Here is a 72,089-nt window from a genome sequence, read left to right as displayed (position 1 = left end):
TACTATCTTAATCAAATATTAGTCATCTATGAGTTGAACTACACTATTATTGAGTGAGCTTGTTTGGTTGTACTCTTTTGCACACAAAAACTACACCATTACGTGCTTAATCATAGTACACACCTCATTGCTAAGATGGATCTCCTCAAGTATTTTCTATCAAAAGCTTCCCTCACTAGTTGTGCTATAAAATGGGTCTTGATTTAAGTGAATTCAACATTGTCTATAAAGACTACAAGGCCATTAAGGGATGAGTCATTGCTGACCAACTTGCAAAAGATCCTCTTCAAGGAGACCATCCTATCATCGTAGATTTTCTAGATGACACAATTATGACTATTACTCCTAGTACACAATGGAAACTATATTTTGATGGTTCTTTCACACTGAAAGGATCAAGGGCAGGTATTTTGTTTGTTACACTACAAGGAGGCCTTATCCCTAAGTATTACAAAATTTCATTCCCTTGCACAAGTAACATAGCTGAGTATGAAAGATGAGTAATAGGGATATGGAAAGCTATTCAATGGAATATTAAGAGCCTAATTGTCTTTAGAGACTCCCAATTGGTCATTAGACAAGTTATGGATGAATTTCAAATAAAAGATGAAAAGTTGTTTCCATATCGTCAAATAGTAGAAGATCTTAAACAACATTTCATTGAAATAGTCTTTCAAAAAATACCAAGGACAAATTATAAAGAAGCAGATTGTATGGTCACCATAGCTTCCATAATTGTCATGCCAGAATATAGTCCTAAGTGTGAATTTCTTGTTGAGAATATTTTTCTTCCTTCCTACGAGCAACCTAAATCAGAGTTGGTGTATGAGATTGTTGGTCTTGAGTCTCCATGGTACTCTAACATTTTCACCTACTTTCATCATAAAACAATCCCCATAACCCTTTCCATAAACCAAAATAAAACCTTTGTTCATCACATTGCTCGTTATACTATCTTAGGTGACACACTTTTCTGAAAACACTTTGATGGAACCCTCCTCTGATGTCTCAATTTAGATGAAGCCAAAATAGTATTAGAAGAGCTTCACTAAGGAATTTGTGATACCCATTCTAGTGGACTAACATAAGCCAAAAATCTCCTCAGAACGGGTTATTATTGGCCTACTATGGAAGTTCATCCCTAGCATTTTGTGAAACAATGTGTTCCTTGTCAAAAAACATGGAGATTTGATACATGCTCCCACCCAAGACCTTTAACCCACCATCACACCATGGCCCTTTTCCTACTAAGGTTTTGATCTTGTTGTTCAAATATATCCAAATTCCACAAATGGCCACAAGTATATTATTGTCACCATAGAGTATTTCACAAAGTGGGTCAAGACTATCCCCTTCACCTACACCGCTAGAAAATAGGTTTCAAAGTTCATCTTGAACTACATCATCTATCATTTCAGCATTCCCCAAGACATCATGAATGATAGTAAGACTTCTTTCAAAAATTAGAAGGTTGCTGCATTGTGTAGGAAATTTGGAATCACCTAGCATTTGTCCACCAAATACCTCCCCCAAGGCAATGGCCAAGTTGAAACCACTAATAAAACCATTTTGAAAATCCTAAAGAGAACCATTGATGTAGTTGACCATGACTAACACCTCCAAATTACTCTTTCCCTTTGGGCCTATCATACCCCCAACAAAGCCACTCCATTTTCCCTTGTTTATGGCTCTGAGGCTGTATTACCCATCAAAATTGAGCTCCCTTCCCTTGCAATCTCTCTCAAGAATCTGATGTCCAAAGAAGAATATAGAGTTGCTCACTTGCAAGAGCTACAACTCCTCAATGAGAGATGCCTCTCTATCTTAAATCACCTCCATGTGTATAAAAATTTCCTTCAACTCTACTTTCACAAAAAGGTCAGACCTTGGGAATTTGAGATGGGTGACCTAGTGTTGTAGCATAAGATGAGAAATCTGCAAAACTGAGAAAAGAAAGGAAATTTTGAAGCTAATTGGCTTGGTCATTTTATCATTATAGCCAAGTATGATTCTAGGACATATCAGATTTCCACTTCAGAGGTAAATATAGTCCATAAGCTTGTAAATATTCAGCACCTTAAGTAGTTCTATGCTTGAGTTCCATAGTTCTTGTACAATGTTGTTAAAGTTCTGCAAAAATCCCAAAAAAATAAGAAAATCAAAAACTCCAAAAACATTTACAAAATGTTCCTGAAGAAAAGACTAAAAATAGAAAAAAGTTCCTAAAATTTGTTTTTTGTGTAAATTCAATAAGGTCAATTATCTATAAGGCTCATCTCACTTCACCACATTTTCCTCCATCTATCTGGCTTGCACTTTTCATGCATCCAATAAAAGACCTCTTGTCTACGAGACCTCCATCCACTTTCATTTTTTCTAAAGACCTCTAGTCTGTGAGGCACTTTCTTTGTTGAATGTTTACCCTAATCCCATTATCCTAAGATTTTTTTTTCCCATGACAATGACTACAAAGAGAGAGAGAGAGAGAGAGAGAGAGAGAGAGAGAGAGAGAGAGTTAAATAAATTTTATTTTAATTAAAAATGCAAAAAAATCCACATGAAATTAAAATAAATTAAAACAATGAAGAAAAAGGATTTGTGTGTTTGTAAGACCAAAACCCTAAAGGAGAAAACTCTTTATTAAGAAATTAGAGCTCATTTCTCCACACGCAAGTTTGGAGGAGCAAATTTTGAGAAAGAGGGTTTTTGAGAAGACGAAAATTCTTGTGAGTTCTGAGCATTAGTCTAGTTAACATCAGATCAAGGTAGGATCTTATTAAGATTTGCACAATAATTTCCCTTTGAAAATTTTGTCTTCTCCATGTTTGTTATGAATCTGATTTTATAAATAATTCTAGTTGAAACCCTTGTTAAAATTTACTGTTCTTCATTATTGAAAACATCTATGAACAAAAATCAGATTTGAAACCCTTGTTTGAGAAACTCTCATTGAAAAAAGGGATCGATTTATAAAATTGTGAATTCGAGATGGAGTTTGAAAAAGTAGACCAGATTTAGATTGTTAATCTTGATTGTTTCAAATCCTTTACCCTATCATATCTAAATTAGAAGTGTTTTTTTTTTTAAAAAATTAATTACCCCAAAAATAAATTATTACTATGGTAATAATTGTTAGTTTGTGGTGACTGATCAAGGAAGTACTATACATACTTCATAAATTGGGTCGACATGTTGTAATTAATTATAACCCTAAAGTGGCAAAAATACTTGTATAAAAGAGCATAGGGTCAGGGATTTTCATAATGTCTGATATGAAAAATTGCTTCTTGTGGTGGTGCGAAGCTGTAAGGGATTACAGATTGTAACCAGGTTGCAATCATTGGATCGTAATAATATTGAATTTATTGTTTGGTGGATGTAGCCCAGGGACTGGGTGAACTAAGTTAAATCTTGGTGTCTTGTGTTCTCTTTTATGCAATTTATTATTTTCTGATATTGTTTATATTTGCATGTAATTGTTATTTATGTTCATGGTTTATCCTAAGAATAATATTAAAATAAATTTGGGGTTCTTGTTTCTGAAAAAAATAAAATTTATTATTTAAAAAATTTAATATAAAAAAAATGGGGAAGTGGCCCATTACCCCCCTTACCTCTATAGGTCACCATAGCAACTCACGTTGCATACAATAGTTGTGAGTGCTACAAGTAGCGGCTCATGTTGTTGTAGCAACTATCAATGTTTCCTTACTGCCTCATGAGCAATCATGCCAACCCATCAAGCTTGAAAAAAAAAATGTTCTTTTTTATTATTTTAAAAAATGATTTTCTTTTGTTATTATTAAATTTTATAAATTTAAGATGGAGAACAAAGAATGTTCAGTCAAATCGTTGCAGTTGATCAAGGAAGAAAGTGGAAATACATATTCTGATATAACTGCGGAAATAGGGCTTACAAATGTTTGTGTTGCCTAGCTATTCAAATGTCAAGTGCAATTGAAGCCCAATACTATGGAGTCTCTACACAAGGTTGTGCCTTCCTCAAGGATGAACACATTATAGCTATGATGCATCCTCTTATGCGCTCATTTAATCCCAATATATTGTAGGAACCATGTTTTTATAGGAACAATTTCACAGTGAATTGGCATTAGAAGAAAGAGATTAACCCGTTGCAAACCAGAAACTAGTTTGAAGCCCTCTATTATCAACAAAACCATCGAACTTGCAAAGCCAAAACAAACAGCTTTGAAAACCTAATCCAGCTACATGTAGAATGAAACACAGTTATTCAAGAGAGTCAGCACAACAAAGTTGAGGAAGGATGGAAAATCATCCAGAATAAGAAAAGGTAGAAATGGTGATTGTTATCGCAGAGCAAGAAAGATAACACAGCATTAAGACTATGAATTCAAAGAGAGTTCTTCACCAGAACAAAATATGCATTTTTGGAAGACCAAATCCCTAGCTTGAGGAAGATCATCCACAAAAAGCTATTAGATCAGCCTAAAGCGATTTTAGAGCCCAATAATATACCTTTAGGCCCTCCTCCGACCAACACTCGGAAGCAAACTAAAGTTCATAATTCTCAAGCATGCATCCTCAAAAATATCTCAGGAAAGGTATCAATCCCCCCAGCAAAGGAGGCATACATCCCCCCACATTGGAAGAAATATCAAGAAGTAATTAATTAAAGGGACAAAGCCCTAATCTAGGGTTTTCAACTAAAAACATAAACAGTGACACGATAATCATCAGCAATCTATCTAGTGAAGCAAGATGGATGGAATGTGCTAAAAAGGGCATCTATGTGCACTGGAACGGGCCATCAAAATACAGAAGTCAGAACACAACATAACCAAGAAATGGGGCAACAAGGTAAGTAATATAACCCCCTTTTCTGACAAACATTAGTTCATTCAATGTCTGAATACAAAGGCTAAACTTGAAATTTTAAGCTCCTATTTCTATAAGGGGCGTCACATTAATTTTATAGCATGGCAACCAAATTTCAACGAAAATGACAACAAAAATAAACAACCAATCAAACGGATAGAATGTATGGACATAACATTAGAATTAATGGAGAATAATATCATTAAAAGAATAGGCGAATCTCTAGGATCTCTCATAAGAATCGAAGCCAACAAAATTAAAACCAACAAAATCAGAGTATTGGTGAAAATAGATCTAAGTAATGTAGTAAGTAGGAAAATCATAACCAACAGGTCAATCTATAACTTAACTTTCAGAGAATACTCAAGAGAAATTGGTAAAATTAAGGACCCAAACCTCATCAAAATGCATATCAAAAACAACTTAAAAGATAGTCCAAAGACAAGAAAAGGAGTAGACAAGGAGAAAGGAAGAATCATGGTAGAAACTCCAATAGAAAAGGACAATAGAGACAATCAAAGAGTATCAAAAAAGATCAAAAACCAAAATAAAGGATAGACAGAGATAGAAGAGGAATACCAACAGGAGAGTTTGGAAAAAGAAGGTAAGGAGGAAAACGATTGGATGACAAACATAAACTACCAATGCTCACTACATAAATTCAAAAAATGCAAGGATTGCCAAATGGAAAAAGAGATAGTAGAAGAAATGGAACTCAACATCAAAAAAATAAGCATGTTATTTCATGAGATCCTTCTACTATAGAATGATCTAATAGATCAAAGCATACTAGGAGAAGCCATTCACATAGAGCACAAAGGCAAAAGGATACTAATATCAGAAATAGAGGAAACATCAAAATTTAGAAGTAGCCAGATCAAAGTTTGAGAAGAAGGGTCATCAAAAGCCCTAGTTGAAAAACTAGGATTTAAACATATAGAACAAGGAAATAATAAAAAAGAAGAATCAAAACAAGACAAAAATCAAGAAGAAGCCCATCAATTGAAGACATCAGAACAAGAATTTAATATCCCACCGGAAAATTTAGCACAATGGAGCAATATTATTATCAAAAAGAAGGCAAAAAAGAAGAGTTACAAATTTTGGAAAACCCCTAGCAATGGCAAGGACATGTTTTCCCCAATAAAAGAAGGTAATGAATCAGAATTAGAAGCAAGGACATTAACCCTAGACATAAAAAATTCACAATATGAAGAGCAAGCAATATGGAATGACTTAGGGGACAGCCCTAGCAAAGGAAAAGAAAGCAAAGAGTTAAGATTAAAAGAAAAAGATCAAAACTCAGAATCATAAGATTATCAAATAAATAAAATGATACTCAAAGAAATTCTAACAAAAGACTATCAAGCAAGAGAAGATTCAGATATAGCGAAAAAAGTGTTAAAAGAACAAAACTTAGAAAAGATAGGTCTCTCAATAAATCAAGAAGGACTAAAGACACCTAATTGTGGGAAAACCAAGCAGAAATGAGGGAGGAAATCACTAAAAGAATTAAGGGAGGCTACAAGACAAGTAAAGGAACAAACTAAGATTTTTGACATTCTACAAGGTGGGAAGGGGAAGAGCCTTCCCAAGAATCAATGAAAATCACCACTTGGAAAGCTAGGGGCCAAAATGCCCCTAGCTAAAATGCCTATTAAAACGTAATCTCACACTGTTTGACTCAGATATTATATTAATTCAAGAAACAAAATTAAACAAAGAAGAAGGTATAAAATTAAGTCAGATACTAGGAAAATGGAAATTAGAGTTTAAAACAATCACAGGGAGCCTCAGGCGGACTTGGTATTATTTGGAACTCTCAGAAATTCAATATAGAAGATATATCTACTCACACCAACTAGATGGGAAGCAGAGCCATTAGCACAAAATCAAACATACAAACAATTGTAATAAATGTCTATGGGCCCACTCAATCATTAGAGAATTAGCAGTTTGGAATGAAATCAATTCATTTATTAACACAAAACCAAATGAGGCTATCATCATAGGAGGAGATTTTAATGTTATTTTAAGAAAAAAGAGGAAAAATATGGTGGAATAAGCTCAGTTTCCAGAGCTATGGAAGACTTCAGAGAATGGATCGGGAAGAACTCCCGTATAGACATCACTACCAAAAATGGCTTATATACTTGAAATAATAGAAGAAAAGGCTTTTGTTATATTGCAAAAAGACTAGACAGATTCTTCCTTAAAGGAAAGCTTAGCATCTTGGACAAAGAAGTCAATGCAGAAATACTACCAATGGCAGGTTCAGATCATTTTCTTGTAAAAATGGAAATTAAAGAGCAAATTAAACCAAGCAGGAACCCATTCAAATGAAAAAAGATGTGGTTTATGGACAAAACTTTCATGGAACTAATAAAAGGATGGTGGTAGGAAGAACATTTCCAAGGTTCTAAAATGTTTTGCTTTGTTTCAAAGTTAAAAAGCATAAAAGAAAAGATTCTAAAATGGAATAATACGCAATTTAAAAATATCTTCAAAGAAAAATTAGATAAACTAAATAAAAAAATCATCATTAAAGGAATTAATAATGAAACTTATCAATTAGAAAAAGAGTACCTCTTAAAACAAGAAGAAATATTAGCAAAAATCCAAAGAGAAATGGTTGTCAGAAGGAGATCATAACACGAAATTCTTCCATAACTACACACTACATAATAGGCCACATAATAATATAACAAAAATAAAGAATCTGCAAGGTGAGAAAACAGAAAACCCAGAGAAAATAGCAAAAAAAATTGTCAACTACTTCAAAGATACCCTCAATAATTTTGACACTTCAAATAGAGTAGACCAAGAGGAAATGCTAAAATATATTCCCAAGCCAATTACAGAAGAAGATTATAGAATCTTTAAAAAACCATTCTCTATTCAAGAAGTTAAAGAAGCCCTAATCAATATTAATCCAGATAAATCTCCAAGACCAGAAGGATTCCGAGCATTTTTCTTCCAAAAATGTTGGGACATCCTAGGAGAAGACCTAATGAAAGCTTTGGAAGCTTCTAGGAATGGAGGATCTCTCTTATCAGTATTCAATCATATCTTTTTAGCACTTATCCCTAAAAAGAGTTTAAGTGTAGAACTAGGTGATTTTAGACACATTGCACTATGTAATACTATTTATAAAGTATTCTCAAAAGTTTTAACCAACCGTCTCAAAAGATTTCTACCTAAACTCATATCAAAAGGACAAACAGGTTTTGTTCCAGGAAGATCCATCCTTGATGGTATCTCTATCATCCAAGAAATAATCCACTCTGCAATTAAAAATAACAAAGCATGTATGCTATTAAAACTAGACATTCAAAAAGCTTATGACAAAGTAAATTGGAGATTTCTATGTAAAATTCTTGAAGCTTTTGGATTCTCAAAACAATGGATAAACATCATATATCAATGTATATCCACCCCAAAAATTTCCCTTCTCATCAACGGTACTCTAGAAGGCTTCTTCAATATGTCAAGGGGGATCTACCAAGGAGACCCTATATCCCCATTCCTATTTATCATCATGGAAAAATCATTTGGAAGAGCAATCAAATCTATGCAACTTCATAACAAAATCAGAGTCAAAGTAACCGATAATGTGAAAAACACAACACATCAACAATTTGTTGATGACACAATACTAGCAGGAATCAACACTCTGAATGAGGTTGAACACATGCAAAATATTCTAGAAACATATACAATACCCTCGGGTCAAAGAATTAATGTTGAAAAATCAGAAATCTTCTTCTTAAATACACCGGCGGAAAGAGAAGATCAAATATGTAACAAATTAGGATTTAAAAATAGCACTTTACCATTTAAATATCTAGGAATATTCCTAAACAAAGGTAGTAAGACCAATCCAAGATGGGATCACATCCTAGGGAAAATTGACAACCAAACTGAGACATGGAAAGGAAGATGGCTGAACAAGGTTGGAAGAACAAAAAAAATTAAAGCTGTGTTATTAGCTATTCCTACCTATTAGCTCTCTTACTCACAATTACCTAAGAACATAAATGTAAAAATTGAAAAGAAATTTTTAGATTTCTTTTGGAATGGATTAGAGGATAAAAAGAAGGTAGCCTTAATCAGTTGGGACAAAATATGCAAACCTAAAGAAGTAGGGGGCCTAGGAATCAAAAATGAAGCATTAGGAGCTAAACAAGTTTGGAGATTGTATTAAGAACGGAACAAGGAATGGGCCAGAATCATTTTTAACAAATACCTCAATTCATTGGACAGCACCTCTTTATTTAGAACTAGAAAGCCCCCTAAAGGCTCTGCAAGTTGGAACTTCCTAGTAAATTGTTGGCATCTGATAACTAAATACTTAACATGGGATATTGGAAGAGGAGATGAAGCATTTCTCTAGGAAGACTCATGGAATGGGTACCCTCCAATAAATCTCTTAGAAGTTACCTCAAAAGCTAAAACTCACCTTTAGACAATATGGGGTTCAAAAGTGAAAGATTATATACATGAATGCTACTCTAAGTCAGAAAATAGTTGGAAATGGAAACCTCTTACTAACTGTGGGCTCAACCAAGTGGATCAAGAGATTCTAGAAAACATCCTTAAAAATTGTCTGATTTCAATTAAAAACAGGGAGGACAAATTGATCTAGGCAGCTTCTAAGGATGGAACTTATAAAGTCAAAGAAGGGTATAGAATAATAAAAAAACTCTCAGAGATGGGATGTTATTATCCTCCCAATACACCTATGTTGGGACTTAGCTGGGCTTCCCAAAGTAAGTATATTTCTTTGGGCGGTCATGCAAAAGAGAATCCTAATAGCAGATAGAATCCAAAAAATGGGTCTTGAAGGTCCTTCAACATGCATTCTCTGTAAAGAAAGTGAAGAAACTGCAGAACATCTCTTATATCTTTGCAAATACACTCAGGAATGCTGGAGGTGGCTCAAAAACAAATTCAATTGGACGGCCCCCCTAGCAGGAAATTGGCAAGATCAATTAATTGGTTGGCCAAAAGACCCAACGAATAAAGTATATGGGAAACTTTGGAATATCACCCCAACAATCCTAACTTGGGAAATCTGGAAAGAAAAAAACCAACATATTTTTCAAAAAGAAGAACTTAACTTGCAAGCTATCTTTACAAAAATTGAAGTCATTATTACAAAAGTTATCAATATTGACCTAAGGAAAAGACCAAAAGAAGAAGGATCATTCACAGAATAGGATGCAGAGATTAAAAAATTATGGCCTCTCATTATAAATCCTCCCCTCTCATATAAGAAGAAAAATAATATAGCCAGGAAAGCATGTAAATGGGAACCACCACCACCAGGATCGAAAAAACTGAATTTCAACGAGGCCTCTAGAGGCAATCCAAGCAAGGCAGGCATAGGATGTATTATTAGGGAAGAATCAGGAAACTGGCTAGCAAAAAGGTCTAAGCTACTAGAAATAACGACCAATAACCTGGCAGAACTAGAAGCGGTAGAAAAAGGTCTAAAAATCTGTATTAACCTTAGCATTAAAAAGATTATAATCGAAGGAGACTCACAAATTATATTAAACGCTATCAAGAAAGGGGGAACGCCAAACTGGACCATAAACTCCGGATTAAAAGAAACTCTAAAACTATTAAAAAAATTTGAAGTAAGATTCTCACATATCTACAGAGAAGGAAACACTGAAGCGAATAGCCTAGCAAATAAAGGCACTGATGGAGAAAATTAGTTAATATTTAACCAAAGTGAGCTAGGATAACTTTATAATTTTGCTTATTATTTCCCACTCCCAACTTCCTACGATCTCATCATTTTGTAATTATTCACACGTGTCCCTCATTCTACTTTCAGAGTGACATTTGCCAAGATTTGGAATTGTATTTCTTATCCTCTTAATTTGAACCTGTTTCGACTTAAGGTCATCGTAATCATAAAACTACATTTAGATCTATCTTTTGTATTTACCCCTTAATTCTTTGACACACTTCGCGTTCACGTTTCCTTTTCTTAAATCTTTATTTTGAGTGATTCGCTTTCTATACTTCGACTGTTATTTAGCTCGGTTTTGCTCCCTTCAAGTTCTATAATGTGCTAACACTTCATTGATAAATGTAAAGGTTTCATGTCTTCTAATCTTTAACTCTTCTTGATATTTAGTCTCTGATGTCTTATAGAAATCAGGATGATTATCTTAATTCAAAGTATGCAACATCTAGAGCTCAAGTGAATTATAAAAATAAAAAATTTCAAGCATAACAATTTGTAAATTATCATGTAATTTTGTCTAATAATCTTATACTGGGGTATGCCCCTTTTACTTATGTATAATATAGGACTTCGGTCCCAAGCAAGACTGGAGGTTTTCTTGCTCCGTTCTTTCCTACCAATGCCCATTAAAATGGAGAAACTCTTGTAATTATTTTGATTTTATTAATATAATAGAAGGCTTTGACCGTTTAACGATCAAAAAATAAATAAATTTTAAATTAATTAACATTATTAATATTTAATAAGATTTTACTTTATAATAGTAAATTTAATCATTATTGTTATTAAAACTCTAATTAATATTATGTTATTAATAATCTTATAATTATTATTATTAATTTAATAAACTTTATTAGATCTTAATAAATGTTTAATTAAAGATTTGTATAAATAGATTTACCTTTGTGTGTGTGTGTGTGTGTGTGTGTGTGTGTGTGTGTGTGTGATTGTAATTCAATTGGAAAATTTGATGGTTTTTAATAAAACTCAGATTTTGTTTAGAGGGTTCATTTTATGTGAAATGTTCTTTTATACTAAAGAATTTTGTTACACTTATGAACTCAGGAAACTTTGTCAAATGTTGACACTTTGATAGAACGGAAAAACTAGAACCCTGTTTGTAAACCGAATTTTTGTGATTTCAAAATTAAATGAACTATGAAGCTACATTTAATATGATGTATGGTTTACTTTGTGTTGGGTTTTGGTTTGACTTTGTACGTTGACTAGTTAGGATGTTTACGAGAGGCTTGGAAGATTTTGTTCTATGATGATGTTATGGTTATTATTTGGTCACAGTCTTTTATTGTCAACCATTGTGATGCATTCACATATTTTTGTGATGATTTTTGGATCAATTATTTGCTAGTGCTTTCCAGTTGCTTGTATAGGGTTGGGGTGATTATTGTGATTTTCATGTTGTAACCCTTGAGTTTCGATCAATTATCTTTTGATGCTTTCCAATTGCTTGTATAGAACTAAGGTGAATATTGTGATTTTTTGGTGTAACCTTTGAGTTTCGATCAATTATCTTTTGATGCTTTCCAGTTGCTTGCATAGGACTGAGGTGAATATTGTGATTTTATGAATTAATTTTTTTATGAGCCTAGGTATATATTGGGAAGTGGCTTGCAATTGAGGTAGAAGACCTAAAGAGGTTGTCTGGGTAAAAGTAGCATTAATAAGTGATAACATTTCATTAAATGGGTTTAATATGAATTAATAAGATTCAGTGTTTTACTTCACCCATGCCTCGAGTGTTAGTGCAAGCTAGGATGGGAGTAGAGAGGATGCTTGGTTGCAAGCTTGTCTCATTAGTATACCTTGTTTGTATAAGAGGATACTGATGTTGCATAGAGTCACTAGAGGGTCAAAATCTAGAGAGGTTGTCAATGTAACCTTAGAGTTTACTCATGTGATGACACATGCCCACTTACATAGTAGATTTCCCACGTGTCTTTGTTGCCTCTAGTTTTAGATGTTATTTGTGTCTTGGTAACTTTGAGATAGATTGCTATTAGGTTTTCCTTGACCTAGATGTTGGTTATGACTTTTGGGATTGATATCCATATGGGATTTGAGATTCTCCTCAGCATGGTGGGAGTGGGCCATTTAGGTTCCACGAGGTCAGGTGTAAGTGTTTCTTATACCATTGAGATCTAATAGTTGGATGTAATTGCTAGATGTACTTGTGCAGTTGTTCCTTTCATTTTGATCTTGTGTTTCTATTGGATGGTTATATTTTGTTGTACTATACTTGATTATCATAGACCTTATGAGATGATGTATTTATTCATGATGTATATTCATTGAGCTTTTCATACCCTATGACTTGTACAGTGGATGATTATGTATTCCAATTATGTCATGTGGCATGTTATGTAATTGTATATTATTTAATTATATTCGTACTTGTGGTTATTCTATGATGTGTATTTTTTATGTATCAGATTTAGTGTTAATAAAACTTATGTATGTGATTCAATGTCATGGAACCCTTAAGAGATGTAATTTGTTTTTGGGATTGTTTGTATGTATGTGAGTTATTGCTAACGCTATATTATCTCTTGTTGTTTTTAATCTTTTAAAAAAATGTTTGGCAAAGTGAAACTTTAGTTTAATTTCTTCTGGGTTCCCTAGCAAGGAGTTAGAAAACTGATGCCCTAGGGGGTATTTGTTATGTAGTTTCAATATGTATGAAGTTGGAAAGAACTATAACTAGCAAATCAAATTGAGTGAGAAGCTGAAATTTTAGAATTAGGATTTTTAGTGTCTACTCAATGTTACAAGTGTTGATTTTTATGAATCTATATCTCATAGTTGCTTCACAATTCTAGGTTAATTGGGCCTATTAGGCCTCTACAACTTATCAGTTTTGGGATAGTTAGATTGTGAGTCAAGAATTAACATTTGGGGGTTGGATATAAGTCCCAAAAGGTTATTTGGAATGCTCCTTCATTTTCCATGTTCTTTGGGAAAATTTGGAGTTAACTGGTTACAACAGTGTTGACAAGATTACTAGGAATTAGGACATCAAAAGAAGCATGGCCAATTGAATTGGAAAATCAAATCCAATGATTGTAACATGTTTAGTTAAAGGGTTTAACACTATTTCCAAGCTTCTAAGGCCTCATGTATAGTCGAGTGTGTTATGGAGGATTGGACCAAAATATCCTAGTTAAGGTCACCAAAGGAGCAAGGAGTAAGTGGATGTTTTGAACTTGGTTTTAGGAATTGATCCAAGGTATTGTGTGTTTAAGGCTTAAGAGAAGATGGAATTGAGCTTGTGCAACAATACCTTATGTTGTTGTATTGACCTCATGTTGAAATTCCTTGAGCTAAAGGATCCCTTAAGGAACGTACCATAAGAGTCTTTGCATCAAGATGTAAGTATTTAGTAAAAAAAAATAGGATTAGTGTGATATTATCTTGCAATCATTTATGATATTGCTTTCTCCAAAAACCTACCGCAAGATGTATCTTTTGATCTAATGCTCCAATTTCAATAAATTTATTTATCATGATCATATATTTTCTCAACTCTATTAACTTTAATAATTTGTGGGCAACCAATTATATGAGGCTTATATGTTACCTAGCATTCCTTTTTCATGTCATTGTTTTACAATGGTATACTCAATTATTGAATTAGAAGAATCGTTAATTTATTGATTTTGCATCATCAAATTCTTTTACTTACATACCCATCCCTTTTTTAATGATTTGGAGTTCCAACAAATTTTAATTAGTCACAATCTCCTCTCCACTTTTATGTTTTCAAGAAAGTTGTAGCTAGTGCATGTTTCAAATTTGTTTCATTAAACTCATTGCAAAGGAGATGCAAAAATGGCTACTTGTATCTATGTCATTGTGAATTTTTGAAACATTTAATTTTATGTTAATTAATTTTTCTACCTTGGCAACTTTGTCATAATAATTTGCATACACATCAAACTAGAGAGAAATACAATATTGAAAATAACATACTCAAGCCTTCTTCCTTTTTATTACGAAGAAATTGTGAAAAGATTGCTCTTTTATCTAATACAAAATATACAAATTGCAAACTCACATTAATTTTAACTATAACATGACCTAGGCTATCCTCACAATCATTCATCTAAATCTACTATCCATCATCAAAACTTTGTAGGTGGGAAATTGACCCACTAAATTTGAACATACAAATATGAACCTCAGGATTTCACAACCTAAATTTCATATTCGACTATGCCACCCTTTCTTCTTGCTAGTAATGAATCCAATCGCTATATATATGTGTGGATTGTATGTTACGTCACATTTAAGGATACACCTTATACATCCGATATAATAGAAGCAACATTTATTACAAACCCACTTTGAAAAGATTTCTCTTTTATATAATAATAAAGATACAAATTTCAAATTCTTACATTAATTTTGGCTATAACATTACCTAGGCTTTCCTCACATTCATCCCTAAAAACTACTTATTCCTAAATCTATCATCTATCATCACACTTAGAAAACTACTTATTCATAAATCTACCATCTATCATCACACTTAGAATTTGTAAGTGACAAATTGGCCCACTAAATTCAAACATAAAAATATGAACCTCCAAATTTATGACTGCCCTTTTTCTTACTAGTCATGAGCTTTATTTATCTAATACATATAGAAGAAACTCAGGCACGTCATTAATTCAATAATATATTTGCTATCCTAGTGCCAGCACTTAAATCCTGGACTCACACAATTAACTATGTATCTTAACTAATAAAAACAGTTAGACGAACTTTTATTGCAAGATAAGTCTAATTGCTTTACTATTTAAAGGTTCCTATATAATGGATGAGGCATCAAAAAATAATGCATCCTATATCAGATTGTTTTATTGCTTCCACTCTTATAAATATATCTTCTAATTGCATATTCCAAAAGATAAAAGAATTGACAATGTATATTTTTCAATTGAATACAGAAATTTCTGTAAAGAATCATATAAAACAAAACAAAAGATGCATCAAAAAAAATTACGTAATACGTCCTATATCAGATTGTATAACCACCCTTATTCTTATAAATATATTGAACTGAAGCGATGTCAAAAAATAATATGATCTACATCAAATTGTATAACCACTCGCATTCTTATATCCTCTAATTGTGTACTATGAAATATAGAAGAATAATAAATGTTTTTTTAAATGAATATTTATAGTTTCTAAGGATTCATATAGAACTGAAGGGGCATTAAAAAAAAATGTCACTGCTCTCATTCTTATAAATATATCTTCTAATTATGTACTCCAAAAGATAAAAGAATTAACAAATATTTTCAAATGAGTACTTATAGTTTCTAAGGATTCCTATAGAACTGAAGAAGCATCAAAAATAAATAAAAATTCCTATATCAAATAGTCTAGAATTGAAGAGGCATCAAAAACTAATGTCATATATCAGATTGTCTAGCCGCACTCTCATTCTTATAAATATATCCTCTAATTGTGTACTCCAAAGATAAAGAAATAACAACAAATATTCTTCAAACTAAGGATTGATATAGAACTGCAGAGGCATAAGAAAAATAATAAGCCTTATAACAGATTGTAAACCACGCTAGTTCTTAAAAATAAATCCTCTAATTGCGTATTTTTCAAATGAGTACTAATAGTTTCCTCAATAAATCACGAGTGAAAAGTATTCCAGTGCGTACGTGACGTATTATCATGACAATTCTGTAAAATGGTTTTATTAGTAATTTATAACATTCTTAGTCATCCTCTAGTTTACTCACCAGCCATACTATTATTTTTTTCATTGAGTATTCCTTTCGTTCTAATCCATTCCATGATACTTTATAATCCCCTTGAAACCCCTCTAGTGCGTATTGGTAATAATCCTGAAACAAATCCGCTCAGAAAATATCCAGCGACCCACACTTACTTCTGAGGAATGCTGGATGACATGTAACTAGTTCCTGGGTTAGTTCCACAATATACTTTCACAGAACCATCTTGTATGGGTTAGTTCCACAATATACTTTCACAGAACCGTCTTATATGATGACACGGAAAATCAGCCTCTTAATTTACAGAGGAGCACGAAAATATTATGAGCAGACAACAGAAAATTGGTCCGTTCACAACGTGAAGACTAGAAGAAAATGAATTAGTTATCTGAGGTCCTCAGATAAAACCAAATTTTGAATGTTCTATTCAGTACACATAATAAAGACTCGGAGTAGATCATGGAAATGATTGTTTCATGAGTGTGAAAATATAATTGCCATAAAATTGTCCCAACAACCTTTTGAGTTGGGTTTTGCAATAATGGATTTACCCTCGTAAAAATTAACACTAAAAACCATAGTTACATGGGTACGCGTACCCTGACCCCTGGGACACGTTTCCCGTACTCCCTAGGGTACGTACTCTGTAGGGAAAACTGCCACGTCAGCACTCGTTAATTTTTTTAATAAGGCAAAACAGTAAAATTTTCTCCATGTTGGATTTTTGTTTAACAGCGTGTTGTTTATGAAACATAGTAAATATGCAATCAGTTTGAAACTTTGATACAATGTTGTCAATTGATTAAAAGCTGAATAGTAAACTGCTAAGTTTTATCTCTATTCAGGTTAGAAGTTTAATATTTATCATTTGCAATATGTTTTTAAATGATTTATGATCTTCTTGGTTGTATTTTAAGTCTTCCTTCTCTGTTATGCACTGATTTTCAAAACAGATAGGATTTCTGATTTTTTAATTTAAATATAGCATATATATTCTTTCAAACATATTGCAAATTTGAACCTGTAACAGTGAAAACTTACACATCTGCAAAACACATCAGTGTCCTTGAAAACTCTAAATGTCATGACTCATATATTTGGGTTTTCTATAAAATATTAAAATTATAATAAATAAAAATTGGTGTACCCGAACCCCCATCCCCTGTTTTGAAAAGTTGCTGTACCTGTGCCCGTACCCAAAGTACCCCCATCCCCATGCAACTATGCTAAAAACCATTTGCCCAGGATATGGGTACTAGGGGAGAAGACCCGATACTTGAGCACCCTAACTTCACGCTTCTCAAAATCCTATGTGGAAATTTCAAATCACTCCAATTTTTTAACAGCAGCTTACTTGGCAAGTCCCCTGCTTATAACTAAGGTTTCAGAGCCACATCATCAAATAAGTTGTCCAAAATGGCCCAAATAAAAAGTGAGACCATTGATTGTGCAAAAAGGGTACCCATAGTTGCACAGCTGATGTGGCATCACATCATTGGTTACCTTTCAGAACAAAGGGTACATTTCATTCAATTTTGTGTAATCATCAATGTACTAACAACTTTAAAATCACAAGTATTGATACAATTTTGTCAAAAAAGTTGGACATTAAGTCAGTAAGTATAGGTATCAAATGAACAATTTCTATCACAACCATTGGAAACTGTTCAAGTACTGTGTCCTCTCCCCTAAACACCAGCAAACAATGTTCCTAAAGGACATCCACTTGCAATGAAGACAAGCAATCAAATTTGAATATTCCAAAACATAACTAAAACTCTTGTTAATTTAAAAATACGCTATCTATAAATTATTGCTCGTAGCATTAAATACCGAATGCTTAGCATCGTGGCATCCACATTAACAGGTCATGATCAGAAATTACATATAAATCACTATAAAGGACTTGTCGACTCATATTGTTCTTTCATGTGGACTTTGCCATCTGCATTTCTGCTTTTATATTGGCACACCCTGCAACTTTTACATTATTTTTTAACAGTTGCAGTTTTCACTACAATAATTCAGTCCGAGCAGTAAAGAGGAAGATTAAGACTATCTACTAGGAGGACAACTCCAACTCCTTGGCTGATGGGCAATAACTCGATACAATTCTGTAACTGTATAGATCAGACCAGAAATATTGTCCGTCAATTATACAATCTGTTCATATGTAATGAGTATTCTTCAGAATAAGTTGCATCCTTCAAGTCTGGTAACAAAATGAAACCCAGCAACCATGTTCAATAGTATGATCCTACATTGCCAAAGTATATTTCTGCTGCAACATGTAAGTCATCCGCCCAATAACCAAACATAATCTCAATCAGAAAATATGTCATCCTCAACAATAATAAGCTCTTCAAACATAGAAACTACATATTCCTCATGGCTATGAAATTAGGCAGCCTATCAAGAAGATATGAACAAAATCAACCACATCAACAATGGCTTTTGTTGGGATACTCGCTCCCATAAATCACACACCAGCATTAGGATAGATTCCATCCACCATCATGATGGACCAAATATCAATATTTCCCACCTAAACCAACATTGGCTTTGCCTCCAAACAAAAACTTGGTTCCCATAAAACAGCGAGCTGCGAATTTCAGTTTCAACATTTCTACCATCTCGTTCAAACCAAGAAAGCAGATTGACATTGTAGAGTAACTTTGCAGCTAAAAACATCCCGGACCGTATGTTTATATTCCATACCTGAAATCCCCAACTTGCTTTACCAACTGGAAGCATACAATTTTCTTTTCACTATTCTTTTAGGACATAAGCTTGTAAAACTCACAAGAAAGTGGAACTTTTGGGTTCTCCAGAACCAATTCCCTCTCAATCTCCTTTATATGAGATTCTTAGATTTGGCACCCTGCATCAAAATCAAGCCCAGATATAAACCATACATCTAGTTTAGAAAGAACAAAGTAGAATAAAAGCTGAAATTGTTGATTGAGCTTATGCATAGTAGTAAGTGAGAATACAGACAACACATTCAACCAGGAAAATGACAGCAATAAAAAATGAGATTTGACATGGTGACCTAATTTCTAAGCAGAGAGAAAACAGAAAGAAACTTGGGGCAACTTTAGAATCGTCTGAAAGAAACTAATATTAAAATGACATAAAAATCAAGATAATGACAGCAGTTTAGCAGCAATTAATAAATCATGACAGCAGGAACAACAGTATAACAGCAATACGCATATACATATATCAAAGTCAGATTTATAGCTAATGATAAAAGTTAAAAAGGAATTTTAATTTTTCAAAACAATTATTTATTGTGGTGAATTGTTTTAAATTTGCCTTGCCAAACTTCCATGTCGCATTCCCTGTTCCTGCAAAGCATTTCCGAAACAATTCAGAGCTTAGAAGATTTTTGGGATGGTCTACATCTTGCCATAACGAAATACCATTATGGAAGGGGACAGGTTTAAAGCCTAGGGGATGCATCCTGCAGAATACAGACCTCCTATGATAGAGACAAAGGTGGAGGGTTTCATCGTTAATGGGAAAGATGTGTAAGAAATAAGGTATATAGTGCTGGAGGTAGGGACAAAGAAGCAAAAACTGTCATAAGTTGGCAATTACAGAAAGGAATGGTGGGAGAAGATTACAATCAGCCATAAAGAAAAAACAAGGTGCAATAAGGACAGTTGGGAAGTTAAAATAAGTTCTCTGCAGAAAATTGGATCTTCTTGCCTAGAAGAATTGAAGGAAGTCATGCTCTAGATCTGAATAAGGCCCTGCTCTGGAGGATCGTGTCGATTCAATCCTTAAGTGATTTAATGTGCAGATTCTTATATACTTAGATAAGTATGCATTTTGTTGTGCTTGTGAAGCTACTCATAAAGTCGAGCATATTTGCTTTATGCCTATACAGGAAATCAAAAATGTCAACTGAACCTCAGGATGGATTCACCTGTCTGCCCATGTTTAAAATGTTGGCAGATTTCATGGGAAAGTAACTTCATTCTTGCGAAGTGACATTGGAAAGAGGGACCAAACTGCGTATGAATCTGTCTTGAACTCTACCTTAGTCAATCACTCCCAAAAGCATTACCTTCCTCATTCATTTAAGGTAAAGAGCCAATAATCTGCCAAAAAAATGCAATTATACCCAATTAAAAATGGAAAAAAATATAAAAATATGATTGTGAAAACCTAGAAAAACTCGGGAAATTACCAAATCACTCAAAACTAGGGCCAATTTCGGGACCAAATCAATGTCAGCGAGAGTTTGTGTGGAAATAGTTTATTACTTTGTCCCTTGGTTTTCTTTCTGACTTAGAAAACCCTAAACAAAGGAGCAGGAGCAGGAGCGATGATAATCACTACCAAATTTGCAATGTCCTGAATCATCCCAAGCAAGGGGCATGTGAGAAATTGTTGAAGCAGCCTGATAAATCTGCTCCAAATCACACAATTGATAAAGACCCAGGCTCTCTGTACGCCCCACACCACAGCTTCTGACACGAAAAAGTATATAATTAATATTACACACTAACTTCAAAATTATAATTACCATGCACTATTATAGATGGCACTTTGTCAAGGGAGGAGAAAACCATTGGGGTCACAATGGGGGATCTCATCCCCAGGAACATGCGGAGGCATCAACACCTCCCAGATTTGACTCCTGTGAGTAGCTGTTCTCTTTCTTTCTGTCTCATTATCACTCCTCTCTGTCCTTCTCCTGGATTCCTCTCTCCATCTCCTTATCACCTCTCCCCTATCCTCCACAAATTTCAAAGACCGGAACATTTTCCCAGCACAAGCATGGTTCAAAGCCATTTTTTAGGGGATGGCAGGAGACTGCTATTAAAACATAGGGTAATTTTAATATAGAGAGAGAAGTCAAATATGTGTATCATAAAGTTGATAAACCATTCACCATAGACATTTTAGAAGCTCAATACAATTAATACAGAGCAAATTAACAAAGTTCAAATAATTTCACTGTAAAAATATGGCATTTATATAGCAAAATTGCCCAAGCCTCCAACTTTCATGCACGAAATGACAAACAGAAGTACAACTAAAATTCTAAGCAGTAGAAAATAACATAAAAGTTCAACTCCATAATCAGAAGTCAATAGTAATCAAAATCAATAATGTCTCTAAAATTGATATATGCCAAACATATGGCCATCCTCTACAAATCTAAATCAAAATCATCAGAGTCAGCCTCTGAGTCACTGGTAGGAGTAGGCTGAGGATCCTCATCCAAAGGAACTCCAAGCAATCCTAGAAGTGTGTCATCCTCCTCAACCTACATAGCATCCTCGGGATTAACATCCCATCATAATGTTGGATGTCTGAATGGGCCTCTTACATGCTTTCTGAGGACTTCAGAAAGGCAATCAAATACAGTAGAGATGATGTTGGCCCTGCTACAAGCACTAGCTACAGTTGAAGACCCCCCCTATGGTTGCCCTAGTACTACCCTTTTTTCTTTGAGGTTGAGTTTGTTGAATTTCCACTTCAATGCTATCACTTCTACCCCTTCCCTCACTCTCACTGTCTCTGCTCATCATTATTAATATAGCACTGCTGCAAGTTGAAAAGAAAAAAAATCACTCAAAATGCCCTCTTTATATGTTACACAATGCAAAACATATGTAAAATGAATGAACACAAATGGCCATAACAAAATGGAAGATGAAACACATACCTAGAATGAAGAAGATTTTATGCCAACCCCTCTTGCAACTCAAAAATTAAAAAATTCTTCCTAATCTTCTTTCTTTCTCTTCATGCCAAGAAGGGTTGAATGAAGAAATGATGAAGAGTTTCACCATTTCAGCCTCCAAAAAGGGTTTGATAATTTTTTATTGATACTTCCACCCACACAGGACCCACCCAACAAATAAAAAATCAAAGAGAGTCACTTTTTCAAAAACAGCAGACATTTTTCATGGCTAGGAAAAAGGGGACAGCGTTAGGTACTAGGGAATTTTTCAAGGTAAGAAATTATGAAAACCCATCAGATAATTTTTAAGGGAAAAGTAATCTAGTGGGTTTATAATTTCCTCAAAAATTATCTAAGGGATGGAAAGGGGACAGGAAATTCCCATCCCCACGTCTCTGTTTTGTACCCCGGATGGGAGCAGGGGTTCCAGGGCAGGGGACGCGTCCCTGTGGAACACAGCTCCTCTCCAAGCTCCTCCCACCACCATCTCCTCATCAGTCCTCCCCTCCTTCAAATTGGCCAGCAACATGTCCACCAAGAGAGCCCAGCCCCGACATGAACAACGTGTGAGCCTTACAAGGATTTGAACCCTGGTCGCACCATAAAAATGCAACCACTTAACCATCACACTACATGATAAACCCCATTGGATTGCTAATATTTTACTTCAACTAAACAATTGCCTTTGTCATACCCAATATAAAGGATTCACCAATTGTCATTATTAAATATAAGGGCCCGTTTGGTGACAAGCATAGGAATAGAAAACTAGAATAGGAAATAGGAATGGGAGTCAGAGTAGGGAATGGGAATGGAAAATGACAATCCCATTCCTGTTTGGTTCACCTAAAATCTATTTGAGAATTTGTTTGACAATCCTTCTGTCCTCCAGATATATGGCTTCTCTTTACCACTTCTTGCAATCAATATTTTTAGGGCTTTTCTGCTGCTGCTGCATGAAGCTCCTCCATAGATTTTCTGCTGCTGCTGCTTCTTCTGCTTCTCAGGACATCACAGCATCAAGTCCCGTGGGTTCTCCATTTCCATAGAAGAAGATAGCGCAGATTTCTGGGTTTCCCCAATTCATAGGATTGCTTTTATAGTTGATTGGACCTTTTATGCTCCCCAAACAACCATATGAATTGTTCAAGCCCTAATAACCTCCAGCTCAAAATGATAAGACCTCTTTAATCTTCGCTCCAGAGCACAGGATCTGCAATCTCTGGTCACTCTTCTACAACAAATAAGCCAATGTACAAAAAAAATCCATTCTGCCACAAAAATAAAAAGAATTTATGACAGATTATTCCCTTATTATATAGTTTCCGTCGATCTAGTGCATCAGACATGAAAATGCCCATAACCTGACCATTTTGCCTGGAAAACAGATAATATTTGGATCAAAATGATCGTTTTTCATGTGTATCCTGTTCTGCCTACAGATACTCCTTGCTGTATTTTTCATCGAAGACAAGATAGACTCAGAACGTATTGCCCTCAAAGCGTTATTATTATTCTTAATTTTTTGTTCCATCCATTCTGTGTTGATGAAAGTGATGAAGAATCCTCTAGCCAAATCCTATTCTCCATTCCAATAACTGATATTTTTGGGAATGGACTTATGCTCATTTTGGGCTAAAATGGGAATACATAATCCTATTCCCCATTCCCATTTCGCACACCAAACAAAGAATTCAAAAATATATTCTAATTCTCAATGACCATTCATATCATATTCCAGCAAGCAAACGGGCCCTAAAGGATTGCAATTCTGGAATATGGTTTGAAAAGCTTTATAAATATTGAATAACCCCTACAAAACTCCTTGAGTCATCGCAATGAATGTCTTGGATCACTTTGAATGACTTCCACTTCACTAAATTCTTGATAGCACCTAGATCAATTTATGGTGAATCTTGATCTCAGTTGCTTCATAAACTTAGACAAATATTTGGTGACTTCTCTCTTAAAATGTCTGATAAATGTTAATCTAATTACTTCGTAGACTGGACTAGTATTTGATCTCAGACAACTATTTGATGACTGCCCCTTAAATAGTTAATATCTGACTACGTAATCAACAAATTGAATAAACTGACAAAAAAATTGTTTTTTGAAGATCATGGATTCAACTCTATTTTATTTACTCAGTACATCTCTATGCTATGCCCCAAGTTTGAGATATAGTTGTCTTTTTCTACAATTTTTACTTTTTTCTGAAAATCCAAATTTTCCACATTTTTTTCAATATATCTTGTACTTTTGTTTTGCAATTTTTCGACCCAAGCAATTTTTGCTGCTATGTAAGGGACTTTAAAAAGGTTCTTTTAAAAAACTAGCCATTTTCTAAAATGCAATCCACTAATCCTAATCCTAACGGTCTAATTTGCCCTATCCACACCCTAGACACTCAAACAAGGCTATTAAAACTTTGTAGCCTCATTTTTTAGACAACTTAGATTCCTCAGAAAACATAATGATAATATTAGCGAGGATGTGCGTTGGAGAAAACACAACTATAAATTTAAAAAAAAGAAATGCACAATCAAGGTCCTTGTGGTCTCAAATATCAAAAGCGTACTCGAGAAAAAAGCACAGCACGTGGAATATCCAAAGCATTCAATCATCTTGATTTTCAGAGAAAAAATTGTTTTGATACACCGCAATCAAAAGCACTGTTTCATGCAATGTGTTGTTCTACCTCTTAGTTAGGAGATAGTTTATGGCTTTTAACTGTTAAAGATAAATTACAAACATCTTTTATATTGTGCAGCTCAATCCCTTTTTTGACAATATAATCGTAATGAAATCGCATGAATTGCCGGTTTGGCAATTCGCGATTCAACCTGGGTGATTTTTCATGAGTCGTGAATCGGATCAGCCGATTTTTTTCCCATGCATCACTGATTCATGCAACTCATCGAAAAAATTGCCTAAATCGGCCGTGCGGCAAGGCTTTAAGTTGACTTTTCTTTAATAAAAAATGTTTTCCTTTTTAGCCTTTCCTCTTTGTTTTAACCCTAAAGGGCCTTCTAATTGTTAAGCATGAGTAGAAGAGAGGAAAAGTGAAAGAAGAGAAAAGAAAAACCACAAGTTTCAAACCAGCAAGAAGGAAGAGCACCAAAGAGATCAGAAGTCCATCTGGAGAGGCCTAAAATTGCATTGGGAGCATTAAGGAGTCAACAGCAACACTCCTCAACTCATTTGCAAGAGGTAAGTGCTGATTTTTTTTGCATGTTAGTGTATTATGCATTTTTTATTAAATTGTTTTAGTTTTCATTTGAAAATCTTGAATGTTTTTTAGTTTTACTAAATTGCAAACTAAGGTTTGTTGTTTTGTAGTTTTTGTTTAGTAGTTTCAAACTTTGATATTTTAACTGAATTTTCTTATTGCAGCACCCTTTTCTTTCATTTTCTGCAATGGATAAAAAGATGAATGTTGGAAATATACCGAAGAGTTTCCTGGAAAAAACAAATTTCAAACAAAATGTATGTTTTGTAAAGAAATAAATTCTAGTGGTATTTATAGATTCAAATACCACATTGCTGTTATACCTGGACATGATATTACAATTTGCACTCAACAAACTGGTGAGGCTAAATGCACTTGTTTAGTGGCATAAATTTCTAATCATTATCTATTTGTCAGAGGGCTCCTTATTGGCAAAACATAATAGATGCAATTGCTATTTGTGGTCCTAGGTCTAAAGCCCCAACTGAGGCTGAGTTGAGTGGATACCTCTTGGATGAAATGGTAGAGGATATAAAGGTTGAGCTTGAGGAGCACCGAAAGGAGTGGATTGAAAAGGGTTACACCATCATAACTAAAGGTTGGACAGAGAAGAGGAATAGAACACTCTTCAATTTTCTTGTTTCCTGTGGAGGTGATTGATCATTCTACTTTCCTACATACATAATTGTGAATCGTGATTGAATATTTCAAATTTTGATTTACCGATTGGTAATTTATTGATGATCCATTATAATTCATTGTTTTGTAAGATATATCATGTTCCTCAAATCCACTGATACTTCCACTCATATAAAAAACGCCACATACTTATGTGAGGTTATTGAGGAAGTCACAGTAGAGGTGGGGGAACATGTGGTGCAAGTGGTGACGGATAATGTAGCAAGTTATGTTTCTACAGGTAAACTTTTAACTTTTCAAGTTTTGAAATATTTATTTGAATTTTGAACCTTTTCTAATTCTAAGTTTCCCAAGTTCTAACATGTTTGAATTTCTAATTATCTTAAAATTGTTGTAGGTAAACTTTTGATAGAGAGGCGCCACACCATATTTTGGTCCCCTTGTGCGGCACACTACATTGACCTCATATTGGAGGAAATTGGCACGCTTGAATAGGTCAAATCATGTGTCAAAAGGGCAAAAAATATATGCAAGTTTATTTGTAGTCATTCATTTGTCCTTAGCACAATAAGGAAGTACACAAGAGGCAATGAGTTAGCTCATCCAGGCATCATGAGGTTTGCCTTGAATTTCATCACTGTAGTCCTTGTTGACATCAAGAGGCGATTTGAGGAGCATGTTTGTTGGGCAGGAGTGGATTTCATCTTCCTATGCTACGACCACTGTAGAGGTAGATGTGGTGAATTGCATCTTTAATGATGATGGTTTTTGGAAACATGCTAAAAAAATCCTTAAGGTAAATTTATTCCAATTTAACATTTAGTATTTTACTATTTAGTATTTAATATTTAATATTTAATTGTTTAATGATTTAGTTTTACTTTAAGTTATATTATTTTATATTTAAGTTTTGACTCAATTCTTTTTTTACTTTATATGCAGGTCACTGAACCACTTGTATCTCTCCTATGAACAATTGATGGAGAGAAGCCCTCTATGGGCTACATATATGAAGGCATGGATAGGGACAAAAAGACCATTAGAGCCCAGTATGCAAAGAGTGCAAGAGAAGTATGCCCCTATTTGGGATATCATTGATAGGAGATGACAGAATCAGCTCCACCGACCCATCTATGCAATAGCTTACTTTTTTGTCCTGACTTCAAGGCAGATGAGGAGGTTCTCACAGGCTTATATACAGTGATCCAAAGGTTGAGTAGTGATGAGGATAGCGTAGTTGCAACCATTGAGCTCGATAAGTTCAATAATAAAGAAGGGCCACTTTTCTCTGGCTAGATGGCCATAGATGCTCGAACAACAATACAGCCAGGTAAAAATTAAATAATATATTCATGAATCGAAAGTTTATGACTTATAAGTTGTGCATTTTAATTGTTGATTATGTAATTTTAACGTTGTAAATGAGACTAATTGTTTTTGTTTTCCCTTATTTCAGATAGATGGTGGCAAATGTTTGGGCCCACAACCCCAAAACTTCAAAAAATTGCCATTCGCATTCTGAGTCAGCTGAGTAGCGCTTCTGAAAGTAAGCGCAGTTGGTCCATGTTCGAGCACATCCACTTGAAGAGGAGAAATAGGTTAACTATGTAAAGGTTGAATGATCTTGTCTTTGTTCATTACAACCTTCGTCTAAGGATCAGACAGATTTTGGACACTAACTCCTCTCCGATCATTCTGGAGGAGATTGATTCAGAATCAAAGTGGCTCACTGAGGTTGTGAATGCAGTCTTCATTGAGGAAGACCATGAGTGGGTTGACCAGGTGGATATAGAGGCTGAGGTTGTGGCCATGGCAAAGGAGGCAGCTAGAGCACATTCAGGCACTGGTAGACGCACACGCACACACACACACAGGCCGTAGTGATGTTGTTTGTGAGCCCATCTTACATGCGGGGGATATGGCTCAGCAGTCCTCTAGGACCTACCTTAGATGCCTTTCTAGTAGGCAAACTGGATACTCAGAGGCTGAAGCTGAGGCTACGACCGAGCTTGAGTATGATGATGAAGCTTGAGCTGGAGCCTTGTTTTTTCATTTTGTTTACATATATTGATACTGATAGACATACATTTCATGGATCTTCATTTTAGATTCTTACATACACTTATGATTTGATGTCCTTTGGATATTCATCTTACATACATTCTATGATTTGAATCATTATGATAATATGATTTTTATTTACTTCAACTAGCCTCCAATTTACATTTTACATATATCATAGTCACGTATGTGATGGATTTATCATTTCTGTCCCATGTTTATGTATGTTAAGTTTTAACTTCTATTTGATGATCTTATAGTGTGTTTGTTATATTCAATATAGGGTGCATGAAATAAGTTCTAAATTGTTAAAATCTCTAAATTTAAAGAGTTCTTAAATTTGCCGATTCATAGCCAATTCATGGCCGATTCATGATTCGCTTCGGCCTTGCCGATTCCAATTCTCATTACTTTGATTTTGATTAAAGGTTATCAAAAAGAAAATGGATGTTTGAATGCACGCAATTGTCTATAAGACATACAAGTTGGAAATAATAACAAAATTCAGTGCTAATAATCTTTCATTACCACTGATACTATCAATGCTGAAATCTAATTTTGATTAAAAATAGATGAATTGGAGAAAGATTCCAAATTGCAATATTCCTCATTGCTTTTATACACAATGGCCCAATGGCAAACCAGCAGTATGTGTCCCATACCAATTGAAAGGTGTAAAATGGCGGCATTGCTTTCCATGATTCAATAATTCATTGAAGGTTTGATAAGTGAATGAGATGTGCAACAAATAATTTTTCCATGATTCAACTATTCATTGAAAGTTTGATGATTGAATGAGATGCCCAACTGATGATTATTGATTCATGGTAGATATGATTAATGAGCCCTTTATCCATAATAGTCATAACACGTTAAACTTTACCAGTATTTTGAAGTTCTCAGAAATAACATGCAGTTCAAACTGTAGTGAGACGTCGTAGACTGCATGGAATTACCAAATGCCAGAACCCAACATCTGAAAACTTGGCATATAAGAGAATTCTTGGGAACAACGCAGTATTTACAATTCATATAGTATATGTCGGTCAAATCTTGTACCCTTGGATTTCAAAACTCATGACCAAGTTAGGAGTAAACTGTCTTGCCAATCCAGCCATGGCAGAAGTGAAGTACAATGATATTACCAATAATAAAATAGCTTATACAATTCAACAACTTCATCAAAATATAAAGGAAAAGACGAACAACTAAGTATCATGACAAGATACAGCACTACTAATACTAACAATAAAATAGCTTGTGCAATTCAACAACATCAAAAATTGGAAGAAAAGACAAACAACAAGTGTTAAAACTTAAAACTACTTCCGACGGTAAGCTGGAATTCTATCAATGGGAAACTTTGAGGGGCATGATTAACTATTTGCTCATCACTCCAATGGTAATTAATTACTGCTATAGCAACCAACAGTTGCTTGATAAATTAAATAAAAATTGAGTCCAACGAAAATGCAAAACAAAATAATCAAACAAAAGTGACACAGGATGACCCACAAACCATTCAAACAAGTCAAAAATTGCAAAGGAAAAAAATGCAAAAAAATGCTGATTCAGGTAAGACTCTCACCAGCTCCAAAAAATACTTATGAACAAGAGCCTGACTTCTGTACAGCAACCCACACTTGCTTCTGTGCAAATGTCAAATAAAAAAAGAAAAATCAACAGAATATTTGGTGACATCCTATGCCTATTTCATTTAAATGGGAACAATAAAAATTGCTAAGGCTTGCAATTCGAACCAAAGGAAAATAAATGCGTAACTCCATTAATATGACCAACCTCTTGACCTCCATAGCTCACAGCAGCACCCCGTTTGTTTTGCTTCATTTCTAATGAAGAAGCTCCATCTGCCTCCCTTGTTACAGGAGCTGATGGCCTCCTCAAAATTTGCCTGTGGTTTCCTGTAAAATATATTGATTACACCAAAAAATCAAAATACTAGATTTATAACTTAAGTAGCATATACAACTCTCAAATTTGACACATTAGCAAATATTTTCCCCACACATTCTAACAATTAGAGCATACCATTTTCCCCAGTTAGAACAGTGGAACGACTGATGTTTTGGCCTTCAATATCTCCACCTCCACTTGTCTGAGCACCTCCTAAATCCACATATGATTGTTTCCCTGGTACAAGATTGTCCCTTGTATTATCCACTTGCAGAAAAGTATCCTCCATTACTTTTTCTACCAACGCAACCTTTTGTCGAGATGAACCCTTATCCTTCTTTTCTATTTTCAAAGCGTCTTCAGGAAGGGTTTGTAAGAGTTGAGTTGGATCAGAACTGGGCTGGCCATCAGAACGACGACGAGGAGTCCAAACAGGACGGTCAGGCCTGTCCTTATTTCTTGTGCGTCTATCCTGTTTTTCTGTAATGCAAATTGGACTGTACAACTCCTTCGAGCTTGCATACATATTTTTCTCATCTTGGAAATTCTTGACATCTACATCAACAGGACTAGCAAAACTATGATCTTTCAAACTAGATCGATGACCAGGATGTCTAGGCGGTCGCTTATCTTTTTCAACATTAGACAGCATTTGATTTTGCTGTTCCAAGTTTGTGGGCATCACTGGTATGTGAACATCTTGGGTTGAGAGTGTACCCCTTCCTACCCTTCCATTAGATTCCCAACGATGATTTTGCTTAAAATTCATGGAACCGGAAGCTCCTTTCACAGGAGACATCACTTGCAGATGCAATGGTGCACCAGTCTGTTGTGCAGAAGAACCTTTAAAATTGGATGTTTGCCGCTTATGAATTTGAACCCCATCCATGCTATTTGGCACAGATAATCCCCCAGAAGGTCCCTAAAAATAAAACACACAGAAGAAAGAAAAGTAAAACGTGATTTCTCAACAAGATATACAGACCAAGCGTGGCATTAATACAAGAAAAATCAAAATGCAGATTCCCCTGTCGGTTAGCTGAACTGATTCATAATTAAACATGTTGTGACTCTCAATATACTTACATTAGCAAATTCTTTCTCTCTGTCTTTTGATAGCAGCAATCGTCTCTTTCCAGATTCCCCACTACAATCCCCAACAGATGCCATTTCATCTGCAAAGAAGACTCACATTACTACATATAAGGCATTTTGACCCTAAAACAAGTTTTAATATTTACTGAATCTAAAAAAGCTTGACAAAATAAATACAAATGTTTCATGTGTACAATAGCTCTCAAGAGAAGAAAGGGTTGGCCAGTTTCTAGGTGGAGTTTCTTTGCTTGTCCTTTGTTTAGTGATAGTTGTCCCTCAGTTGGGTTATTCTTAGTAGTATCTTCTTGGCTCATTCAGTTTGTTTTGATCTATGTCACGACCTTTGTAGATTCTTCATAATTTGTCCGTTTGCTTGGTCAAGGGCGTTGTATAAATTCCCTCCAAGTTCCACGGCATTTTGGGGACAGCAACATGGCAGGGTGCAAATTTTAGGGATGGCAGTCCATGTGCCATTTTCTCAAGCAAGGGGCAAAATGGCAGTATACATATGAAATTGAGAGAGAAGAAGAGAGTCATCCTGCCATACATCAATGTGGATGCGGACAAGGATTTGAGAGCACAGGATGCATCCCTGCGGAACACAGAAAATAATAATAGAATTTCAAGTTCATCAACAAAAGTTACAAACAGAGAATTGTTTAGAGGCTTCTAGCTTTTAGTGCATCGAATGCTGCAGACAAATAAGAGGAGTAAATAATTACACACAAAATGGTTATGGCCCCGGATTTCTTGAAAAGGGTGGGGGGGTAACATCCAATCACTGCACCTCTGATATCAGCCAGGCCCCTTGGGAGCATCTGCCTGTCGAACTGCATCCTGACCTGACTGGTTTCCAAAATCTAAAAAGATTTCATCTAATTAATAATATTAATTTTTATTTTAATAGAACCACCATTACATCTATCCCATGTTTACATGATTTTGACTGATAGGAACATTGCTTTGAGACTCGATAGAACCCCATGATGAGACTGAAGACTTCAATTTAGTATTATCAACTTGACTAATTGTCTGCTATAATCAGTTGACAATAGCAATCTTGTAGAAAAGCATTAATTGGTCCAAAGATCTAGAACCAGCAACATTTGTTAGTGCCACTTTTCAGACAGGTAACAATTTTTTTAGAATAATACCCTGAAATACCTTAAGGCGCCATTGACAAGGCCCACCAGAACCACAAGGGAAGAAATCAAGAACCTTATTGCTTTTAGTTTTTCCAGCCCTTTCATTACTGTAATGAGTAAAACCAAATCTCATATCCAAAGACCATTTCCAAGACTACAATGGAGTAGCTACTTCAGCATTTTCAATGAATAAATAGAATCACAGTGTAGCTATTCTGGAATCAAAGCTGACCAAATACATTCACAAGGGATTATAGTAGTTCCAAAATTTTCTCTGCTGACTTCATGTGGTTCATACAGATGCATCTTATACTTTTGTTCAATAAATAAAATGAAAACTCTCATTTTTTAGTTAATAATAAGCTGTATTTGTTTCCCTGAACATTGCTTAAGAACTTTGGGGTCACAATAACATTCAACTTTTCAATAAAAATATATATATATCTGACAAATTGTGCTTATTGTATTCATAAAATAGCCAATTCCAGGACAGTGAATTCCAATAAATGGCAAGCACCAGAGAGACTATTAAAACCCAAAGCAATATTTGTTTGCTTTCAACAATGATGTTAAAAGTCAAATTCAGCACTCTTCTATGTTTACTAATTTGAATTTGTTACCTGTTGGTTCCTGCATTTTTTTTGCTGAATTACTGCCCTCCTCTTCACGTGTTTCAACACGCTCAGAGCAATTATGCCGATCTTTGCCATCAGCATCTTTCCTATTCTTCTCAATTGATATCTCATTGTTGCAGCTTTGATGTTGATCCCTCTGTTGAACTAAAATGCATGTTGATTTCTCCTTGTTGCTTGAAACTCTTGTGCTATCCCTCAAGACATACTGTACATAACAGAATATTCAAAGTGGTAAATAGTTGATTTGATAAAATAAGTTACTGAAAAAAATAGTTGAATAAAGATAAACAAGAAATACAACACAAACAAATGTAAACATTTAAAAAGAACAAAATATCACAAATTACAATGCCTTCAGTCCAAACTACATTAAGCAATAAAATCCAAGAGTAGCATTACTATCTATCCATAAGTGTGATAATAACACTTCTCTCAACAGGATAACACGTCTATCAAGCATGTGAGGAACTAATATTAGGGGATCACACAGAAAACTTCATGCGGATTCCAAGGTTAATTTTTTTTAAAACAACTGTTCCTTCATGCCAAATTATGTATAACACATACTAATAAAAACAAGTGATAATATTTAATAAAAAGTTCCAATCCATTTAAGATGCTTGAAGGGATCCTTTGGCTGTTAAAATGCTTCAATTAATTTCTTAATTTGATTGAAAGCTCTTCACAAAAGTATCTAAGAATCTTGAAATCAATGATAAAATAAATTTAACAAAATACAAATGGCAGATCCCAATCTTAACAAAAAGACATATGCTATTATGCTGTGTTTAACATTTTAAAAGTCTTGCTGACCTGGAAGGAAAATTTTGACATGTTACAAGTCTGTTTATTCATATATATAATAGATGAAATTAGCTTGAAAAGCAATGGAGAACCTGGCTTAAGTCTATTATTTTTGACTCAATGAACAAGCATCCTCAGTAAATATATCTTGTGTTCAAATAAGCACATAATTGCCAGATTTGGATTGCTCAAATGTGTTTTTTGACATGTTACAAGTCTGTTTATTCATATATAAAATAGATGAATTAGCTTGAAAAGCAATGGAGAACCTGGCTTAAGTCTATTATTTTTGACTCAATGAACAAGCATCCTCAGTAAATATATCTTGTGTTCAAATAAGCACATAAGTGCCAGATTTGGATTGCTCAAATGTGTTCTGTATTCTCACCGATATTGTACCAATTAGAAAAGAAATACAGGTTTGACAAAACACTTCATGCCAAGTTCAAGCAAGGTTAATTTTTCATATGTTTGATTTTGATCATTTGATGCATATTAATGCGATCAGATTTCCACAATCCATGAAAGTTATAAAACTAAGTTTCTGGATTAGATTGTGTAAAGATTTTTTTCATCAACGTTTCGAATCACACTATGTGATCCATTATCAGGATGAGAGAGCAAGAGGTGTAAAACAATGTATGAACTTCCAATGTTTTACACCTCTTGCTCTCTCATCCTGATGATGGATCACGTAGTGTGATTCGAAACGTTGATGAAAAAAATCTTTACACAATCTAATCCAGAAACTTAGTATTATAACATTTGATGCATAGTTCGCAGACCTAGATAGTACTCGGCAAGCCAAAAAGTTTGACTAGGCAAAAAGATGGCAACTTTGGAAGTACTAAAAAAAATTTTTAAATATATCTCAAAAGAGAAAATGCATGGTTCTAAATTTTATAGCAAAAGAACCTGTGAGAAACATGTTTTAACCAGCATTTTACCACATCGATATTTTTCCTGTGTCTGCAAAAACTTGCGAGTTAAACTTGTAAAAACTCAAACTCCCGAGAAAGAGAGAGAACTTGCAGAGTTTGCAGCTATGGCTGAAATCTTGATGCATTATCTTTAAGATGGAGAGGCGCTTACATATTTTATTGACTTTTGTTCTGCTTTGTTACAGATATGTAGCTATGTACTATATACTTCATTCTATTTCAGAGAATTTTAATGCATGACTAAAACTGCAAATATTAAGGTATGTGAATTAATAGTAACACATTTTCCTTCACTGCCTCTAAAAAACAAAAACTTGAAAGTCTATTTCCTATATTACTGTTCCATTTAGCAGCATCCACAGAGCCTCACATAAGATAATTGTTGAGATCAGATTGAACTGTTTTGTACAAAGCAATGTTCCACATGAATGTTTACGTTTCTAGGACAGGGAATGTCCCTTGCTCTACTGCCTCAAATATACTGCCAAGACATGGAGACACCAGAAAGTCTCTGAGACGTCCTAGGGACTCGAGTCTCCCATTCCCATGGCCGAATGGGCAAAATGGAATTTAAAAATAAACTCAATTGTTTTGTTTGAACTTTGATCCCTACACACACAGCCAACTCCATGTCATGTCCCCTTCTCTGCGCTAGCTTTACGGGTGCCTAGTTGGTCTATCTTTCCATCCGGATAGGCTAACGGCTTTTGGTTTAGGATGCCAGCCAGTCACAGGGATTTTGGTTTCAGTTGAGGAGATTTTTATGGGATATTCTAAGGTTACAGTCAGTTTATTTTATTGAGTTGGAATATAAAGTACCTTATTGTTTAAAGCCACTTTATGACAAAAGACTTAAGTGACTAAAAGACAAAATAGTCTTTTATCCCATATTGTTAAGATGTTTGCATCTCCCCACACTTTGAGGTTATAAAAGAAAAGCAACTGCATTGGGATTGGCATTGAATATGAAATATAATATTGCTTCAAAAGCGGTTGCTTGAATGTGACTGGTTGCTTTAAGGACGCAAACCCTTATTAGCAAGGTGGAAGAGCTGGACGTAACCCTAGCTATTTCCTAGTGATTCATCTTGGACAGAATTTGTAGAAGGTTTATTATTCATATCTGGGATAGTGACTGAAGAATCATCGGCTGAGACAGGTACGGCATGTGGGAACCATCAGCACTCATGAGAGTTCTTTGTGATTTCAGTAGAGAAGCTGTGGCATGTAGAAATAGCAGGACTGGCATTTCTGATGCATACTGCAGTGATACTTGTGAAGAAGGGAACCATAACCGCCAGTAAGAAGCTTGGGTTTGAGTAACATGCATCCTGGGCAGATTATGGGTGTTGGAAATAGTAGTGTAAAGCTCCCACATTAGGATCAGACGTGTGGAGATTAAGATATTCAATGCACAGGGATTGTAGCAACTGGGCCTAGCAGATTGCAGGAAACGTATGACATGGGAAGACTGGTATCTAGATTTGGACATTGGACAAGCTCAAACACACAACCGGCTAAAGCATCCTCTCTTGCATATAACGGGTCTGTATTTTCATTTATATAAACTGCATATCCAGTTGCTGTATATTTAAATTAATCTTGTATGAATGAGTAGTTCAGACAAGAGTGCCGTGTATAACAGATCTTATGTGCTGTGACTGTTAAAAAAAACTAATTTTACATCCTGATGTTATTGTGCCACTATTAATGCACGATTCTTGAATACTCTATGTCATTGTTGATATAACTGTTCCATGGCATTCATGTTGGAAATCAGTGAGGTGTTATTACAGTAGTATGTTGACTTAAGACCCTTGATTGCCTACCATCTGTTTGCTAAAAATCCCACCAAACCACACTGAGTTCTGCTGATCAAATCAAGTAGGAATCTAAACAGTAGTATCAGAGCTTAATACCAAGGTTACATTCCAACTGTTCGACAAAATACCTCAAGTCAAGATTTAATTCATTTTATATCAGATTAAGATCAGTTTATTACACTCCATTGGACAATAGGCCCCACCTAAGCCCCAAAACCCTCAGATCCTCATTTTAACTCACAAAAGCAAATCAGCAAGAAGCAAATAGTGTGTGTGAGAATGAGATCTGCACATGCAAGGTAAAAAGGTAAGATTGACATGCAAGAGGTTGGGGATGACTGAATGCCTCACTTCACTACATTTTGTCATATTAAAGATTTGTAATCATCATTGTACTTACTGTATCTTGAATATAATATAAATTTCAAATTCGACATTTTCATTGTTCAATGTTATAATGTTAGCTTTCACTTCAAGGTTAGTAGTTTCTAAGTTTTATTACTCCATGGAACTCAAAGATAATTTGGCTGCATCAGATGATCTTGAAGCTCCATTTGAGAAAAATTAAACTTTTATGTACTTGCTTATAGGAGATTTAGGAAGGAATTTACAAGTAAATATAGTGAGAAAATTACAGAAAACAGTAGCAATCCTCAAATTTTGATTTTGTTGAGGCTTGTAGGAAAAAGCATAGAAACATGGTCATAGTAGTTTCAGTTCCTCTATTACTACAATGACGCTTCTAAATAAAATCAATTATATTTCTGTCATCTAAATGCCTCTAGATCTGTTAAAATACCAGATGCTAGGATTACACTCAATAAACCACAATAAACCCCTGACTAATTACACTCAATAAACAACAATAAACCCTGAGTAAGTACATGAAGACTCGAAATTTTCAGTTTAGTGTAAATTCTGACTTTTCAAAATTAACTTTGAATATATTAGTTTTGAGTTAAATAACTAGTATGGATATCTTATATACATCTATCTACAATAAGGCAAGATATATCAATCTCAATGTGCCTAATTACGTAGTTGTTTCAATGAAAATATATTATTTAATTTAAACTAATACATATACACAAACATTTAAATATGTACTTAAATATATGAAAAAGATGGAATTGTTTTATTAGGAGTCACTTTAGTTTAGAATAATTTTATTTGCTACATAATCAAAAATAATTAGTGCTTTCTTATCAAAAAAAAAATTATTGTCTTATATTTATTGTACAGTAGACTTATTTTATTTATTATATATTTAGAAAGCAGGTTGTCCTGTCTTTAGTTTACTAAAAAATGGAAATTTTTTAATTAACTCAAGAACCACTTAGTTTACAAGTTTAGATCTTTACATTTCAAAAATCATTATTCACACAAAAAGCAATGCATTTGATCTTTGATATCAAAGCATTGAGTTAATGGGCATGATATCAAAGTACATCAAGTTAGACTTCCACAGATATTATATTACGAATACAAGCTTACCGTAACATTGCTCAGTTTGCTTCTCTCAATACCCCTCTTATTAATCAAACCAGCTGAAGCAGCTCCTCTGGGTCGTCCCCCTGACTTTCTGCCTGAACTTGATAATCTCTAAATGAAAGTCACATGTATGTCAGATTAGCTAAATTGCGAGAAAACAAAGACATAAATTTTTTGCAATATGTAGAACGTGTTAAAACCTGTAAGAAAAATAGCAAATTAAAAGTGCTTCCATATAGGAGCCATGTAAAAATTAGTTAAAACTTAACAAAGTTGATTGAAAACCAATATCAGAAAAACAATGCTTTAAATGTACCAGACATCCAATTTGATATCTCAGAAATGAACATACATTTCATGAAAAAGAATATAAATAAATATTTATACCAGTCCACTTTTTGCAGCCCGTTTCTGCCGAACAAACTCCATCAAAGGGGTAACAACCATATCATCCTTTTGAGCACCTGGAATGAAGATAATAACTTTAACTAATATGCATGCTTGAGCAAAGCTATATGTGCCTATGGAAGTTTGCTCACTCATCGTGAATTTGCATGAGAATGAATTATAACCATGCCATAATTTTTCTCAAACAACATACGTTGCATTACAATAGCTATGAGCAAATGAAATGAAACAAAAAATTTAGCTGAAAACACCAAGTTCACTCGCTGAAAATTTTGCTTAAGTAGTTGACTACTTACCTAGCTTTTCAGCTTCTTTTCTTTCTAATTGTATCTCTGCACTCGGCAGATTTTCAATTGGTTTGGCGATCATCTCAAGAAACTCCAAGTACTTGGAATCTAGCATGTTCAATAGAGATCATAAATATAATAGTTCAGAACCAAAAAGTATTTTGACTTCTTGTAATGAGCAAAACGCAGAACTCCAACAAAGCATCAAAAAAAGAAAGAACAAAAGAAACTAAAATGATGTCTACAAATGTCAGAAGTAGGCCAATGGGAGTCTAAATTATAATTTATAGCTATTCATTGAAATGAGCAAACTAAATCAATATGACCTTATTTATGTAATTACCAAGCCTAACTAGACTGACTTATCACAGTGACCCACAAAAAGTGGCATCTGCATATTGACACAGAATAATATCCTGTATCAAGACAGCTTTTAGCCAGTAACAATATTCTAAGAGTGATATTACCGTCTACCATTTTAAATAGATAAAAAAATCTTGCAAAAAAGAAAGTCAACATAAGGATATTTTATTGACCCATCAAACTTGAAGGAATGTTAATAATAAATGCTCTATACCTTTGTCTATGGTGCCTTCACGTGGATCTTTCTTGGATGTGTCTGGCACACCTTGATATGGTGCATATTCAACGGTGGATTTACATTGTGTGCCTACACATAGAAATATATATTTAAGTATAAGTGTTCCATAAACACAAAACTGGGGGTTAATACTAAAAACAACCAAGCAGTAGAAGTATTATGTATTATGAATATAATACATAATGAAATCGTACTAGTATTTCATTATAGAAAAATAACTCTAATTACTTCACTGTACAACAAAACAATGTAAATTTATATGACAATACATATAAATTAAGTCAGATAATCTAGTGGTCACTTACTTGACAAAATCTATTCAAAGCAACCCTTCACATTAATAACAATTATACCATTAGACGAACAATGATTTAGTAGATACATACACCTCACTGTGAATTAATTATATTTCACATAGCAGAATATTATTTGACAGTCAGTCTAATATTTAATATAACCTTAGCATTACAGAATGTGCTCAAAATACTTTGACTTACAGTGATTATGTCAGAAGAACTGGAAACAAATTATTAAATATTTACATTAACTATCATAGAAATTGTTTTATTTGCATCATATTTAAGCAAAAATAAAACAAAATCCTTTCATTGTACAGATCATATTTCCTAATAGTAACACAATCAAATATTTAGATAAACTCTAATAGTTCAGAATCGCCCTAATCACTTTATCTTATGGTCAAGGTAAATAACAAATACCTTTTTCATCCACAAAGACGTGGTCGTTAAACACATCAGCAAATTCAAAAACATCTCGTGGTGTCTTCATTTGAATGTATGCCCTCGAAAAGAGTTGATGCTTCTGGCTGTGACTATGGATGAGACTGCACCAAAAAAGAATTTAATATCCATTATATTAACCTAAATTACAAACCTCGGCATTAAAAATCACTCCCATTTATCGTAGAATCTAGGTAATTTAGAGCATATAAAGTTAATTACATAGGCCTAATTTATATACATAGTACTAGGTTTTAAGTCTGAAAATACAAGAGGTGAACCAAACTGCAGAGATATATAGAAATATATTTGGCACACACACATCTGAATATGACTGATAGAGAAGGCTTATATAGGCAATGAAAATCATCAAGAGAGATCAATCATTGGAATCATTGAAGAATACATCAAGGAAGAATCAGGCACAGTAATCAGCATGCAAGAAGCAGACTCGGAAATTTGGAATACCATACCAATCAAAAATTAAAATCACCAGGTAATAAGCAATGACCAGATTTAACCATTACAAAATATCCAGATCATGCATAGGAAAGCAACAGACCCCTGAGTATTTCAGAATTATTATTACCAGCATCTAGTAATCTAACAATTGCTCTTGTGGTATTAATATTGCCTATATAATAATATAAAACCCATATCTGAAAAGTCTGTTTGTAAACCCCATCATGTGTAGAAGAAACGAGGTGTAAGGAAAAAGGGAATGATGAGGATTTCCATCTAGGCAGGATACCCAGGTGGATGTCCATGTTGCCTGTCACTGGGGCCAAGAGGGCCAAAGCTCTGCTCTTGGGCTTAGATAGGGCAATTAAGAAACCTCCATTATGATCTCCTCTCCAACTCTATAATGATGGTTATTACTCTTAACATTAAGAGATATGGCATGGATAGGGAAAGCAGGTGCAAGCACCCCAGTAAGTAGGATACCCCAGGTGCATGTCCATAATGCTGGCCACCAAGGCCAAAAGGGCCAAAGCTCTACTCTTGGGCTTAGTTGGGATGGTTTCAAAGTTCAGTCAGACCTATCATGCTTCTCCCACACCCTAATGTGTTCAAAATGATGGTAAACATATTATATGAACGTACCAATAAATGTGTATGGGTTTCTTGTGTTATAATTGTAAGATGCAAACTCAGGATTCATAAAGGACTCACCTGGCATTGACCAGTCATATCTTTTTGTTGTCTGTAAGTTCTAGCAGACTAGAGATCAATTTTGTGTTAATAAAACTACCAGTGGCCAATAAATTCTAGCTATTTTTACTTCTATTTTATGTTCTTAAATGTTAAAAGCAAAACACTTTTTGTAATTGAAGCTTTGGCAATTTTCTCGTGCAATCAAAAATAATAATAACTTTCTTTAACCTTTGCTGGTTCTTTATCAGCTTTCTCCATTTCAAACTCAAATCAGAATGGGGGGAAGAAGACCCATTGACAACCCATATCCAAATACTCCAAAATAAACTGAAAATGCTAATATCACAATTCTAAGGTAAAATACAAACTTAAATAACGTAATTGCATGAAGTGTTTAATGTTTAATGCAAAACCCTGAAAATCATCAAAAATGCATTTTGAAAAATATATTATGCTTGGTATGAAAAAAATCATCTGCGTACTTATATAAAGGGACACTTTAAAAAACCATTTGAAAATATGCATTACCAATAGCATCAATAAATCATTATGAAATACCAAAAATATAGTGTATGTGAAATTCAATACTACTAGAGAGCATAAAAATTAATTCTCATAATCCAACCTTAAAAAAATTAAATTTATGATAAATATTACACGAGTAAAAAAGCAAATGTGAATATGTGAATTACACAAATAAGTTATAGCCATTTTCCCACTATGCCATATTCAAAAGAAGATATTTCATCGTATCCAGTTTAGATTAATCATGATCAACCGATCACTACATGCACTATAAGTCCAGAGAAATCCAGTTGCAATGGGTTGCCAAAATATAGCCACTCATCAGCTCACATTAGATACAAAATTGCTCTACCCCCTCACCACCCCCCCACGCCATTTGCAATCAATTCATTCTGAATCCTCATAACGATAAAAAGTCACTCTGAACACCTATGTCATCAAGATCAATAATAACTTTATCTAAAACCACAAAAACAACTAAAACTTAAACATGCCTTAAAGACATAAAAATTCATACTAAAACCTAAGTAAAGAGCTGCAATTTCCCAAAATTAAAACCAAATCCATACATTCCTTGGATGACTATTAAAATAATGAAAAAGGTTTTAAGAAAAAAAATCTCTTAAAAGTTTAAAATTAAAAAGCAAGTCAAGCAGAAACTCATCATAGTCAATTATTTGGTGGAACTTTAAGGGCAGCACGCAAGAGGCTATTGAAATAATATAACTAATATTTGAATTTTTGAAACACAAACAGAAAAAATATAACTGAACATAACATAAAAATAGAAAAAGAACTTGAGATTCCGAAGAGTGAGCATTAATCCATCTAATAGATCAACAAGCATGGACATAATAACATGATCTATACTAAGGGACACCACATAAAGATATATTGGCTAATGCATAGTACATGGGTGCATTGAGCAAAAGGCTCAACATTCAGATTGATTGTTATATTGATATCTTCCTCTTCTACTCTTTTCCTCCTCATTTGATTTATGTAAAATATCAATACCTGTTGGTTTTATAAACTTTTGGGAGTTAGTGGGGCATCTCAGTAATTGCTCATTTTCTACCCTTTCCTCATTCCTCTACTCTTTTCCTTTTTCACTCCTCTTTTGGTGAATGCAAGAGAGCAATAAGCGTCATTTGGAAAGATATTTTGGGTTTAACGACCTTGGTGGGGTCCTCTTTTATGATGTTATTGATTTTTATATTCTGTTTTTTATGTGTACAGTGTACATGTGGATAGTCACAGAATGTCAAAACCTTTAATTGATGCAAGAAATCCTCCCAAAAAGTCCAAATGAGGGATAGAAGGTCTCCTCCATGTCTGAAGGACATTTGAGACACAGAAAATATCTCAGGGTTAGGCTCCCACCGAGCATTGATTATAATTTCATTGTAAAAAAAAGGCTAATTTATAGAAAGCATTAACTATTTATTCTTAAATCTTAAACCACACTAAATGTCCGTATCTTTATTGTAAAAATCTAATCTATAAAAAGCATCAGTAATAGTGCAGCAAATGTCCATTCTAATCATTTGTGCACAGCAGTTACTAATAAGTATACACTCTTAAAGCCTAAGTTATAGAAAGTGCTGTGTAATAAGTATAGATTCTCAAAACCTAAGCTATATTGAGCATCATGATTCCATTCATAAAACCTATATACAGAGAAATGATTATTGATCTTTAATTATTAAATGTTCCATCCACTATGATTCCATTTTAGAAACCTAAATTATAACAATAAACTAATTATTGGTTCTCAACTTCCCGAGATGAACAACTTAGAACAGTCCTAAATCTTCAACTATGGCAAGTGTGCATTCTAATTTTATGAGTTAAACACAACACCAGTTATAATTTCTTAAAAACCTAAGGTATACGGAGCATCAGGATTCCTTTCTAAAACACCCAAAGCATTGTAAATCCATTCTAAAACCTTAACAATGCAGAAAATATAGCATTAATTCTTCCATCCTAAACAATCCCAAAAATCATTATTGTATACAAAGTTTATATTACTGAAAATTTGACAATTGAATCTTATATTAAACTGCAAGTAAGCGGGAGGTGAATGGTCGAAGCAGTCCACATGGAACAGAATTCAACTTCCAAAGCACCTGTAACGATTATTATAAGGCGAGAACCCCCTACTGCCATCTTATCGGGGAATTGGATGTAATGGTGGAAGAAACGATATGATTAAACATTATGATTAAGTTCTTAAAGCCCAAATTAAACAGAGTGGCATGATTGCAATCTACAATCCCAAATTAGAAAGTATATTAATTGTAAATAGTCAAATTTTAACAATAAACATTACGATTCCCATCTAGAAACTATGACGTGCCCACATCATCAGAAAAGTGTTCCCAAAATAAACATTCCAAAACCCAGAATACGCAGAACCATACAAATTCAATCTAAAACCCTAAATGCTAAAAAGATAAACGCAACAAAGAGAGAGAATGTTAGAATTTCCAAAACCCTAGCAAGGGGAAATCGTACCTGGTGCGGGCGGGGCGGAAGACGAGCCAATTGTAGCGGCCGCTAAAGCCCGACTCGATCTGCGCCCTCAGCGCGGCCTCCGAGAGCGCTGGAGGCAGCCGTCGAAGCACCAATTTGGTGGCACTGCCCTGATCCTTCATCTCTTTTCCGATTTGTTTAATTCTTCTCCAAAAACCCTATAAGCTTCTTTAATTCCTACAGACATGTGTCTTGTTAATTATAGAAGTGCTCTTCTGCCTATTCTTTTTACAGATACTCCGTACTTATCCGCCATTGATGGATGGATTCTCCGATCATTTCACCATTCCTCTTCATCTTCTTCGACTACAGGTCGTCCTTGTTTTGCATTTGCTTTTTAGAGAATTGAGGAATGCAATGCTTTTATTTGTGTTTAATTTAGGCTTTTGTGTTTTTTTTTAACTCTGTCTAAAGTTTGGCTTATGAGAAATAGAGGAGGAAACATGCATAGCGAGTATCTGTTGTTTTGGATTGCCTTAGAATAATGATTGGATACCGACTTACGACAGCTAAGGGTACTTTTGGCAATTGGTTAAAAATTGTGGGTACTTTTCTTAGACTTATGTACAAAGTATAAAGTGTGAAGAAGATTGTGTAAGACTATTTTTATTTCAATGGATGGATGATTTTAATATTGTCTATGAGATTAAATTAGCATTTCAACTATTTTTATTTCAAGGATGGTGATTTTAATATTGTCTATGATATTAAACTAGCACTTGCCAAGTAGTGGTAAAATGCATTCTAATTGAAATAGCTAATTAATATTATAATTAATAGACATAGTAAAAGAAGATTAAAAAATAGATTTTATAATAAATTATCATTTTTATTATGTATTATATAATATTTTTATATTATAGAATGTCTTATAAAATAATATAATATAAGTTTTTGATAGTATGATATAAGTTAATTCTATATATTGATTTCATTTTTAAAAACGAGAGGTGTATTTTATACCATGCATTATTTATATATTGAAAGTTAATAAAAAAATCATATTTGAAATGGTAATATCTTATATATGATTTTGAACAAAACGGTAGTATGAAGCTAATTAACTATATAGTAATAGATCAAAGTAGTTGTAACTAAATTTATAAATAATTTCATTACAAGTATAGAAATATTAAATACTAAAAACTAGCTGAAAAAACTCAATATGGAAGAGACCTCTAAAAAAAGGGGTCCTATAAGACCAAATTAAATGAACCAATGATCATTGAGAGAAATAGTTGTAATAATAAATTGTATTAATGAATTAATATATTAACTTTAGAAATATTTTATTAATCAAAAAATTATGCATTATGATTGGATGATAGATTATAGACTAATTCATTAAAAGTACAAAAGTGAATGTAATAGCACTAGCCTATGGCAAGTACAATAAGAGGTGCAATAGTTATGTCGATATCAAGATATAACTTGTTTTATACACTAAGAAAATGAAGGTAGAGAAAATCAAATGTATTTTTCTCTTTCTCTCTCTCCTCTTTTTTTCTTTTCATTAAGCTTTTTCTCAATTTTCTTCTTCTCCTTCTTGTACTACTTTTTCTTCATATTCCATTTCTTCTTCTTCTCCTTTTTCCTTATTGATCTTCCCCTTCTTCATTTCCTTGGTCTTCTCCCCCTCCTTCAAATCCTTCTATTTTCCTCCTCCTTACCTTTCTTCTTCTTCTTCTTTTTTATTATCCTAATTCTCCTTCATCCTCTTCTCTTTTTAATTATTTGACTTCCCCTTCATCTTCTCCTCCTTTTGATTACCTACTTCCTCTTCATCTTCTTCTTCCCTTTCTTTTTAGTTGTTCTTTTGAAGAGAGAGTGTTCTAAATTATTTTTTCATTATTCTCCTTCAATTTCTTCTTCCCCTTCTTTTGTTGTGCAAAGGAAGTGTCATTTAAAACTTTTCGCAATGACTTTCTTGATTATGATTAAAATCACTTATATTATTTTTTGGTAAACTCTCAAGTTTTTTCTTGATTGTCCCACCTTGATTTGGTCTTTTTTGTTTGCACTTCTTTATCGTGATGATGGACCATAGAGTACAATCTTGAACAATGGTATAGAAAAGAAAGACATAATCGAATCTAGAAGCTTAAAACTATAAAAAGATGTAGTCAAATAAGTAATATATTGGATGGGATTATCTAGATATATGTACTTTATAATGTTTCTAATGATGAATCTACAACTAATACTATACATCTCTATATGGTAAGTTAGATTCTACTAAATCATACTCAAAATATATCTAATACAATTCAAGAAGTATAAAATATGAGTTATTGTTGGTGTCACCAAACCACATTTCTTCTTGGCATTATGTTAGACACATCTGACACAAAAAAAAATTAATTATTGAAGTAATGGCATCACCTATCAACAATTTTAATTTTGGGAAAATTTATTTTTGAATATAAAGACGTCAATATTTTTAAACATTAGAAAAATATATCTAAAACATTTCCAAATATATCATTAGAAAAATGTGTTATTTTCATTGTTTTATTATTCATACTATTATTTATTTTATTTTATTTTTAAAAATATTATATAATTTAAATGATAAAATTGTAAAGAGTGAGATATTTGAATAATATTTTCTTCAAAAATCTTCAACTATGATATCTTTTTTTAAATAAGTAAATAATAATTTTAATTTATTTACTTGAAATTTATTTACTTGAAATTTATTTATTTATTTATTTATTTACTTAAATGTGCTTTTATTTAAGTTTTATATAAAATATAATATTGGCATTTAAAACACCAAATATAGAAATATACATATTTAACTTTTCTTAATCTATATTTTTATCAAATTATTTACCTATTTTAAAACAAATTATTTGTAAAATTGATGAACATGTTTTTTTTTTTTTTTTAATTCTAGTGAATTATTTATTTATATTTAAAATATTTTATTTTTGTCTTTCTTATTCAATAATAGATTGTTAAAAAAAAAATTGACTAAATTTTTCTTCAAGAAGCCTACATTTGTGAAGCACAATTCAATTTGCTAAATTTAACTATTATAATGAACATTAGTCTGCCAAATCTAGGAGGTGGATATTAGAAGCACAATGTAATTCTTATGCCAAATCAATGGAAGAGGTAAAACGTCTCAGCTTGGATAGGAAATTTACTTAGCCCCTTCAAATTGTGGGCTACACTTTTTTTTTCCTGAAGGTAAAATGAGTTAAAGTCGCATTAAGATAATGGATTTTAGAGAATTTAAATTCTATTTCATATCTTGTCTTTTCCAGCGTAATATAACTATGGTGGCAATATTAATTCAAGAATGCAAAGAGGGAAATTCACAAGAAGATAACACATGCCTATTTACAGACAACAAAATTTTATTTTAAGTTCAAGATTTTGACACAAATTTGAAATAGAATATTTTTTGATGTAAATAAGTATTTACTATTTACATTTTACTTAAGTTTACTTAGGTTAATGCATATTCATATAAGTTGTCTTATAAACACCAAGGAGTTTGCATATTCATGTGAGTTGTCATGTAGACAACATAATAGTTTGCATTTTATTTGTGCACATATTGCCTACTACATCTCTTTATAAGACACACCTTTGTATTCTTATCTTCTCATTGTTGCACGTACTTTCATGCACAATGGAAGATAATCCACTCTTGGTAGACATGTGCTTAATTGTTATGCTCATCACTTAAATGACTCCTAGTCGTCTTGATTGCATATATATTGAGGCACTTCTATGATGTATTCATCTAATTACCCATTATCATTTGATCTATATTGAATCATTCATCTAATCATATCATTTGTCTCTCTTGTGCCATCAATTGAGCTTCTTGATCTCATTTTCATTCTTTGCCTTCTACACAAATTCTTACATGGTATCATAGTAGAAGGAGCGTTCATTGGTTAGTCATTGGAGAACATTTTACTTCATTTTTTGGAGGGCCATGATTTAGAGCTAGATGATTAACATTCTTGAAGGGGTGTCTTGAGAAAAAGTATCACCTCACCATTGCACCCGGGTGGTCGTTCTAGTGAATTTTGATAATAAATTTGTCTATATTAGGCAAAAGTCAAATCTGAGGCAATTTATTTTTTGCAAATTGAAACCTCAAGGCCCAATTTGTAATTTGACAATACGGATCTAAAGGTTTTTATTCAAATCTCAATTTATTTTTTCTGCCAATATTTTACTTTGCAATTCACTTGTATTTTTTGCAATATTTTTTGGGCAACATATTGGGTTGGGCCAAAGCAGTGTTTGAACTATTTTGACTGTCCAAACAATATTCCTTCCAAGGTGTGGAAGGAAAATCCCTTTTGATTGGGCCTTCGCGGGTCATCTCATGACATATCTTATTATGTGGATCATTGGTTTTAAAATATTAATATCATAACATATTTACCAATGTGGGATTAAACCCTATGACCAACTCTTCAATTCCAACATTTTTTAGCCCTCACACTCGTAGCAATACATAGATCCATGCCACATAGTAATTTGACCCCCAATCTTCGACAACCTCCCAACTTTGTAGAGATCATGGATTCTCGAGCAATTCATAGATATCCAGGGATCCTAATTCAACACACATTCAGCATGCCCTCTCTACCAGAGATCCAAGTGCGATCATTTATTGGTCATCACAACACATCTCAGTAGATCTCGTGTGTCTCATCTCCATTGCTTGGCAACAAGCTTTATATTCAAATTTGAGAAAGTGACTTTGACCACAAGATCATTAGGAGCCTTTGAATTGGCCTAACATTCCACACATCTACGTGAGTCTCTTCTCATATGGTGATCACATGTCTGATCATTCAATGATTGAGTTTGTTGGATCCACATTGTATAGAAATTCATTCATTGAATACACTTTGATAGCCCTCATTTTCACTATTCTAAAATTTTGAATATTCATTGTGAAAATGTTTTGAACTATATTACAATGTTAGGCTTTTTTTTGTCTCATTTATTTTCAATTTTCAAAAGAACCCTAGCCTGGTTATTTTTCCCTAGCTCAATATTGAAAATCTTGCCCTAGGGGAATAATTTGGTATCCTAAGGTCATGTTTTTGCCTTGTCATTAAAAGAATGTGTTAAATCTGTAACCTTTACCTTTACCTTTACCCTAGGTTCTATTTTGAGCGAGAGATTGTTTGCTTTTCAAATTTTCTATTACAATCTCACGATAAGGTTTTTTAAGCATTTGGTCGTAGGTCTCAAGTCTGAGTCTCCCAATCCTAAGATACATTACATATTTGTAGCATCGCTTGGGTCCAAATTGAGATCTTTGATCTTGCGACTCCCTTTATATCATATCATCTTATGTGTTGGTTGGAGGGGTTCGAAGTCAAAGTCACGATGCTACGACAAGCTGGTGATCAGGTGATCATAAGAAAAGAAATAAGGACTCTCAATCATACGATGAGGTATGTATCGAAAGATCATAGAAGTATAAAATACAAAGGTTAAATAGGGTCCCAATGTCACAACAGACAATGTGTCATGGAATCATGAAAGCAGAAGTAAAGACCAGTGACTATATGAAAATAAGGTGATTGTAAGATTGCAAGGGCACAAAGGTGCAAATGGTTAAGTGAATCCCAACCATACGACAAAAAGAGGATCAAGGCGTCAGTAGAGCATTTCAAAAGGGTTTACGAGGATACAAAATGCTTATGATCACGAGAGCATTTTTAGGAGGGTCAATGCCATGATAAAGACCCGACTATAAGATCATAAGCTGAAGATAACAAAGCACGGTCAGGCTAGGTGCAACTGCATGAAGTTTTGAGACACTCAGCATGTTTTGTTCTCTAATGTTATGGCAATATATAGATTGTAAGATCTCAAGGGAGAGTTTAAAGGCTTGTGAAGCTGTGAAGCAATGTTAGATCATAAGATCGTAGAGGTAGAAAGGAAAATCTCTGAGGCTACGATAAAGGAAAGATAACTACCAACGTGTGATCATAGGTCAATAATAATAATGAAAGGGTAACCTTCGATGCTACGAGATTAGTTTGTAACTATGCTCGTAAGGTCATGAAGAGTGTAATGTTAAGACAAGATGTTACGATATCTTTATGACCGTAACATCGTAGAAGTTTAGAAGGTAATTGCCAAAGTTACGAGACCTAGCATCAATCTGCAATCATAGGGTCATGAGATAACTAAAGCAAGGATAATATGTTGCAACAAGGTTTGTGAGTTGTTTCATGAGATCGTAAAAGGCTTAAGGGCAAGTTCTGAAAGTATGATAAACATTGTTTTGTAAGATCATGGAAGCCTTTTCTAGGCTTACAATGGTAATACAAGGGATTTAGTTTTGAATGATCATAAGATCATAAAGCCAGGTTTTCCCTCCTAAGATAATATGGAGGACTTTTTATTCAAGGTGTCATAAGATCTCAAAGCCCTAGTTTGGCATAAAAAGGCACTTTTGTCCTTTTCTTTTGAGCTAGAATAATGATAAGAAACCCTGGCCAATAAAAATTGAGTAAGGTATGAAGATTTCTTAGCTGGACAGTTATATGGACGCTCCATTTGAGGTGACAAACAACATTGAATTTAAGACTCAAGCATGCAAATTTTCAATGCACAAAACAAGTTGATGAGGGTATGCTTAGCATAAAACATTCCATGATCTAGTATTTATTTAGCATTTGCAAATATTAGAGTTTTCAGAGAAATCACAAAGCTTCTAGTGTTAGCAAATTGCTATCTTCAGAACTAGTTGTAGAAGTTTGCCAGTATTTATAGTTTATTTTGCAAGATGTCTAACAAGGAAGTAGAAGAGATTCCAGCATCAAAAATGGAAATCACAAAAATGTCAACCTCAAAGGAGGAAAAAATAGACAAAATAAACCAAATAGTTTTGTAGAAGAATGGATAAAGTTATTTCCAGGATCCTCTAATGCCATTTTTGTAGATGATCATGTGTTCATGGACCCATATGCCCTATATAGAGATGCTACATGTCTCGGACTCTCTGGTTATGATCTTTTCAGATATTTCTACAACAATAAAGAGAAGAAGATCCCTATTTGCAATCCTTGGAAACCTAGCAAAGTTAATCTTTCTAGAGTTTTTTGTCGATGGTGATTTGGTAAAGGCCTTGAACAAATCTTATAAACCAACCAAAAAATCATTCCATAGGAGGGATGGGACTATTCTATGTACACTAGACAAAGCTTCTTTCATTGAAGCATTTGGATTGGATGGTGTCATGAGTGAGCCAATAGACCTAATTGACCTACAAGGAAATTTTGAAAGAAACACTAAGGCATATATTAGGAAGTCAATGCTACAACATATTCCCATGGACTTGCAATAGGCGGGAGACTATCCAAAGAAAGTGGACAAGAAGATGCCACTAGATAAATTTAAGAATTATTTTATCAAAACAGTGTATGGTGTCCACAAGGTGGTTGACAAGGATGGAACTAACATAGTATATGGATCATAATTTATCATTGCCAAAGATGTGCAAGACTCCTGCCATGGAGGAGAATATGATTATATTGAATTCATTCTGGCAAAGATGAAGGAAAACATTGGACTTGTCCAGAGTGGAGAAATGGAGAAATTTAGTTTCCTTCATTACTCACCATTGATGCACCTAATCCTATACAAGAATGTGGGATATATGAGCCTAGATTTCATTGATCATACAATTGATGCTAATGGAGAGTTGCCAGTCTAATTGTGGACACGGGTATGGGACACTTCTTACCATTATTCTAATTTTGTCTCATTTTCAATAACTTTAGTACTGTCATAATGAAAATGCTAGACCCAGGTTACTTTAGGGCACCTGAGATCTCGAAGGGTCTTTTGAGACCAGCCCTCCTTCCAAAAAGCAAAAGATTAGACTACAATTGTGGGGATACCTTCCTATTTCCAACCTTTTCTTTGATGAGGGGTTATGGTTGTCCCCAACCCCCACATATTTTGCCAAAATTCATTCCTCCCAGATTGGCCATTATTGAATTCATGTGGCAGTTGTTTATAATGGTTAACAAGGAGTATCTAGGGCCTAAGGCACATAGAGGTATATTCCTATGTAGATGTTTCAAGGTGGGGGACTTTTCAATTGGAAAAGAGGCCCTAGATCAAATTCATTCTTTCATCCACCACTACAATCTGTCAACGGGTCCATATAGAATGTATGACCTTGATAATTAGATGAGGAACACACTCAAATAAATTAGAAACTATGTGTTTCCTGCTACCAAAGAATTACCTCATGAAGACATCATTCCCAATATTGTTTTAGAGGGGGAGGCAGCTGACAAGTTGGCCAAGCTTGATGATGTTCTGAGGGTAGAAAGGGAAATGAAGAGAGTAGATCCCAATTTTGAGGGTCACTGAATATAGTGAAATTATGGCCCAAATGCTAGAGTGACCCATAGGAGAAGAAGAGAGGGTATGCCCTAACAGCCATGAGCTTGATGTAGCCTTGGAATTAGAAGAAGATGAGCCCATTGAGGTTTTATGGGTTACAAAGGAAAACAAGAGACAAAAGGTTGTCTATATCCTTGTAGAGGTTAAACAAAGGACACTTCAAATCCTACCTAATAAGAGTCAATACTTTGCTGACTTGAGGCAAAGCTATATACAAGATAGGATCATTGTAGCTGAGAACACACTCACTGACTTAAAACTAGTTGCAGCAAGGTTGGATGATAGGATCATCCAAGCCCAACAATTTATAGAAGATGATGAATTCATCAAATCAACAGAGTTCAAAATTTTCTTGTACAAGGTAAAACAAAGTGAGTTGGTGCTAAAGATGAAACTAGGAGAGTTAGATGAACAAATGTTAGAACTAGTTGAGAAATTGCATGCCTATGATCCTGAGAGTGAAGTCTTGACTCTAGAGAAGGCAAGATGTTAGGCTTAACATCAAACAAAAATAACAGTTACATGCAAATATAACCAATATAAAAAATAACAGATTGCATAGAAGACAACACAAAACACCAAGATTTAACGTGGTTCACCCAATCCTTGGGCTACGTCCACCAACAAGTCCAAAATTATTATTATCTAGTGATTACAATCCATAATCCCTTACAGCTCAATATGTCCACCAACAAGTCCAAAATTATTATTATCCAGTGATTACAATCCATAATCCCTTACAGCTCAATACCACTACAAGAAGCTACAATATCACCATTACATTATGAAATCCCTAACCCTAAGCCTTTTTATACAAGTTTTTTCCTACTTACAAAATTAGAGCTAGAATAAGTCATCCAATAAGAAAAATAGCAGCTGACGCCTTTTACAATATAAGGTCATTTTTGGCTTTGGGGGCACTACCCACCAAAACCCCCATGGGGGCGTTGCCCCTCGACCCCACCCTATACTACGATAGGGAGCGCACCTGGAGTGCTATCCCCAAACCCCCGTAGAAATGATGTGGGGAGAAAAGCATGTCAAAAAAACCTTTGAGTCTATTAGGCTCCACACCACAATAATCTCCCACTTGGAGATTGATCAGACTCCACAATAATAACCTCCCACTTAGAGATTGATCATAGTACTACTAAACTTATAGCTCCCACTGGAATATCAAACCACATTGGACTTTGTTGTTCTTTTATTATTTTTAGTCGAGAAGACCAACCGAAGCTAAAGAGGAGTTTAGCTTCTCCCTTGTTACTACCTTGGTAAACATATTTGTTGGATTATCATCTGTATGTATCTTGTCCAACTTTAATTGTCCATCATCTAGAACTAATCGAATGAAATGGAACCACAACTGTATGTGTTTTGTCTTTGAATATAGAGAAAAACCTTCACAAGATGAATGACACTCTAACTATCTGTAAACAAATAATTATCCTTCTAAGGGTGTCCCAATTCTTCCAAAAGAACTAAAGCCATAGCATCTCCTTGGTTGCCTCTGTAGTATCAACATACTCTGCCTCTATAGTGGATAAAGCATTAACCTTGTAAGAATTTGGTATAGCTATGATACCAAATAAGATTTTGCATTAGGGAAAAATCACCCAAGATCAAGGAACTCAAGCACAAGCACAATAGTAGACCAACAAGGTATGATCAAAATAACAATATCCAAAATTGATTTGTTGTCATTCAATGTTTTGTCATATACATACACACTAGGAGTGTCTAAATATAAAGGCCTCTAGAATGCTTCTAGAATGCTTCTAGAATGCTTAGGAGTCAGCACACTGATAAGTCTTACAACCAAGCACATGTCCATCGGGAGTGGATTACCCTCAATTAAGCACAGGAGTAAGTGTGATGATGAGAGGATAAGTCTACAAAGGTGTAGCACATAAAATTATGTTGTAAACATCATGTGCTAAAATAGGCATGTGAATAACTATATTGTTTACATGACAACTCAATTAATTATGCAAACTCCAATATTGTAGACACCATGTGCTGAATTAGAGTTGCTTACTTCTGTGTTGTCAATATGACAACTCATAAAAGTACGCAAACTCCTAAGTGTCAATGTAATAAATAATAAAATAATGCATTAAGATAAGTACACTTAAGTAAAGTGTAAATAGTGAATACTTATTTACACCACCCAACACCGCCCCCCCCCCCCCCCCCCCCCCCCCGCCCGCCCCCCCTCCCTCTTAAGTGTAACTTAGGGGAATGCACTTAAGCTTGCAAAAGCTAGGATGAAATGCATAATGGGTCTTGGCTACTAGGCCATGTTAGGTACCCATGTACAAAATGCAATGCAATCTCTCATAAGGCAGAGAAATAGGAAAAATCTCATGGAAAAAACCCTCCCCCAAAAAGAGAGATGAAGAATCAAGATGCATGGATGGATGAAGCAATCAAGACCCCCCTCATTACAACATACATCAAGTATATACAATAGAGAAGTAGAAGGGCAAAACCCCGTAAGAGGAAAAAGTCCCCCCATAAAAGAGAAGAAGAAGGAGACGAGGTAGTTCCTCCCATCTAAATGTAGAATATCGATCAGTGATAGCTGCTCCAATGTAGAAGTTGATCCATGATTGCTAAATAATGTTCCTCCCCTTTGGAAGAAACAATGGCAAAGGTACAGATGATATGCTTTCCCTATGTGTAGAAAGAATCTTGAAGATGAATGATGTCTCTAAAACCTTCTCAATTGTCCCTGTGTTGATGTTGATAGTCACTCTTTCTAATATTGTTGAAAAGAATGAGTATAGTTCTAGCAAGGATGGATGTAGAACATGCCTCAAAGAACAAACCATCTCCTCAAATGATAAAGAGACCTCCTGCAACTATTGTACATAAGGATCCATAATCATATTGAACCTGTGAAAATTGATCATGTAGAGAATGGACAAGAGGGTCAGAGTGAGCCCTCACAACAACTAGAGAAGGATCTTCTTCAGCAAAGAGAAGATATATATCATCAATGTTGTCTCCTAAATCTGCTATGTGTGACTCCATGAACAAACCTTCAATGTTTGTCAAGAAGTCATCCACTGATGCTGGAACTAGAAGACAAGGTGTATCCTGTTGTACTGAAGTACATGAACCTATCACTATGGCAATGGATGAAGTATTTGCCTCAAAAAAGATAAGACAAATATCATCTATAATATCTCCCACATATTCAATGTGAGACACCACAAACAAACCTACAATGTCTAGAAGGAAGTCGTCCCATGAAGTTGCAGTAGGAAAACACGGTAAATCCTGCTGTACTGAATCAAAGGCATCTGTAGCTAGAATTGGATCAGTAGTAGTAATAGGAGCATCAAGAGGTGAGATCTCAACTAGAGTTGTAGGGACCATGATTGGAGTGACTGGTGATAGAATGTCCTCTAGAAATGGAGGAACTATTGGATCTCTATATGCTTCCCAAAGAGCCATCCAAATGTCACGAGGAAAACTTGTCATTCTAAGAGGAGCAAGACATTCCTTACTCATACTGTTATACAGAAAGTGAAGAAGTTTAGTAATATATGTCCAATTAGGATTTGGTGGCAACATCTTCGAATAAAGATAAGGAAGGACTTCCTGATGTTCTCTTAGATGATCAAGTATCAATGCACTCCATCTGTGATAGTTCTGTGTTGTAAACTTTGGTTCAACACCAAACTGACATGTGTGATAAGACTTCATGAGATCAATAAATGTATGCACCCCCAAAAATGCAAGAAAGAATCAAAGAAACACCCCCCCCCCCCCCCACCATGTATGATTAGGCACTTTATAGCCACTTGCCAATTTAGCTCTAAGTGGGCTTCTGATTTTGTTGTTTACAATTGCCTTTTGAGACTCAAATCCATCACTAAACATTGTAGCTTAGATGTACAACAATTTTGAAAAGTAAACAAAGTAATACAATGCAAAAGAGGACCTATTTCTGAAAGTGATATTTTTGTCAACACAACCCTGTGATCTGATTGCAGATCTAGAAAGTAGACTAAAAATTATTCACTTAAAAAAAAATGGAACCTAATTATGTGTCTAGATGAGCCCGTACTAAGCATTTGAAGTTGCAAAAATTAGGATTTGCAAATTGTAGAAAAATTCAGGAATAGAGAGCTCAAACATCCTGCACCAATGTGTAGATCACAAAATTCTACCTGAAAACCAAAAAAATTACTCACAAAGAGGAGTCCATATGAGGGAGATATCGCTACTTGAAAATCACCTTTGCAATTATTTTTCCTAAATCACCGCCATTGCACCTGCAAAAATCAATTGACTCTAGATTTCACCTCAGATGTCTAAATTTGATGAAACAAAAGTCAATTTGGGGGGCTTTTTGACCTTCTGAATATAGTGCAAATATCTTATTTACACCAGCAAGCTCCAATCTTGTCTTGCAAAAAATCTCTCTTACTGGCCTGATGGCCAAAAATTTTCTGGAAAATAATGCAAATCTAAAAAAAATGCAAAGAAATTGCAATGACTAAAATAATAAAATATGCAGATCTAAAAATTAAATTCAGAGATCTGAAATGATCATACCAATTATGTAAATTGAGCCTTCGAGTTTTGATTTGCAAAAGAATTTTGCCTCTAATTTGATTATGGCCTAAGATAAGCAAATTTATAGTCAAATTTCATCAAATTGACATTCCAGACACAATGGCAAGGTTCGCTTTGGCTCTAGATGCTCCCAATGACTGTGATACTTCGGATCTGGGTTGAGGTACTGAAGCAAGAATGGTCTCAAATGGCTATGTAAAGAAAAATTCCCCAAGCTTTGATACCATGTAATAATTTGGTATAGCTATGATACCAAATAAGAATTTTTGTTAGGGCAAAATCACCCAAGATCAAGGAACTCAAGCACAAGCACAATAGTACACCAACAAGGTATGATTAGAATAAAAATATCCAAAATTGCTTTATTGTCATTCAATGTTCTCTCATATACATACACACTAGGAGTGTTTGAATATAAAGGCCTCTGGAATGCTTCTAGAATGCCTAGGAGTCAGCACACTAATAAGTCTTACAACCAAGCACATGTCCACAAGGAGTGGATTATCCTCCATTAAGCACAAGAGTAAGTGCAGTGATGAGAGGATAAGCCTAAAAAGGTGTAGCATATAAAATTATGTTGTAGACACCATGTGCTAAAATAAGAGTGTGAATAATTATGTTGTTTACATGACAACTTAGTTAATTATGTAAACTCTAGTGTTGTAGACACCATTTACTAAATTACAGTTGCTTACTTATGTGTTGTCAACATGACAACTCATAAAAGTACACAAACTCCTAAGTTTCAACCTGATAAATAATAAAATAATGCATTGACCTGAGTAAACTTAAGTAAAGTGTAAATAGTGAATACTTATTTACACCAACAAACCTTCTACAACCGAGAAACCTAGCTCATTACTGCCCCATCAATAGTAAATACATAACCTATAGCACTTTGTTTGGTATCAATATCCCTTGCCAAATCTTAGTCAACATATCCCTATAAATCAGTAGTAGAGCCCCCAAAATGTAAACACTTACGAGATGTACCTCTCAAATATTTGAGAATCCATTGAATTGCATTCCAATACTTAAGTCCTGGATGACTCATATACCTGCTAACAACTCCCACTACATGTGCAGTATCTGGCCTTGTACATACCATAGCATACATAAAACTTTCTATAGCTAAAGCATAAGGTACCTTGGACATATTATCCTCCTCTTCTTCTATCTTTGGACACATCTCCTTAGCCAGCTTCAAATGACCAAGTAAAGGTGTACTGACAACTTTAGCATTCTCCATAGAGAAACATTACAACACCTTTGCAATAAAATCAACTCGAGATAGTGTCATTTTTTGTTCTTCTTATCTCTACAAATCTTTATACCAAGGATTTGTTTAGTTGCTCCCAAATCTTTCATAGCAAATGCATGTGCTAACTATTCCTTTAACCCCTTAATGTGATCCATGTTAGACCAACTACGAGCATATAATCAACATATAAACATAAAATAATGTAGTTGCTATCATCCCACCTCTTAAAATAAACAAAATGATCTAAGTGACACTTGTTATGTCCATGCTTATGTATAAAGCTGTCGAATTCTAGATACCATGATCAAGGCGCTTGCTTTAAGCCATATAAACTTTTCTTCAATCTGCACACTAAGTTCTCCTTACCTTTGACCACAAATCCCTGTGGCTATGCCATATATATCTCTTCATCCAAATTACCATGAAGAAAGATTGTTTTGACATCAAGCTGCTCCAAATGCAAATATTCAGTAGCCACAATACTTAAAATAATGCAAATAGAAGTCATTTTAACAACATGATAAAATATCTCATCAAAATCAATGTCATTTTTATGTGCAAATCTTTTGACCACTAACCTAGCTTTAAATCATTTCTTACCTCCATCCTCTTCTTTCAACCTGTAAACCCATTTATTTTGTAAAGCCCTTTTACCTATAGACAAGTTGCATAAATCCCATGTCTTATTTTTTAGTAGAGTCCATTTCGTCTTTCATTACAGACTCCCATTGAATCTTTGTATTCACTTGTATAGCTTCATCATAACAATTAGGTTCACCAGCATCAATAAGTAAAATAGAATACAAGGAAGGAGAGAATATTTTTAGAGGTCTACTTAGCCTTGTTGACCATCTAACATTCATTGGGGTGTGTGATATTTGTTGTTGTAGTTGTTGCACATCATGAGGAATTGTTGGAACATCATCTTTTGGAGTATCATCCAACACTACATAATTATTTTCTCTCTTTTCATGTTGCTGCAACAAATCTTTGTACAACACTTTCTCATTGAATATGACATCCCTACTTTTACAATTTTATGATTTTCAAAATCTCAAAGCCTATAACCAAATTCATCAATGCCATATCCAAAAAATAAATATTTCTTTGACTTAGCTTCCAACTTAGTTATATTTTCATAGTCTATATAGTAAATGCTTCACAACCAAATGTTTTGAGAAAAGAATAACTCACCTTCTTATCAATCCATGCTTCCTTTGGAATACCCCACCCCAAAAGAGTAGAGGGACCTCTATTAATCAAATATACAATAGTATTAATAGCCTCTGCCCACATGTTTAAGGGTAACCCTGCATGCAACCTCATGCTCCTGCACACTCCATTATAGTCATGTTCATGTGTTTAGCCACTCCATTTTCATATGGAGTTATTGGAATAGTTTTCTATCTATGAATACCATTAGTGGAGAAATAATATTTAAATTCATGACTGCAATACTCACCACCATTATTAGATCCAAGACATTTTAATTTCTTTCCAATCTCATTTTCAACCAAGCACTTCCATTTCTTAAAAGTTTGAAATACATCAAATTTGTGTCTAAGGAAATAAACCCAAACTTTTCTAGCTGCATTATCAATAAATGTAGCATAATAATGAGAGCCACCAAGAGAAGATACTTGAGCTGGTCCCCATACATCTGTATGCACACACTCTAATCTTTTACTTTTCTTTTCCTTCCCAATCTCACAAAACTCACTCTTTTTTGTTTTCCATAGACACAACTTTCACAAAAATCCATATTAACACATTTCAGACTTGGCAAAACTTTCTTTGAATGAAGTACTTTCATTCCTTTCTCACCATGTGCCCAAGTCTGTGGTGCCACAACATTGTATCAGAATCTACAAAAAGTGTTTGTTCTTCTTACTCAACTACAACAATTGTTCCCGAACATTCATTTTTCTTTGAAACAATCAAAGTAGATAGAACAATGTGACCTGTACAAAGATATAGGGTGCCTACTTTCACACCTTTTGCTACAACAAGGGAACCTTTTGAAACCGTCAAATTTTTATCATTAAAAGTAACTACACAACCCTCATCATCGAGTTGCCCTACTGAAATTAAATTCCAATCAACCTTGGAACATGTCTTACCTCGTGTAGTAGCCAATGATTCCCATTTCACAACTTAATCTTAACTTTTCCCTTTCCAAAAATCTGACAAGGTTCATTATCCCCCAAATAAACAAGCTCAAAATCCCCTTAGACATAATCAATAAAATAACCTCTATGAGGTGTAGCATGAAATGAAGCACTAGAATCTAAAACCCATGAATCATCAACACTTTCTAAAGACAAAAGCAAATCATCATCTTTGGATTTGTTACTAACCACATTTTCCTCCTTGTTCCCTTTTGGTTTATCTCCTTCGTTGTTCTTTCAAGTCCAACAATCTTTCTTCTTATGCCCTGGTTTACCATAATACTAGCAATCTCTTGGTCCTCTAGATTGAGACCTCTTCCCCTTTGACTTTTTTCTTGATTTCTCATATTTTTGGAATTATTTGCTCTCTCGGTCATTCTACCTTCGCTTTGTGCATTCAAAGCACTTCCTAATGTAGATTCACTTGAGGGTTTCCTATGAGTTTTCTCACTCAAAATAACACTGATCACATCATCAAATTTTAGGGTATTAGATCTAGAAACAAAATTACTTACAACCATTACCAAGCCATTCCAGCTTTTAGGCAAAGAACATAGAATCAAGAGAGCCCTAATTTCTTCATCAAAATTAATACCCATAGAAGATAACTAACTAGTAATAGTATTAAACTCATTTAAATGATCTGCAATAGATCCACCTTCTATCATTTTCATATTAAATGAATGCTTTATGAGGAATACCTTGTTTGAAGCAAAGGGCTTTTCATATAGTTTCACTAAGGTTTGCATCAACTCTTTCGTCATCTTTGCTTTTGTAATATTAAATGTCACTAATGGTGCCAAGCATAATCAAATGCTTCCAAATGCATTTCTATCTAAAATCTCCTAGTCCTTATCTGTCATAGTTCCTTGTTTCTTGGATTTTCCTTCCAATAGCTTCCATAAGTTCTTCTAATAAAGATAGTCCTCCATAGCTAAAAATTTTTCCCATTAAACTTCTCCATCTTTAGTTTACCCTTGTCTGCCATCGCTCCCACTCAACCATGAGACCTTCCTATAAAGGATCACTAAAAAAAAAAAAAAAAAAATGATAACAGTCTGGCTAAAAAAAATGATGACAGTCTCAGCTAAAAAAATGATGACTATTTGGCTCTGATACCACTTGTTAGGCTTAACGTTAGATAAAAATAATAGTTAGATGCAAATATAACCAATATTAGAAAATAATGATCACATAGAAGAGAACACGAAACACCAAGATTTAACGTGGTTCACCCAATCCATGGGCTATGTCCACCAATAACAAGTCCAATATTATTATTATCCAATGATTACAATCTACAATTCCTTACAGCTCAATATAACCACAAGAAGCTACAATATCACCATTACATTATGAAATTCCTAACCCTAAGCCTTTTTATACAAGTTTTTTACCACTTACAAAATTAGGGCTAGAATAAGTCATCCAATAAGAAAAATAATGGCTGATGCCTTTTACAATATAAGGTCATTTTTGGCTTTTGGGGTGCTACCCTTTGACCCCATCTTGGGGGTGCTCCCCCAAACCCTAGTAAAAATGATGTGGGGAGAAAATTGTGCTGAATAAACCTCTGAGCTTGATTAGGCTCCACATCATAACAATCTCCCACTTGGAAACTAATCAAACTCCACAACAATAACCTCCCACTTGGAGACTGATCTTAGCACTATTGAAATTGTAGCTCCCACTGGAATATCAAACCACCCTGGGTTCTGCTGTTCTTTTACTTTGTAGTCGAGAAGACCAATCAAGCTAAATAGGAGTTCAACTTCTCCCTTGTTACTACTTTGGTAAACATATCTGTTGGATTATCATTTGTATGTATCTTGTCCAACTCTAACTGTCCATCATCTAAAACTAACCAAATGTAATGGAACTGCAACTGTATGTGTTTTGTCTTTGAATGCATAGCAAAATTCTTTGCAAGATGAAGGGCACTCTGACTATCTATAAACAAATAATTATCCTTTTGATGATGTCCCAATTCTTCTAAGAACAACTGAAGCCATATCATCTCCTTGGATGCCTATGTAGTAGTAACACACTCTACCTCTATAGCAGATAAAGCATTAACCTTCTGCAACTAAGAAACCTAGCTCACTACTGCCCCAACAATAGTAAATACATAACCTATGGTACTTCACCTTTTATTATTACAAAATTAGGGCTAGAATAAGTCATCCAATAAGAAAAATAGGAGTAGACATTTTTTACAATATAAGGTCATTTTTGGCTTCAGGGGTGCTACCCTCGAAAACTCCTACGGGGGCATTGCCCCTCGACCCCACCTCGTACTATGACAAGGAGTGCACCTGGGGTGCTAGCCCTTGACTCTATCTTAGGGGAGGCATAGAAATGTTGTAGGGAGAAAATTGCACTAAATAAACCTCCAAGTCTGATTATGCTCCACATCACAACACAAGAGACCTTTTGTAGAGGAGTGGGATGCTTTTGGTGCCCTAGTGGGATTTGGAGCAAGCATTTATGCTTGATCATACTAGAAGATAGGAAAATGCCATCTCATATGAGACATGTAGTGTTGGTGGACTATAGAGAGAATTAAGATTCAACATTGACACCAAAAATTTGGCAATATGGAGCATGACTCTATCAAACAAACCTAAGCTGATGGATGTGTAGAGCACATAACAAGGTAACATGATTGTATGGACTTTGCAAGGTACTTCAGGTACATAAATCTCAAAGGCCTTGAAGCATTTCTCATTCATGAATGAGGCCAAGGCAGAAGAGATAGAGACAAGATTAGCCAAGTTTGTACATGATTACATTGATGTAAGGAAGCTCTATGAGGATGAGCTCAGAAAGAGCCATGTTTATAAAGAAAGGATTGAGGAGCTTGAAGCCAAGGTCCATGGTTTAGAAACTGAGGTTGCATCTATTAGAGAGCAACTGGAAAATGCAAAACAAGTGGCTACTACAATATAGAATAGAGAACAGGACAATCAAGAGTAGCCATCTAAGGTCATGACATAGACCACAACACAAACAGATGGGTTGGAGGCAGATGATATAGAGCCTAGGTGAATGAGCATGGATGCTCCACCAACTCAGCAAGGAAACAAGGTAAGGACACATGTCATTAAAAATATGATAAGCCATAGGGTTGAAACTCTCAGGAGTACATCACAATAGGCCCATATCTTGTATGTCACTTTAGAAAATGCTGAGCAATTTTGCAATGAAATGCTTTCAAGGTTGTCACCCACATTCAATCTTTGAGAGCCATATACTCAGTTCTTAGGGAGGCTTATTATGTTGATGGCTAAAATGCCAAATTTGCCTAATAAGATAATCACGGTGAATGAGAGCCTAGAGATAATTAAGGAACTAATTGGTTTCTTCACTAGGAAATTACAAATAATAAAAGGAAAGATGAAGTACTATCTCAGGGAATTGAGCCCTGCATACCACCAATTTTAGATAATCACAATAGGTTAAGAGAATGACATGAATGGTTTGATGCATTCAGTATAGTTTTGACTCATGAGACTACAATGGAAATTTTTTATGACAGTAGTGATGCTTCTTTCAATAATTTAATTGAATCCTTGTTTAGAGAAGAAATAGATTTGAATAAATTCTCAATGAAGTTTAAAGTTGTAACAGATGCTAGGTGGATTAAAGCCACAAAGTGGCCCACCAAGAGAGAAATCTATGTTTGGGAAGCAGTGGGAGAAATGAAGGCTCTACCAGCAGGAAGTGATTGAGAAATAATTGAGATTAAAGCCAATGAGAGATTAAGGATAAGATTAGATACACTAAGTAGTTCATCAGAAGGATAAATCTCTCGTAAATATTTCTTTCAAATTTTGATACTTTTGAGGAAACAGAGGTTAGAAAAAGTCAAAGAGGATTAAAGTTAAAGTTGTTGCAGTAAAGTGTCACCTGTTGGCTTTTCAACTACCTTCATAATTTTGGATCAATTGAAGAAGAATGTTTTGTATATCTTTTTGTATATGTCTTGCCTTTTTTCTCTTCCATTAAGGTGTTGACATGTGTCCTCCTCCCATCTATATCTTGTTGCAATCCTTTATAAAGATTTCCAAGACATGGAGTAGAGGTTGAAAGTGTGTATATTTTTTAGTTTTATGTTATTTCATAGTTCATCCAATTTTGTGATTATATGAATGTATTCAGGCTTATAGTTTTTAAGGAACAAAAAATATAATAGTCAAGTTGCAAAGTTTTGAGATATACTAAGAGTCTATATCAAGTGTTGTATGTGTAAATTCAAAGGAAATTTTGCCCATTTGTGTATTCAAGTTTTGTCTCCTTCCTTGCATTAATGTGATCTTGAGATTGAAATGAGCAATGTTCTTTCAGATTAATACAATTTAGATAAATTGTATATCTCTCATTGATTGCTTTTGGTTCAAAGAATTAAGTAATTGCTTTCAATAAGTGATAGGGTTTTGGGTGTATCAGGGGGATATGTTAAGAATGAAATCCAGAGTTCACTGCTGACAAATTTAATTGCAAGTCAATTAAATAGGTCTGAGATTGCTAGTTTTGACTTTATATAACAATGGATAAGTCACTGATCAATTAATTTTGGTTGCTATTTGATGGTTTATATAGTTGCAAAATGTACACATCAATCAAAATCAACTTTCCATTTTATGTAATGAAGAACTAAAGTTGTTGGTCAACCCTTTTTTGTAATAGCTTTCCTCTTGATTATAAGTAGTTATTGTGATCAAGAAGTTTGTTGCAAATCTCAAAAGAAATCGTGACCAATATCTTCTATAAGGGATAGGTTTAAGGGAAAATGTATTAATAAGCAAGTGTCTGAAGAGAAAATCCAAATCATCAATCACCTCCATATCCCTAAGGTTCACCCACCTTGGCCCTACTGAGCCTAAAGAGTAGGGATTAAGCTGAGGTTGATCATACTAAATATAGGATCTTGATAATCCTTAGGTTTGTTTTTTTGTCTTATGCATCCTAGTATTGGGTTTAAAGTGCCTTGTAGTCTAAAAAAAGCAACCAACACACTCTTGGCACACATCACACACATTTGACAATTGCAGTCTCCACATGATTTGACTGTGATCCAATCCTTCCAAGCTCATCATGTAGATTCAATCACACACAAAGCATCCAATCAACTATATTAGTTGAATATTTGAATTGTAAGTACATCATTTGTTTGTGTCCAAAGAGTCATTCCACATCGGGCACATCCAACCTGATTCACCTCAATTTGGCATTTCCTATCTAGATCAACAAGATTGATACCAGATTGATTGGTTGCATTTGTTTTTTGGCATTTACCAAGTTGTGAGGTCATCTCTCTTAGTGGCAGCATCCTCTTGGGGGTCTTCTCATAATTGGATTTTTGAGCCACCGCATAGCTCGCCCCTAAATTCTTCAACATCGAGAAAAATTGTAGCAACACATTCAAATTGGGGAGGATTCAAATTGGTCAATCCCAAACTCATAAACATGAAGCATTCCTTTAGACCTGAAGTGGTATCAATATTAAAGGGTGGGGCTCATGCTTTCAACACCCACACAACGTCACCCAACCTTTTCCTAATGTGGACCAACTTTCTTGTCGACATCATTTTTGCCCAATCAACATCATCACTGCTCACACAACGAGACCCCTCACAGTTTGCATTTTTCAATTTTGGTAGTCAAAATTTGCACAACCATAACTTGGCGATGCATGCTCCAATTTTGATGCAATATTTTTTCTTTTTAGCCTATATTTCCTAAATGTTTTAGTGGTACAACTATTTTCTAATTTTGGTGGACAAAGTTTTTAAAAGTGTTGATTTTGGTCATTGTACATGTCTAATCCTTGAGTTTGCAACTTTAGAAGCTTCATTTAGGCTCATACAAATACATTTTCAAGTGTTTTTTTTTTCCAAGTACATAAATTTTAGAGCACAATCCAGATTTACTATCATAAGATAGGCTTATTTGGTTGAAAATTTCACTTTCAGCACTTGGTCTATTTTGGCTTATTGGGCACTTGTACTTTGTGGATCCTTTAGAGACCTTATGTCCTAATTGTATTGAGTATTTTCTTGCTTCAAGATTATTGTTGTAATAATCAGAATCAAAAGTCCACTTTAGCCAATTTGAGCAAGTGGCTATTGTACATGCACTATATATAATGTGACAAATTTATATATTTAGGTGGGGTTTCTTTGATTCATTGCTTTTTTTTCTTTTCTTTTTTTTTGGGGGGGGGGGGGGTGGGGTGCATTGGTTAGTACATCATGGACGAGGATGAGTTAATTGTCTTGACAACACAAAACACTTATCTTAGTGAGCATAATACATTGCCATATGTGAAAGGACTTTCATACAATGACAACACTTTTGAAATCATTTGTCGTGTACTTTATCTACATATGGAAATGGAGGTTATGGATTCACTTGATGACATGAAGTCAATTGATCCTTATGATATTTGGATCTATCCTTGGAAGATGTATGGAGATCCACAAGTTCTTCCATTCCCAAAAGATCTCTTACCTCCAGTTAAAGCTCCTTCCTCTCTAGTTGAGATCACTACATCTATTGTTATTTTTGATGATTCTTGTATTCACACATCCATGGATTCAAGTGATTCAGTGCAACATGACATTCCTTGTCATCCAATTACAATTCCTTGGATGACTTCTTGAAATATATTGCAAGTTTATTTATGGAGTCCTACATTGAGGATTTGGGAGACATCATTAATGATATTCATCTTCTCTTTGTTGAGGATGATTATTCTGTAGTTGTTGTGAGGGAATAATCCGACCCTCATGATTCTCCACTTGATCTTTCCTTTGAGTTTGACATGATTGTGGATACTTTCTTACAACAGTTGTAGGAGATCTCTTTCACTGTAGAGAAGGCATTTGAGTCTTTGGAAATTAGTTTTCTTGAGTCTCAAACTTTACTTGAGATGTCTCATTTCTTTATTGATCATACTCATGTGTTGGAGATTATTAGAAATAATAGTCCACCATAACAAGATGCACATACACAATTACACCAGATTTATTAACTAGGGAAACCCTTGATTAGAGGGAAAACCCTAGTGGGAATGATGCCCACAAAGATATATATATATATATATATATATATTCCTTGTTAGATGATGGACTTTGCTAGGATTCTATAAACACATTCAATACATAAGAGTCCCTGTTAGGAGGCTTTGAATCCTTGTTAGAAGATTCCAATCCTATTAGGAGTTGTAGAAGGTAGAAGTACCCACTGTCCAAACAACTTCTAGGGTGAGGCCACTAAACTTCACTGTCCAATTGATCCCTCAACTCTTCCTTGTAGAATAATTGTTCATACTATGCTTTATCCTCCTTCTTTTGTCCTGTCAACCAGACCAATCATTATCAGACCTTGTAGACCAGGTCATGAACCTCAGATCCAAATATCAAACCTCGAATCTCTAAATAAAACCTCAGCAACGAAGTTTTTTCCAACTTCGCTTTGCTCTTCTTATCTTTATAATTAACTAGTTTCTCTTCTATTTCACTCTTTGTGCTTGCTTCTTTCTTTCATACATCACAAAGGAAAATATCCTTCCTTTATACTAAATCCATAAAACAATTCACTGAGCCGGCTATTACACCTTCTCAATCAATTATTAGAGGACCTCATTAAGAACACATTATACTTAACACTAACATCAATCGGTAGCCTTGTAACTTGAATTAATTTTTGTACATGTAATATTATGATGAGTGATCTTAGCCATGTCATCTCCAACATGTCTTCAACATGCCTTTAACCTTGTTTCTCAGAATAACAACTCTGCTAAGAGATATAACAAGTTTACCAGAACATGCTTATGTAAACTCTATCTCAAAATACTCTTCACCAAAACTTGCATAACTTCTTCCAGACTTAATATCTTTTGCTCCCAAGGTTAGCTGCATATGCTAAAAACTCAATAATATCTCCCATTAATCTTGCTAGTGAAAATACTTGTTATGATTTCACAACGTACGCCCCATTTTGTGACTCAAAATGGGAAACCCCTAGTTTGAAGCTTTCCTATGAGGCATCTAGTCTAAAGCCTTGGTCATTTTGGACCATCTCACGGGTCTAGGTCAAACCTTGACCTTTGATTGGGAAGGATCAATCAATTAGATGGGAGACAAAATGTCAGTTTTAAGACTTTCATGTAATTTTAAAGTCTGCATATGCACACTGGCACACCTTAAGAAGGTACGCAGGTGTGCCAAGTGCGTAAGTATGCACTTCACCCCATTTTGAGTGTGCACCTACAAAGGTGCGTACTTAAGAACCCTGCCCCCTCTCTTGCTTGCACAATGCACACCATGCACACCTTGTCAAGGTGCACATGTGTGCTAGTGTGCAACTGCATACTTTTCCATGTCCTTGGATGGTGCGCTAGTGTGCAAAACTAGTTTTTTTGGGGGGAAATCATTTGTTTTGATTGGTGTTGACCTAATTTTTTGTTAGTTTGAGTCTTGTGGAGTCCTCTTTTATTTTTTTTCAAAATAAGATAACTAGTGTTTGCTTCTTTATGCAAATAAAAAATGCATCCTTAACTTGTCAAGGTCATAACTTTTGACCTAGAGCTCGAAATTCAAAGTCGTTTACACTGTTGGAAAGAAGAACTAAAAATCTAATTTTAGTCCCTAAAACAGTCATCCTTTGGCTAACTAGTTTTAGGGACTGATTAAAGTTTCAACTTGAAATTTTGAGCAGAAGACCTCTGAAAAATCTAGTTAAAAAGACCTAGAAAATCTTGTTAAAAAAGATATGGAAAAATTTCAAACATTTGATCATTTTGGATAATCTGGATCACCTAGTCTTTGACTTAGAAGGATTAGGTAGTTGGATAGAAGAAAAGATCAAAGATACAGAGGTTAGACACATGAGCTAGAATAGCTTCCTCATCTTATACAACTATTAATGACAAGATTCAACTCGGGTGCCTTGGAATTTCAGATAGAAGAAGCAGAAGGAGTTCAAATTTATGATTTTTTTTGGCTATAAAGAGGGTATGAATCATCAAAAAGGGGAAAAATAAGTACACCAGGAGCAAAATAGGTGTCTAAGTAAAACCTAGAAACCATTTTCAAAACTAAGAACTTTGAATTTTTGGTGAATTGAGCACCTTGAAAAAATTTCATCAAGGTGCGCAAGTTCACAAGGTGCACTTCTCCCAAGGTGTGCTTCTCCAAAGGTGCACCAAAAGTTTTCGAAGAAGTTAGAGGTGTGTTGATAGTTAACTGCCAATTCCAAATTTAGAGGTTGCCATGCATCAAAAATGCATTCTAATGGCAGTTTAACTGCTACAAACATCTAGAGAAGGTTGAGCTTCTATTTTTGGCATCTTTGGAGACTCCTACATATTTAATGGCTTTCTTCTTCTTATTTTCTCATGCTTTTTTTTTTTCAAAGACATGTAAAGGCTCATGCACCCATTAAATGATATAAACAAGGATGGAGTCCTACTTAGCACCAGTTAGAGAGTCAGTTTGTACATAAATAGATTTGTTTTATTAGTTTTAAGCATATATTTACATGAAGGAATCTCTCACTCTCAACATAAATTAAGGAGAAGATTTCCTATAAATTGAGGAATTAAATAAGTATTATAGGTCATTATTTTGATGCAATAATATATGTTATTGGTGCTCTCATTCAGAGTGTAGTTATTCTTGCTTGAGTGTGTTATATTTTGTGAATGTATGTTCATGAGGTGTAATGGAGCCAATTGTTTTATTGTGTTATTTTGATTGAGCGATCTTTTAGTTTTGGTTTTTTCCATATGTTTACAAATTCTATTGATGTACTTAGTTGGAGAAGAGATCACCTTATTGTTCTTGCATAGCTTTTTGTCTCGCATGAGTGCACTTTTTGTAGCCTTGCGATTTGATGAAAACTGAAACATCTTACGATTACTAAATTCCCATCGATAGTTGCATCAGTGGAACTAAGTAAGCACTACTACTATTTTCATTGGTTGCCTACCGATCTTTCAAAGGCTTAACTCGCAGATGTGTTGTTTTTGTGGCTTATGTCTGTAAGGGATTTACTTTTCAAGTCATTCGCTTTAACTTATTACCCTATCTTAGTTATTTGCTTTTACAAACACTTGGTTAATTTAAAAATTCATATAGTTGAATTGTTAGATTGCATTCATTCAAAAATAGAAAATACCAAAAAAATATGTTTTCTTTGTGTGGTTAATTTTGAAATAGCAAGTAGATTCAACATCTTATCCAAAATTGGTCAGAACCAGCAAAGGCCTCCTCGTGAACACACACATTTATCTTCTAATGAGAAAATTCTAGTAGGTTGCAAGATTGCCTAGAACCTTGGAGTTGATCCTAGATTAACTTTTCAAGAGAGGAGTTTGAAAGGATTCATGTTGTTAAGCATCATGCAAGATGACAGCTCAACAATACTCAATGATTTGTCCATACCAACTTGATCTTTACCGTTGTTCTTCTATCAGATACCATAGAAAACTACTATGTTGACATCAATGAAAAACATAGTCATGAATGTAACATATCATCATGATAAAGATATAATCATGTTTCTACAATATTCCCCCAAGGAATATCATCAGCATTCATGTTTCCAATAGAGATTCCTATGTAGTTTCCTAAGAAATCATATATTTTGAGGGTTCTTCCTACTAATTGGGAAGAATCCTTAAGTACACCTATGATACCATTTCTTCCTCAAGGGAGAAACATCATTCAATTTTCTTGGTATTGCCTCTACATTGATCCTGAAGAATCTTTCATGGGTGAAGATTCTACATTGAGGGGGGGCCTCTTAGCTTCTCTTCCTAATTCTTCTTTTGAGGAGGCATCTTTTTCTTTGGACTTTGATCCACATTCCTACATGGTTCATTTATCATTGATTCCTTTCTTGTCACCTTCTTCTATTAGGCTTGATCCTGATTGGTTTGTGGCATCTTCATCACTCAAGGACATGGTGATAAATCTTCATACTTCATATGGATTCCCCTTTCATCTTCCTATCCACAATGAGAAGCATTCTTGCACTTGCACTTGGTCCATCTTCTTCCTAAAGGGAGAAATTTTGTTTGTAGACATTGGACCACCTTTTTATCTTCAAGCACTTGCATACTTGCAAGAAATCAGGATTTCATTTCTCCTTATTTCCTTCCTATGTAGGGATTCTATATTGTATAATCATGATGTATGTCATAATAAGGGGGTCTTGATTACTCCATCTATTTGTGCATCTTTCATTTCTTCTTTCATCTCTTTTATTGGGGGCATGTTTTTCCCATGTGCTTTTCCCTCTTTGTCCACTTTATGAGATATTGCATTGCATATCTTTTGCACTAGCAATTTGTACATGAGTACCTAACATGGCCTAGTAGTCAGAATATATCTTTCATTATTGTAGAGCTTTTGCAAACTTAAGTGCATCCCCCCTAAGTTGCAACTAAGTGGGGGTGTTTGTGTAAATAAATATTTACTATTTACACTTTATTTAAGTTTACTTGAGTT

The 72,089-nt window shown here is 34.4% G+C and overlaps 1 protein-coding gene across 2 annotated transcripts; it reads right to left on the bottom strand.

Annotated features, from left to right (window-relative positions):
• Positions 1 to 18,175: 18,175 nt before the first annotated feature.
• LOC149532351 (regulator of nonsense transcripts UPF3-like) lies at positions 18,176 to 44,589 on the bottom strand. Of its 2 annotated transcripts, XM_089807315.1 has the most exons (12): positions 44,116 to 44,589; positions 39,895 to 40,019; positions 39,152 to 39,244; positions 38,584 to 38,682; positions 38,267 to 38,343; positions 37,883 to 37,990; positions 32,806 to 33,025; positions 31,032 to 31,120; positions 30,081 to 30,867; positions 29,832 to 29,953; positions 29,620 to 29,680; positions 18,176 to 19,276 (listed from the first exon to the last, which is right to left on the bottom strand). In XM_089807315.1, the coding sequence occupies exons 1-11, from the start codon at positions 44,253 to 44,255 to the stop codon at positions 29,636 to 29,638; spliced, it is 1,905 nt and encodes a 634-aa protein (XP_089663441.1). In that variant the 5' UTR covers positions 44,256 to 44,589; the 3' UTR covers positions 18,176 to 19,276; positions 29,620 to 29,635. The 2 variants fall into 2 exon arrangements, with proteins under 2 accessions (XP_089663441.1, XP_089663442.1); XM_089807316.1 differs by lacking the exon at positions 29,620 to 29,680 and having other exon boundaries at positions 44,116 to 44,527.
• Between the last annotated feature and the right edge of the window lie 27,500 nt (positions 44,590 to 72,089).

The sequence above is a fragment of the Cupressus sempervirens genome, chromosome 10 (genome assembly GCF_028749045.1).
Source record: "Cupressus sempervirens isolate cs-2001-9-10 chromosome 10, ASM2874904v1, whole genome shotgun sequence".
Classification (NCBI taxonomy): Eukaryota; Viridiplantae; Streptophyta; class Pinopsida; order Cupressales; family Cupressaceae; genus Cupressus; species Cupressus sempervirens.
Note: the sequence above shows the minus strand (reverse complement) of the source record. Positions and strands in the feature narration are given on the sequence as shown.

Bases quoted from the DNA above. Each gene is read 5' to 3' on its own strand.
- LOC149532351 (XM_089807315.1), bottom strand. From the start codon at position 44,255: ATGAAGGATCAGGGCAGTGCCACCAAATTGGTGCTTCGACGGCTGCCT. The intron at 38,344-38,583 runs GTAAGTAGTCAA...TCTTCATTCCAG, and splicing joins AAAAGAAGCTGAAAAGCTAG to GTGCTCAAAAGGATGATATG. The intron at 29,681-29,831 runs GTTGGTCATATT...ACATTTGCACAG, and splicing joins TGAGCTATGGAGGTCAAGAG to AAGCAAGTGTGGGTTGCTGT.